General features: G+C 37.4%; 1 protein-coding gene across 2 annotated transcripts; it reads left to right on the top strand.

Moving 5' to 3' along the window:
* Positions 1-11,898: 11,898 nt before the first annotated feature.
* On the top strand, positions 11,899-65,701 carry GREB1 (growth regulating estrogen receptor binding 1). 2 transcript variants are annotated; one of them, XM_062488473.1, is made up of 32 exons: positions 11,899-12,234; positions 16,123-16,248; positions 16,973-17,149; positions 23,748-23,930; positions 24,201-24,344; positions 25,607-25,732; positions 27,636-27,758; positions 28,695-28,832; positions 29,009-29,194; positions 29,733-30,083; positions 30,786-30,914; positions 32,446-32,571; positions 33,020-33,217; positions 33,308-33,488; positions 35,015-35,207; positions 35,795-35,931; positions 37,046-37,385; positions 39,161-39,276; positions 39,973-40,172; positions 41,942-42,031; positions 43,417-43,991; positions 51,017-51,119; positions 51,875-52,033; positions 53,689-53,831; positions 54,566-54,727; positions 56,545-56,749; positions 57,597-57,771; positions 58,708-58,926; positions 61,303-61,438; positions 61,994-62,194; positions 63,726-63,864; positions 65,538-65,701. In XM_062488473.1, the coding sequence occupies exons 1-32, from the start codon at positions 12,069-12,071 to the stop codon at positions 65,699-65,701; spliced, it is 5,811 nt and encodes a 1,936-aa protein (XP_062344457.1). In that variant the 5' UTR covers positions 11,899-12,068. The 2 variants fall into 2 exon arrangements, with proteins under 2 accessions (XP_062344457.1, XP_062344456.1); XM_062488472.1 differs by having other exon boundaries at positions 43,411-43,991.
* The last annotated feature ends 6,388 nt before the right edge of the window (positions 65,702-72,089 follow it).

Below are 72,089 nucleotides of genomic sequence, written 5' to 3'. Positions count from 1 at the left end.
TGTAAGATTTTATACACACTCCAGTATTATTTCTGTATAAACACAAAAGGCAGGTATGCCTACAGCCATTTTAAAAACATTTTGAGAAGGAAAATAGTTGTCTTGCTATTCCATATTCTATGTAAGTAATTCTGATTGGTAGGACCCAGTTTTAGTTTTTACAAACATAGTCTGCATGCAGAATGCTTCAAATACTAAATTCTTGGGGACTTTTCAAGTAACACTCTCCACTTTTACCTGCTAAAGTTGCTGGATAAATCAGTTATTTGATCATGAATAACTGTCTCTCATCTTCTTGGGAAAGAAACATAACCATTAAACTTTACAATCATATCTTAATTTTCCTTTCTGATTGCACAGGGGACCAGCTCTTTCCTTGTTCTGCCTTATTAATGCATGTCCTGCTAAATTGTTTTTATGATGCCATTTATGATTTTTGTGCTTGTATTTTAACCTTTGCTTTAGACTTTTGAAAATCTTGTAACCATGAGATTATAACCTCAAGTTACATGTGTCACTTCTATTCCAATGTTCTCAATTTGTGAAAAACGTCTTGTATAGTCCTGAAAAATAAGATTCTCTTCTTTAATGCCTGTGGTACAAGGTATGTATTTTACATACCTTTTATTGGGGTAATTACATGATCATCTTTCTCCTAACAACTGTTCTGTCAATTCATCACTTACATTACTGACTCATTTCACACAGATTCAGCAGCTCATTTCAGCAGCCAGAGCCCCTCTTTTCTGGTCGATGTTGTATCAGCAGCTGCATAATGCCTAACTCTCTCTGCTTCTGTATACAAGATCTCTCATACATAAACTCCATCCTCATTGCCCATTCCTGGAATTCCTGCTCTGTCTACTAGTCAAACACAATAGGGCCCTTTATGCCCTCTTGCCCTTTCTGCTCCTCTGGAACTTCTGTTCCATGCTCATACCCAAAGCAGGCAGGCTTCTTTTCCTTTCTGCATATCCATTCCTGAATATCAGGTTAACACGTTCTTCTTTAACATCTACCCTCTGCTAATATTCTTTAACACTGATATGGTGCTTCCAGCCACAAAGCAAAATCAGAGACAGCTGCTGCAGTGCTTCATTCTAGAAAACATCCTGGGCAGTGCATCCTAGAGAAATTTTTCTCGTGAATGCACTACAGTTATGGGGCAAATATATTCGGCTGGCATTAATGAAGCTATACTTCTTTAAAAGATTAATTTCCTGGCTTTTGTTTTTGTTGGCCTGGTAAATTATTAAAAGTGACTCTTTAAAAAATCACCTCGCTCACACATGTATATCTATTTCTTGCAATGTTTGTTTTCCTTTTGGATTTCTCTAAACTTTGGCTGTCAGTATAATATTTCAAGTGCTGGTTTGATCAAGCTAATATGTTGAAGACACACAGTTGTACAGTGCTGATAGGAAACCAGTCAGTTATTCCTCATTTCTTAGCTGAATGATTTTGTACCCTATTTGAAAATGCATAGCTGAGGTCTCTTGTATTTGGTGTTAAATACAGAACATTTATAAAGCTTCTAGTTTACTTCCATAGTAACAGAAAAAGGTACCAGTTACTCTCCTAAATAATTATTTACTACTTTCTGGACAGTTTCTTTCTCATATTCTTAAATTGAATGCTTTCATCTAAAACCTAGGAATAAAATTTGACTAGACCAGAGTAGAGCCTGTTAGGTGAAAGAGACCCACAGTGATCATGCAGTACAACTACCTGACCAGTTCAGGGCCAATCAAAAATTAAAGCATGCTGAATTTATCTAGAGAGCATGCATTTAAAAAAAAATTACTGAATAAACAATGAAAGCTTTCAATTAACATGAAAGTTGTTTTCAGTGAAAACACTAAGTAACCAAAGTTCCCAACAACTCTTCTGTAGGCTTTAAAATTCAGGTTTTTCCCTCTTATGTTACAGAAGAATCAGAAGGTGTACCTTTAAAATTTAAAAGTGTTGTTTAAAGTGTTTTTATAGAAAATGATACTGTTCTCACCACCCTCCCTAGCCATGCAATGGTACTTTTATTTTGCGTATATTAATGGCCATATGCTTTATGTATAGCTGGATGAGGGATCTCATCTAGCAAAACACAACCAAACAAAAACTACTAGTCTTCAGTTATATCAGCTGACATCAATGCCACTGAACAGCAGAGGGGGAGCATGCAATCAACAGCGAGAGACATTGCTTTTCAGGGGTAACCTGAGTTTAGAGTAGTTTGAGCCAGTCATGAAACCATGTTCTGAGAGTGGAGGGTGAAAATGAAGTTTCACAAGCTGTACCACAAATACTCTGCATATAAAGTTTATAATGCTGCATATAAGGTTACAAAGAAACTTAATTCAACTCAGAGTCTAGACAAGTGCTTGATTTTACTCATTTCAATAATATTTAACTGAGTTTAAAGTCAAGCAGGTATCTGAATTTTTAATGATTTGGAGAAATGAGAAATATAAAATTCCATTATCAGGATTGTTGCTTTTATCTTCTGAAGTTGTTACCTAAAGAAATGTTTGATCAATAAATTTTTACCAGAAATATTCTATGTACATGTGCTCTAGCTGTATCTTGAAAAGATGCAGTGTTTGTTTAAATATGATGCAACAGCTGTTTCTTTGTATATCCAGTGTTATATTGAACAAGTTCTCTCAAATATTGTTTTGATTTCCTATCCTTTTGTACAGATACGGGCATAGTACCAACACAAAGATAATATTACTACATACCTGATTTCATTCTGTTAATCTTTCCTTCTATTAGCAAAATAAAATACCTACAGTACACACTTTATACTTTCGTGATTTTGATCTCTATATAGGACAAAAGGACACTCTTATTTCTTAAAAAAACCCAAACTGTTTCAGTCCTTCCAAAAGCCTCCAACTAAACTGTTAATGTTAATAATGTTTCAGACTGACAGATTCATGTGTGCTTGGCTGGGAGCACCATGACCCAACACAGCACTTCTGTATTAGTAAGACATAAATTCAGACCGTTTATCATTTAGTATAGCCAGCACACAAATTAGAGAACAGCCTGCCAGGTTATATTGTGGTGTCATTACTTAGTTTTTGCCATAGTTGCAGAATAGATAGCTTTGAAACCTTCTTGTGCTCTGCTGTGGCAGGAGAGTGTTTGTGTCATGGTGACCTGACTGAGTTGTTCAGTTGAGCACAGTGCTGACTCAGGAGCCTTAAGTGTGCTCACCAGTTTGCCAAGCAGCAGACTCTTCTAAATGAAACAAAAAAGAAAACTCCAAAAAGACATAATCACTGGCAGTTACCACAGGTGTAAGGTATTCAGAATTGCAATCAGGATATGAATCTTCAGGAGTCGGTTACTGGAAGTCACTGAGGAGCACATGCTTTCAGTAGGGTACAGTATATTTTTAATTGCATATTTCCATGCTGAAAAATACTGTGTAATAAAAATATTAATGTATCATAACATACACTGTCTTATACTGGTTACTGTTCAAATATAATATTTGTGAGACATTTTACAGCTAATATTAATGTTTTAAATATGTTAATTTGTCTGCATTTTCTGTCTCTTGTTTGCTGTCCTTGGGTCAAGTGATTTCCTCATAGGAAAACTTTGAAATACTAAAAGTTCAGACAACTTGAATTTTTAAACTCTCGAAGTAGACAACTCAGATCTAAAACCACTAAGTTCAGTTCCTTAAATTAATTAAATTTGAGGATTCCACTGATACTTTTAACTAAAGATATTTGATTAATGCTTCGGATTGCATATTTTGTTTGCATGTTGTTTGAATATTTCTTATTTAATGTATTTTCAACATATAATACTTGCGCAATCAACCTCCTGATTGACTGTAAACCCCGAGTTTCAGATCTGTTTTGTAATGTGAAACACTCATCTGCAGATGTATTTGCTATCCACAGATGGTGAGGCACATTTTAGTCTGCTCCCATTGTATTTGTGTTCACTCTTTGTTCATTAGATGGAATATACGACCCAGATACAATAGAGTGTGCACTGCTAGTAGAAATCAGTGAAGCTCTTTCAAGCAGTGAGGGCATTTGCCATGGATGAGGTGAAGCCCCTGAACCTGTGCACTCTGTGTGTATCCTTGGAGAACTGCCACAGGCACGGGCTCTGCCTCTGCTGGCCTGACAGACAGCTCCAAAGTGTGTTTAAGCTGTGCTTTGTGGTATCTGTGTGCATGTGGCTTCCCCACAGACCTCTGCTGCACTGCTTTCAGGGTGAGCATGGAGGGGTAGGGCTAGGAATGAGTCTGGAGGCTTGGTGTAAGGAAAAACAGAAGTCTGTTTTTGAGGATGGCTCACAAAGCTAACCTGTACAATCAGTACAACATTATTCTTTGTGTACTCCTTTTGGATTTGGAAAAGTTTCTTGGAAACACTCTATAGCACCAGTAACCAGAAGACAGAGTAGTATGTCCCAAGTTCTGGTTTCTTAGAATTATCTTTAGAAAACATGCATTTCAAGATCATCTCTCTCCTGGCTTGCCAATCTGCTCCCTGCTGCTTTACTCTGAAATCTCAAGTGGCTGTTCTCAAAGGTACGGAGGAGATATCTGGGACAGTTCTTGGAAAGAGAGTTGTGGCTCCTTAGGAAACAGCAAGACAGCATTTGCACTTACAGGAATGCTCCAGACTTGTACAACTTGGGGATATTTTTTGTTAATTTTCCAGTCACCATTTTGATCATTGCTTCCTAGCCCTGATTTGTGGCACCTCCTTCCAGCCCTTTTTCCTACCCCTACTTGGCTTCTTCCTGCTGCTTAACAAGCTCAATTGGTTTTATGTATATACTTTTTTATTAAAAGAGAGTTTGAAGGTAGCCTCTGAAAGAATTGCTTTCATCCAAAGCCAGAAGCTGATCAAAGCAATGCACAAAAGCCAAACGGGAGCCAAGGCAGTACTGCCTGACCAGCCACAGGATCAGGGTTGTGTGCTGGTGAAATAGTGAAGTATATCAGCTGCACTGTGCTGGAACTGCTGATAATGGATTTTCTCTCCAATAACACCTGCAAAGCTTATGAGATCCTGTAAGAAAATCAAGGAAGTCTGCATCAAATACATTGTTTCCTGCAGAGAGGAATGTGAAAGCATTTACAGGATGAAGTGCCATTGCCTAAATGTATTTATTGCCATATCATATATTAGGCTCAGCTTGCATTATTAATAAAACACTGGATTATCACCCAGCTCACATTTATTTTCATCAAGTAGTTCCTTGGCGCAGTTGTCAGGATATAAAGTCTTTGAAAAAAAGGTTCATGCTAAAACAAGAAGCAAAGAAATGAAAACCAGTGTCATCATTATGTTTATAATAGATTTCCAGAGAAAATTAAAATATATTAATAATAGATGATAAGTCACTTCAAAGAAATCTAAGCAAAAATTTCTTCTGAATTCTTTTTGGCAGCTACAGATTTTTATCAGGCATCAGTCCCAATAGTGCTTATGATTATGATTTTTTAAAACTTGAATAGTAATCCAATATACGGCTTTCAACAAAGGATTTTCTGTTATGAGCAATGTGAACTTGGGCATTTTTTCTTCTATTAAAAATAAATTAAAATATGGTGTCATTTTAGCACAAAACAGTACTTCAAATGTCTCAGAAAAATTCAGCTCTGGTTGAGAGTAGGAATAAAGTTACTAGGGTGAAGGAAGCTTACATTTTCTGTAGCCATAAAGGAAGATCAAACTATGTCATAAAACGAAAACAGTCTTTCATCCTTAATTAATTAAAGGAATCTGATTGCAATTGGAGTTTTCTGTTTCCCCAGAAAACTATAGTGTATGCTGTCACAACTTTGATTCCTTGTCACTCAATTGCCAACATGCCTTAGTCCAGATCCCCCAGCATAGTTGTATATTTTAATGAGTTCATGACAACTTAGATTGCTCTGACTTTATTTTTTTTTTTGTTCAATGTAAAGTTGAATTTTTAGAAGTTTTTATTTTGTTTGTTTGCTTGTTTTTCAGACATATCATGAAATTATTTTTCCTTTTTCTATAGAAAATATTCATTTGCTATTTTTGCTACTATTCCTTGCATGAATTGTAGTGTTTTGTTTGCAAAAATTAACACTCAGAAGTAATGCTTATTGGTTTTGCAATTGAAAAAATTCAGCAAAAAATAAGGAAACACTTTTTTTAGATGAAGTTGTCTTTACTAGGGCCAAAATGGATGTGAAATAAATCCATAATAAGAATGATCCATTAAAGAATTTGATTTATTTCCTGTCTGAAGAAAAAGGAAAGCAATAGCTTTTTAATAGTGTTTTTGTTGAGTTGGTTTAACATTGATTTGTCCAAGTTTGTTTTCATCCTTTTTTATGTTGATCAGTTAGGAAAGGGACTTGATTTTTCAGTATGTGGGGGAATATTCCTGTACTGAATTTCATTGCAAAAGTGTCTGTATTAATCTCTGCAGCAATCTCCTGAGAATAGACATTTGCCAGTTATTGTTCTTCAGTGAGTGAGAGAACTGATTTCAGTGATTAATATAAGGAATTTGGCTTGGAATCTATAGTTGCAAAAGAAAAAAAAAAGAGCTTGACACCTTTCAGTCTGTGCTCTTGTTCCAAAATCCTGTTGCTTGGAAACATGAGTCAGGGGAGGAAATCATCTCAGTGTTGATGCAGGAGAAAATCCCTGTCTGTAGTCAGCCTGATTTTCAAAATCAAAAGAAGACCTCAGATAAAAATTAAAAGCAAACAGAAGATAAAAAGAAGTGGTAGAGCAATCTAAGTAGTCTTTTTACAGTATATTCATTTTATGGAAACAGCAGCAGAATTGTTCTTGGCTGTGCTAAGGTGGTAGGATTAAGTTCTTTGTGACCTGTCATCAACCTTAATCAGAGTCTCTGTGTTTCATCATAAGCTACTATCCAATTTTTTTTGGAAACCATTAAGTTTAATCTGGACTGGTATTTAGACAACATTTTTCATGTAAGTCCACAAGACATATAGAAGTTCTGAGATCTGGTAACAGAGAATGAGTAGGAATTTCTGGCAAAGGTATACATGGTTTTATTTAAAGGTTTTACATTGCACTTAAAATGTAATGGGCCAAGTGGGGTCTGCTGAACTGCCAAACTTTAGTCATATATGAAATATAGAATGACTAGAGACTTCTCATTCATCTGACAGCTTTACTGCCAAGGAATAAATTACTTCCCTGAAGAAGTGGATTTCAATCAACAGATCCATAAGTGACTGCTAATTCTATTCTTGTTGATATTGGTAGAGTTGGTCTCAGCAGGGGATTGTAATTTCATTTCTCTGCATCTTTTGAAGCTTGACGTTTTCTCTTTCTGGGTAAGACTAACAGAAGAAAATCAAACCCTTCTTGAAGATTATAGTGAGAATCATTTTTGTAAAATGTTGGTCTGGAAGTAATCTCAAATGAGGTGATGTTTCTCACGCTCCAGTATTATATCATAAGCATCAGTCTTCTGAGCACATTTTTCCTCTCTTACTGCCAAGTCAGTCTGGCAGAATAGTGAGGAAACAGATTTGACTTCCAGAAACAAGTGTTTTTCTCAGAAATTGGCAATAATCCACCTCTTTACAATGCTTCTAGGTGGTTTTGTATTGACAGAGAAAAAGCTTTGTAAATAACTTCTACAAGTGATAATTTTGTGGTACATAAACAACTAGGTTTGTTTCTGGAAGAATAATTTTTGATTTGTTCTTGCCCATATGTGCTACAGCTGTATTACTGAATGAAGCAATTGAAGGAGAGATTTCTGTGTGCCAGAAATCAATTTTCTGTTGTAATGTGTTGGCATTGCTCTGGTGCTTGTACTCCCTCTCTTCAGTAGTTCCTAGACACACTTCAGGAGTCACGATGGACCAGTGACTGTTCCCAAAGCACATTTTGGATGGAGTAACCTTATTATGAGAGTAGTAGTAAAGACATGACCTATGATACTATACTGGGTCTCGTGTGTCTGAATATCAGGCTCTTTTAGTTCTCCTGAATCAAGAATTTTATATAACCTGTGGGAATAGATTTTATGTAACCTGTGGGGAATGGATTCCACACAGTATCACTTCTACATGACAGACATTAATAGAGGAGATTAAAAATAATTTATTCTTCCAAATCCAAAGCTAGAGAAAACACTGTAATTACAGATAGCTTCATGGAAATAAATGAGTAAATTGTGATTTTTCAAGGCTGGACTGAAGCCACAAGGAGGGTTTTGCAGGATGTATCACTACCATTAAAAAGAATCAGTTTTGTGCTGTTTCCAAACTTATTTTTCTTCTTGTAGTTATATTTACATATGATTCCCTACCCTAAGATTTCTTTCTTCTTAGACTGATGTTTTTAATACAGTTTTTAAAGAATAACTAGAGACTTTACTGAACTTTGCAAATATTCATGGGTGTTACTGGATGACTTATGTTCAAAGGGCAAAAGGATCACACAACTTTTCTGGTACTATTCTATTAACAAATTGTTAACCTGAAGTAAATAATACTTTCTCCCACCTCAGAAAAAAAATAATAGATAACCTTTTAGATACCTAAATCCATTGTCCATGCAAACAAATCCTTTATTTCTATGCAAGTGAAAAACTGCCTTTTGTCATAGTGATACCAAATTCTGTTGGAGAGCATGAGAACATCTTGCTATTCTCCTCTTAGAAATGATACAATAGAAATTACTCTGTTAAACTGTTTCAAAGGAATGAAAGCTGGCTGCTCTAACTCAGAAAACATATTCACATATTCAATGAAATAGTAATGTAAAGTAGCAGTGTCAATTATATTGTGTAATGCAAAAACTTGCATCTTAATATGAAACATTCCCACCTGTAATAATTTGTAAGTTGTATCTAAGGTTGAATTTCTTAGTAATCAACCAGGTCTTTCTAATTTCCCACTTAATTACCTTATTTTTAAAAGTCAGTGTAACACAGCCCACATATACTCCTTAGTTTCTTCAGCTTCTGCTTAGGCCAGTCTTTATTTATCAGTCTATTTCAATGGGAGTTATTAAAAGCTCTGGATTACTTCACAGGCTCATAGCAGGTTTTCTTAAACCCTGTCTAGTTCAACTACTGTTGAAGTTGACTCTGTATGTGACAGACATTCACCCTTAAGAAGGTTCCCATTTTTCTTAATCACACGGTCCCTGTTTACCACTGAATGCTGACAGTTCCTTATTTGGAATTTGAGATGCTCCTTTCAGTGGCTAACAAACTTTTACTCACATTTTCAGATGCCTGGACTCAGCATCTCTCTTTGCCAGCATTTTCTGTGGGTTTCTAAGGCATTGGCCTGACCTTCTTCATTTGTATGTTCAATTTTTTCTTAGGCTTCCAAGTTGCTCAGAGTGGGTTTTTTTTGTCTTTTTATCATGCTTTTATGAGGCTCCTCGAGGTGCAGCTTTTTGCTTTTTTTCTCTCCTTATATTTGCAAGTATTTTTCTCTGCATGCTCTCCATGGAAACTGACCATGTGATAGGGAGGTGGAGGTGCCCTTTGATTTATCAGTAGATGGGGTCGAGGGCTATCCTTCTGTGTCCATGTATTTTTTTTTTATTTTTTATTTTTTTTTTTTTTAATTTAGATCCAGTCACAGTCTAGGTGCGTGGCTTGGACTTCCACAAGCATTTGAAAGTTTTGCCTGTGGCACCCAGTGGTATCCAAAAGAAACATAAATCAGGGCTGCGAGTGCCGAGTTTGTTGAAGCAGGGACATGGGATTCAGTTTTTGCTTCCTGATGCCATAGAGTCAGGAATTGGCAACTCAGATATCACAGTCTGAGCAGCTCTGAAGAAAGGAGGGGATGACAACTGTTGTATAGTTAGTGGGAAATGGTTTCTCCCTTGCTTGCTTTAGAGAAGTAATTTCTCTTGGAATTGAGAGTCAGTGGGACTCTGAACAGCGGAGACTGGTGCTGGCAAAAAAGCTCCTGTAATGCCCATTTTCTGGTTCCAGGGGTGTGCATTCGGTAATGAAAAATGGCTAAAAAACTATTTATCTTCCAAAATAGGTTCCTGGGTTTATGATTGTGTTTACATTGATTGTAAGATCACACAAGTACCTGGGAGCTTACAAATCCAGAAAGGATATTTTTGTTTCTTTTTTACCAACGCATTCACAAAATTAAATTAGCTGCCTAATAGACAAACATTCTTGTGTTGCAAAGGATTCCAAAACCCTCCTCTTTCACAAATAATATAATCTTAACTGATTCCTTATCTGATTCCTTATCTGTACCATCACGTTGATAAAGATGCTGGTTTCTGCCATCCTCAGAATTAAATACAGAGCTTCTCTTCTAACCACTCGTGGGCTCCCTAAGTCCCGAGCAGGCACTCAGCATTGAATGTAATTCATTTCAGAGCTGACCTGCGCTTTCCTGCATATACCTTTGATAAGGCTTGTTAAGGACATTACTGATGTCAGGCTTTCCTCATTGTCTTCAGCTGCCTTTGGTGCAGGGGGAAGCAGTAGTCAAAAGGAGCCAGAGGGTTCCTGTCAATGTGGGATGGGAGCTGTAATCTGATTTCTGTGTGGGAAGAGAAGATGTAGCCTGATTTCTGTATTAGCATTGAACGTCTCTAATAGGCTTTGCAGCTTCCCATTTACCTTTACCAAATGGATATATCAGTACTATTCAGTGCAACCTATCACTTTGATTTTGTGTATATGCATGAATATTTTGTCAGTAGTGACTTCTTTTAGTCTAAATAATTTTCTTCAATACTACCTCCATTGTTTTGTACTTCTCATTATGGTTCTATTAATATTGTGTTTATCTATTATAGCAATGTTATGTCATGTAGTACTAGCTGTACTCTCTATACAGTATTAACATGATTATAATATCATTATTAATATATTATCATATTATCATTAACATGACTATTAACAAACAACTACACTAAAATATGATTATATATGTAAAATATGCTTTACCAAGTCATAAAAAGATATCCAAGTCAACAAGTTTGTACGTTCTTCTCTCCAAACCCCTTTTTTCCATGACAAGCAGTATGTTGGTTCACAGTGGTTTTCCTACAGGATGCTTCCCAACAGGCTAATTTCCCAAGCAGTGTTCAGTGTTTAGGAATTACTGCCACAAACAGGAAGCGTTTCATGCTTTCTATTCACAGTTACTTGAAGAGGGTAAGGACGTGGGGCCCAGGGCAAGAGCTACTTTGTAATAGGGGAAGAAAGCTGACATGGCTTTTGGTTACACCAGTTCATTGTGTTCCTGTGGAAAGTAGGCGTCAGTTAAATCCATGGAATATTCAGCTGGAATAGACTGCCTGCTCAATGACAGAATGAATAAATTACATGGTTTCACTACAAGTAAAGTCTGAATAAATAAGTGAATGCAATATCAATGCATGTGGATGGATAGTGTTTCATTCTAACTAAAGAAACAAACAACAAACGAAAACAACGACAACAACAAAAGCTGTGTTTTACAAAGAAAAATACTGTTTAGGGTGAAAAGTAAAAGTTCTATTTCACCATCTCTGGGTTACAGCAATGCTACATTATTTATGAGAGAGCACCTCTGAAAGATATGTTGGACTGCTTTAGCCAGTGCTCAGCCATGATGGACCATGCAAAGAGAAATACACAGAACTGTGCTGTTGCCCAGATCATTTATTCTGTTCAAATTGCTTAAAACAGAAAGGCTGTTTAACAATAGATTGATGACTATTGAAAATACATCTCCTCAATTGTTATATAAATAGATTTCTAGTCACTTTTTCAAGAAGGTGCCAAAACTTGCTGCCTTTCTGCTGAATTACAGAAAGCTGTTACTTTCAGATAACTTCCTGTAATTTAGCAGCAGGATCTGCTCAGTGACTGCTGCAGACAATGTTCTTTGCCTTTCTTTGTGGACAATGAAGCATTTCTCTTTACTATGAGAAATGTTGAGCCTGGCATCAGCATGCAGTGATTGAGTTCTGAGTGCTTAAATTATAATATCTTTCTTTTCTTTTCCCTTCTTGTTGTTTGTTTTTTTGTTTATTTTTTTTTGTTTCATTTTGTTTTTGTTTGTTTGTTTGTTTTTAATGGAGAAGATGGGAAATTCTTACGCTGGTCAGCTCAAGACAACGCGGTTTGAAGAAGTGTTGCATAATTCTATTGAGGCCTCTCTCCGCTCAAACAACTTAGTTCCCAGACCAATCTTTTCTCAGTTGTATTTGGAAGCTGAACAGCAGCTATCATCACTGGAAGGTAGGAAAAAATTGAATTTCTGTTTTTGTCAAAGGCAATTCTGCTATTTGCTCAGCCACAGCTCAGCATATGCATTTTAAATAATAATATGGATAAACATAAAGTTTTATTTGGATTTTTTAATGATCTGCAAATAAATATGTATTAGAATTGGATTAAAAATACAAACTGCATTGTAATTTATTTTGACAAAATTAAACCACTTGCTCAGATTCATCTATACACATAAATTGAAGTTCTAGGAATTGTTCTTTTACATTTGTGGAGAAGTCTTCAGAGATTTGTAACATAAATCTGTTACCCTATAATTTATGATATACTGCTGAAAGTCATAGTAAATAGTAGAAAACCCATAATAGATTTATAAAGCATATATGCTAAGACTGATTTTCAATGTGCAAAAATACAGAAATTGTTTTTAGCTTTTGAGATGGTTTATATTTACTTCAGGAATGATATTTGTAGTTATTTTGTTGGAGCAAAGGTAAACATTTAGGATGTGTACTCTCACAAACCCTGTGTGAGTTGGTACTTAACACATAGGATTTCTTACTGGATTTGTGTGTGTTTTTACAGAAGCCTGCTTTCTCAGTCACACAGTTGAAATGAACTGTATGGATCTGATAAGCAAACCATGATGCAGTTTGGTGTTCAGTGACTGTTATTTGTAGCAGTCTCATGGATTCCAGTGAGTTTACTGGTGTGTGCATAACATTGGCATGGTGGTGTAAGGTTGTGTTTAATAATTTGATTATTTAGTTATTTCTGTCAAGAGGGTGGAGTTTCATGTCTTTTGTCCACGTCTACTTTCCCTGTCATACTTCGCTGCGGTTGCAGTGAGAAATGCATAGAGGTCCACAGTAACACACACATGCATACAAAATCAGGCCAAGGAGTAGTAACAGATAAAACTATTTTTCCCAGATTAAAGTCTTTGCTATTGCCTCACAGCGACAGCTGTGACTATTTCTTGGAAAAAAAAAATCCGCTCACACATCATTAGTAATTTTCTCTTTTTTTTTTTTTACTCATATAGGACAAAATAATGAATATACATTAATTATTTAAATATATGTGCTGCTTATTCCCTGCACAAAGTGATCCTTCTACCAAACCCTTCCATAAGGATTTAATAAAATTCTATGGCAGCTGTGATGTCACAAAATTGATTATGACATCAGTTGGGAAAGATGCCACAGGAGCAGATGCATTGTTCAGGAACAATAGTGCAGTTTCACACTCCTGTAGTTTCTTTTTTTCTTTCATGACTTTTAAAGAACTTTGCAAACCTTGAGGAGCTGATTCTGTGTTCATTGTAGATAATGGAAACAGAATTGAAGTGTAATTAAAAGTCTCATAACAGCCTGGCAGAGACCATTCCTTTAATTAAAGTTTCAGACAAGGGGAACTCTGAAGAGACCTATAATAGAGTGCCTCCTAGGTTGCTCCTCAGGTGGAAGAGGTCTTCAAGCTGCTCTTATGTACTGCAGCCTTGTCAGAAATTGAATCTTCCACTTCTAGCTGCATGAATCCCTGTGCTCTGGGGGCCAGGAGGCCCCTGAATCAGAGAGACATCCTTGGAGTCTTGTGCATTGCTAATGAAATCCTTTACAGGTGGCAGCAGCTCATGCTTGAGTACTTTCTCATTTACTCTTTCCACTTTTGAACTGAAAATGCTGCAGCTCTCTTACTTCTTAGTCTCCACTTCCATTCTCTGTTTCTTTCTTCAGTCACCTGCTATGGTTGAACAAACTGCACAGTTTACCTCTGCCCAAAAGGGAAATAAAATACATCCTGTTCTGTTCACTTCATCTATCCATACATTCCCATTTTCTCCCTTTTCATGAATTTTGCTATCATTTGGATTGTCCACTGTGCTAATTTAATACATAAACCTAACAAAAAGGAAAAAAGAAATTTAGTCACTTTTTTTTTTCTTAGTTAGATTTTTTGCTGGTGATCAAGCTGGGACAGCTCAGCAAAGGCTCCGTTATGTGTCAGAGCTGGCACAAAGAGAGAGGGAGAGAGGGAGGGAGAGAGAGAGGGAGAGAGGGAGGGAGAGAGAGAGGGAGAGAGGGAGGGAGGGAGGGAGGGAGGGAGGAAGGAAGGAAGGAAGGAAGGAAGGAAGGAAGGAAGGAAGGAAGGAAGGAAGGAAGGAAGGAAGGAAGGAAGGAAGGAATTTCTTGTCTAGGAGCAAGGGGAAGGAGAGGAGAGACAGCCCTTCGGCGTTGCATTTGGATATTAGTCAAGATTATGTCATATCATGTAACTTACCCTTTACTTAAATAGCATAGATTAAAAGCTTCACTTCTCCCTTCATTCAATTGCAGCATTTTTTTCTTTAGACCATGCCCTTAAAACACTTGTGTTTGGTGTTCTGTTCTTAGTTGTGTGCTTAATGTTCAGAGTTCAAAAGTAAACACCTCCTTCAAATCCTCTTCTAGATTGGACTGTAAATCTTAATGACCTTGACAAATAAATCTTCAGATTCCAGATTTACTTTCTCCTCCCTAGTTCTCATTTCTCCTATAGTAGTTGTCTTGCTGATTGTACAATGATTTGTCAGTAAAATAAAAGGATATTTTGAGGAGGGTCATAGGAAAGAAAAGAGAAACCCTTGATATCCTATGGGATTCTGAGTACCTGATCCAAAGTCAGTTGAAGCAAAGAGAGTATGTCCAGTTGACACTGGGCTTTGGAGGATATCTTCACTGCTTCGCTTTTTTTCTGTAGACACCTAGAAGCCTACAAGACTAAGACATAAACCCCACTGGGTTCATTTAGTACTTATGCACTGTCTCTCCTGTATGTAAAATGTTCCTCAGTCCTGTCTGTAGAAGCGTTTTCCCCATTCACCAGTTAATAAATGCTCTCTTCTGCTTGCCACGTTTGTCCCATTTGAGTGTATGTGAGCCATAAGAGGGGATGAAGCCATTGGTCAGTATGTTTCACTGGAGCTGTTGCATCATGCATGAAAAAAACATTGTCCTTTGGGTGGAGAGAAGGAAAGAGGCAGTCTCTAGTTGAAGGGGTGAAACACACAGCAATAAAGCCCTCTAAACACACCTAACACATTCTACAACTTGAAGCTTATATCATGTATTCCTCTCCAGCATTCAGTACTGCCTCCATGGTTCCTCCTGGACTACCACAGTCCAAGTACACGCTGGTGTGGATAATCTTCCTGAACATCTGCCTCTCCTTGACACTGTACTGTGTCAGTGCATTACGTGGAGCTCTGGATTCTTGTAGGAGACAGAAGGGCTGAGAATTAGGTGTTCTTGTCGTGGCATCATCTGTGGTGAAACTAGTTTCAAGCAGGAACTGTTTTTTCAGTGTCCTGTACAAAGCCAAGGACATGGTCAATACCTAATTAATAAATTCTGTACTTGGACTGTAGCCAGGATATTTTAAAGTGACAAGAAGTAATGACTTTGGGTTTTATTGGCTGTTAATATTATAAACAAAGGATACAGTTACCCTGTTTTGATCAGCAAGAGTTCAAGCATTAGAAGCTAGTCCCCTAAAAATTGTGGACTTGTCTTAAAATAATGTGGTTTTAAAAATTAATAAGTTGAGGCTTCTTTCTATTTGTCCTTTAAGGTGTTTTACTTTCTCAGGTGAACTTGAGTCATGCTTTTGAACTTCTTTTGCACAGGAGCTAATATATTAATTTTCTTAGTGAAAGGCATTCTATCATAAGCATGACTGGAAGTTGGAGCTTTAAGGAACAACAACTATCAAGAGCTGGCAACAGTAAAGTAATTGTCAAGAGGAGTGAATCCAGTTTGCTGTAATACTTTCTGTTACTGGGTCACCCTGTTCACTCATTGGTTTGTTGCCAGCATTTTCTGTTGTCGAAGTCATTTATGCCATGATAATTTGCAGCAGGCAGCAGAGCAGATAATGAGGAAGAAGAAGAGGAAGAGGATGAAGAAGAAGGCTCAGAATCAAGTAGTCCTCCTGTTTCTTACCAGATGAAGCCTCCCCCAGAGGGATGTTGCACTACTGATGGTAAGTGTACAAACTGTGCTGTCAGAAGCATTTGGCCTACTGAAAAGGGTAGAATTTGGGCCATTTCCCCTATAATTTGTCAGAATGAGATAATCTATATGATAGAGAAATCCTAAAAATGTCCGTGTTCATTACCTGCCAGATAAAGCTGGATTGCTCTCAGTTACTCTGCTAATTGACAGGGTCTTTGTTCAGTGTCAGATAAGCATATGTGTTGGAATGCCTGGCACAAGGTCAGAACTTCTGTTCTCTTAGGAAACAGCTTTTAAAATGTTGAGTTTGCTGGCATGGTATATGCAAAAATGAGTGTGATAATTCTTATTGCCTTATCACCACTCTTTTCTGTTTAAAGTGTATCTTATTCTATGAAGCTGTAAAAAATATTTGAAAACCCAGGAAAAGATGGTGAAATTCACCAGATTTTAAGAACTGTTTTCTCCCTTTTTGAATGTCTGACCTAAGGTACGATGATAGTGATGAGTCCCATAAGTATGTAGGTTATAAACTACCACCAAGAGAAACTTCATGGTACATTTTTGAATTTTTGTTTGCTTATTTGGCTGAGCAAAATGCAGGGGAAAAAATTATCTTTTAGTATGCCCTTTATCTTAGAGGGTAAGACTTCCTTTTTCATTAAAAATATAGGAAGTCCTTTAATGAAGACGATTGTGAGCAGGAAACAAAAACATCTTGTCAACTTATTTTAAGTTGATTTTTTTTCTAGGTTTCTGCCAGGCTGGTAAAGATTTGAGACTGGTTTCAATTTCTAATGAACATATTGAGGTGCCATCTGGATTTTTACTTGTTGGTGCAAAGTCACCAAATTTACCTGATCACCTGTTAGTGTGTGCTGTGGATAAAAGGTTCCTGCCAGATGACAACGGGCACAATGCCCTGTTGGGTAAGTTCAGCCTGCAGTAAGTGGATTCTTCTGTGGCTTCACTTAATAGCTAATTGTTGAGTTCAGCAGATCTTATTTCTATTCCACATCTACAGTAATGCTCACAGGTCACGCACAAGAAGATAACAAGTCAGAGCTGGCTTTGTTTGCTTTGGAAAGAAACAGAATGAGCCACTTCATTAGAGATGCTTCATCACCTTCTGTCCATGAGTCCAAGGCTAAAGTCATTATTTGACTGGTGCATGTCCTAGTTGCTGGAACTGCACATCTAGTAACTGGACCGGTTGAACAGATAACTGTGTCTATTTTAGCTTTCCAAACACAGATGTGTACAGGCTGTAGGCCTGTCAAGTGGAAATTTCAGGCTCTTATATACATGTAAACTGTTTAATGATAGTTTAGACTACAAAAAATTACATTTTAATTTACCTATTTGACATAGGGATAATATTCTCTGCTGTATTTGAACAATAGCCTGGGTTTTGGATCCTAACCTCTGACATTTTGCTATCATCACAATATAAATGAGTGATTTTAAGTTGAGTTTTTTTTTTATATGTGCAATCAGTTAATCCTGTGTGTTTGAAAAACACTCCTAGGAGGATGCTTCAATTTATTGTGTGTAATCTACTTAAAAGTTTAACTTCTGACATAAAAATAGGTCCTTCTATCTATTTTTATTATAGTCTTTCTGATTGCCATTATCTTCATCCAAATCAAGCCAAATAGTGAAGATCTCCAACCATGTGAATTAATTAATATTGATGTTATTAAAATGGAATATTTCTTATATTGGGAAAGGTGGTGCATAATTGGAGGTTCATATATATTGTTTTCATAGTTAACCAAAGAAATGATGTGTCATATATTTGTGTACCAGTCTGAGCTTTGAATAGCAAAAGGGAAACATTTCCCAAGAATTTTAAAAGCTTTTTTTTTTTCACAAACACTGAGAAATATGACACAAACTCAATTGTTATCTCAGTTTGAGCAGCTCTTCAAGGCATTTAGGTTGACAGTGGGGTGTGAAGGTGCATAAGGTGATTCTATGTACAGTAATTTCTTTTCCTATGTGATCTTGTAGAGTTGGATTGGTCACAGTGCATTTGATCAGTGATTGTAAAAGAATTAGGAGGGTTGTAAATCACCCACATGTTGTCATTTTAAAGATAAAGACAGGAATGTTGTACCACTCAAGTAATTCAGTGTTAGCACTATTAACAACTTAAGCTCCTTAGGCTGTTAGCAGAGAGGAAGTAGTGTGTTTGTTAATTGCGTGCTAAACAAGAACAGAAAAAGGCAACAGGAATGTAATTGGGAGTGTTTTATGCTACTTGCATCCTCAGTTTGCTTATTTAATACATTTTAGTTTCCTGAAACCATTTAAATGCTTATTTTTTGACTATTGTACACTTAAACCCCAGTGAACCATGTTCTTTTGCAGAGAATTCTAGTAATTCTGTAGTATGACTTTTATGTATTCTACAACAAGCTCAAAGATAAAATAACTTGTGTATTTTAAGATCTGAAGTCTTTATCTTCAGTTGGAGATGAAGGCGGAGGTGGAGCTAGAATAATGTTCCTGGTCCCTAATTTAATGAAAGAAAAGGAAGTATCATAATACATAATTTAATAACAAAATATCATACTAACATAAGGATAGTGTATTATTTGTACAGTAGATCATACTGTGCATAGAAATGATTGTTTGATTCTGGTTTTCATATGCCAGTGCAAGTCAAATGGGAAATAAAATTAGAAGCAGACGAGTAGTCTTGTGGTTTCAGACACATAGTGGGATAAAAAGCCAGAACCATCATTGCTTTAAATAATCTATTAATGTAGCACAGGGATCTCTGTCTGGCAATAGGTTTAAATTGAAAACATGTCATATGAGGAAAGGAAGCTATTTAGAGTCTTGCTTTTCAAGATAGCATAGAAGCCTTATTTTTGGTATTCTGAATTTAGGCAGTACTCCATGAAACATCTTGGCCTTTTGAAACAGCATGGAAAGTGGTCTCTTCAAGCCTTTGTAAGTTTGGAAGGAAATTGAATTGGATTTATTTTGAATTGAAATTAGCTGTAATGAGTCAGAGTATATGCCATGCTTTTAGTAAGGCTTGTTGGTGATACAGACACAGCATTTGTAACTCTTCAACATTAATGGTTTTTTTGCCAGATTTTGTGGTTTTTCCTCTTAATATACTGTATTTTCGTAAGGCAGCTGTTACTCAGTACTGTTGACTTTTTTCAAAAGAGTTTTTTAAAGAGAGAAGACACCAATGAGTCACCCAATAGTTTAATGATTTCATGTGGTCTGCTGCATATGTTTGTGAAGCTGCCTGTGGATTGTACAAAAAGACCAGAAGAAAGCAGGAAATGTCTCAGTAGTCTCAGGGCCAGATTTTGACATAAGATCTTGTTCCCATTTGGAGCTGTTGCTATTCCTCTGGGGCATGTGCCATTTTATTGATAATGCTATGAAGTTGTCCTGCCATCAAAGCAGATATATTTGTGGTTTGAAAGAAATTTCTGATGGAGGTTGTTTTGTTTTTCAGTTTTTACAATTGACTTATTATTCCACAGGAAGGCAAACCTCAACAGTTTCTGGAGAAGACTACATTTTTGACAAGGAAAATGTGTTCTGTCTCTAGGCATATTCATCATATGACTCTGTTAATCATGTTAGATCACAGGTTTAACTGCTTTGCAAAACAGATTCAGGTTTTTGCCTTTAGGAAGTGTTTCTTGGGTTTTATGCAGTCGAAAGGAATGATGGAGGAAGTGATCTGTGATGGTGAAATATTTATTGTTTCCTAATTAAAGCAGCAAACATGTATCACTCCCAAAGGTTTTTTTTTCTCTTCTTGTTTTGGATTTTTTTCTAGTTCTCACTCTTCAGGGGAGTCTCTCATGATAAACAAAACAGCTATTCACCCATCATTTTCCAAAAGACCAAACAGCTGCCTACTTTCCTAGCAGGAAACAAGAAATAATTTTTTAAAAATTTTTTCCTGTGGGTCCCTGAGGTCAGAATGACAGAGGAAAAGATTAGTTTGCGTGCACTGTAAGCTGTATGTAAGATGAAAACATTGTAGTATAAGATCCTGTGACTTCTTCTTATAAATATGCTATGATCTGTTGGGCTTTTGTAACAGTACTCGGTTTCCATACAATGGAGCTCTCCAGCTTGACCATATTGATTTTATTAATTTTTTAAAATTAGGACTTCAGTCATCAAATGAAGTGGTACTGAGTAGGTGGGAAAACCATGGAGCATTGTCAGTGTTTGTGTGCCTATTTCAGTGAGTAGAACTGAAAAGAAGAAATACGTGCGGTGAAAATCCTTCTTTGTTTAAGCAAGCTGCAAACTCCACCAAAATATTAATGTCAATTAAAAGCCTGTTACTCATTTAAAAGAGAAACAAGAAGAAAATTCTCTGACACTTTATGGAAGATTTGATTTTGAAATGTTGAGTGGATGTCCTTCCATTCTGAACTCCTCTCTTTATCCCTGCCACAAGCTCACTGTTGATCCAAAGGAACCCTTTTATCAGTGAGAAGGTAGGTCAGGTTTCATAACCTTTTGGTCCAAGGTCCTTCTTCAGACTGCAAGGTCGCTGCTGTGGAAGAGCTTTTTAAATTATGGACAATTGATCACTGTGATGTGAGCAAATCCAAGCAAATGCATATGATAAATCACATACAATCAAACACCTTCTGATTAAACAAACTTCACAGGGGAGCAGCCTTTAGTCACAAGTGAACTGAGCTTGGTGTGAACCAGTGACCGAAAGGTGAAAGGCTTTTAGCCCCTAAACTCCAGGCATTGATTTCTAATTCTCTTGTGAAATCAATCCCATGACATAGATATATTGAGTCACCTTATGGCTGCCCCAGCTCCCCTGACCTTTGTCCTCTCTATAATGTATGGAAGAATATTTAATGCAGCTTGTTTATGAAACAAGCTGTCCCCTCTGTCAGCTGCTGCCTTGGGCCATGGCATGAGAAGGGCATTCAGAAGAGGATGATGAAATGTTTGGGTTCTCAGTGTTGCTTAATCTGCCACATAAAATGCTCTGAGCAGGGTTGGCAGAACCCTGCAATGAGAAATGACTGAATGGCATTTTATTGCACTGGAACTGTAAGAGCATGCTGTGTTCTATCCATGGTGTCAGGGCTGAGCTGGATTAATGAAGCAAAAGCTGTCACCAAAGAGTGCCAGTCAGAGGGAATGGGATGGAAAAGGGGAGATGGCAGGAGCTTGCAAGAAAGGACTGAGTCTCACTCAGAGGGGCTGGGGAAACCTAAGGTGAAAGATAATAATTTGGCTTAAAGGAAAATTTAAAAATAAACTTATAAAATGTCCTCCAAGGGCTTTTCAGAACAAGTGAACAATTTAGATCTGTTTAATCCTTACTGGGCCTTACCTGTGTGCTATATAGAGTGTAAACTAATTTTCCCATAGATGATGCAGAGTTAAGAATAGGTGATTAGGACTAAAGGTTTTTTTCAGTTTAAAGTTGTTGCTGCGTCTGGTTTGGACAGATGTAATTTGCAAAAGTGATTTGTAAATCTGAAGTCCAAATGACAAGGTTTTGTGTCTGTTGTCCAACTTGGATTGAACACATACCTCAACATTTGACTTTGTCAGGCTGCTTTGTCAAAACACTCTCAGCAAAGTGATAAAACCTAAAAAGTGTACTTTTGTGAAAAAAAGAGTAAATTTGAAAATATGTCTGGTCGTGTAAGTAGCAACCAGGCAAAAATTGCAGTGCTGCTGCTGTGATGCTCTGTGTGCTGCCAAATATATGGGAAGTTTTCATTTCCTAGAAAAAGCATTTTTGATTATTTCTTAATTGGCATAAAATGCGTACAAACTCCACAGGTTTTGCCACATCCGTTCTAATTTTGTTTCCTTTTGTTGTTGCTTTTATTGCAGCTACTCAAGGCTCTGTGATGTTAGACAGATGCTTTTGTGCTGACTGATATAACACAGAGGATTCTGCAGAGTCATGACTTGTCCTGATTTTATGAGTCACAATGACTTTTATCATCCTACTGACTAGGATCAGAGGGATAATAGGCAGCTTTCAATGGTTGTTAGCCACTTGTTCCCATGGATACCAGACCAATCTCCACATCAACTTTAGTTTTTAATAAATTCTTCTGAACCTTTTGAAAACGAGTGGAAGTGCTCAGGTTGAAAACCAAGCAACAGGTGTTTACAGAACATTATGTTTCAGTGCTTGTACTTTACAGAAAGAAAAAACAGTTGACCATTAGTTTCTAAATTTAATTTGTTTGAGATATCTGATTGAAATAATAAATTTCATAAATAGCTCTAAAGTTCAATTACCATATTATTGATACTTTATTCCAGTTTTTTCTGTTCAGTGGTATTGTCCACCTTATGTGCAATACATTTCCTTTATTTTTACCATATTTCACTTCCTGTTATTACACATAAAAATGTGCATTGCATATGATTAAAACGAAAGAAAAGATCATACTTCAGGTCATGTGTAGGGAACAGAGAGAAAATTTCCATGGGCAAGATTATCTTTTAATTGCCCAGTATAGGACAATAATAATAATAATAATAATAGTAATAATAATTATTTTCAGATAGTTGCATTAGTCTGATGGAAGATGAACATGTCTTTAGAAATACTTTGAAAAATGTACAAATAAATGAAGAATCTTAAAGCAGCTGTGTGAGCAGTGCCCTTTATTTGCGATTTTAATGACATCAGCACCATGAGGCCCTTGTTGAGGCTCAAGCTGTGTATCTCAGAATGAGAGGAAATGGCAGCATCTCTGGAAATGCCCCATCAAGCCTGAGTACAAAAAGCTTTACAGGGGAAGGACTATGTCTCTGTTGTGTCTATAAAGTTGCAGACACTTTGTTCCTGTAATCATAAATAGTTTCAATTGCTGTGAAGTGCTGACACAGTCCAGCCGTAATTTGACAAAGCTGTTTTAATTTAATAGCCCAGGAATGCTTTAGTATTTTCTCCTCTCTAAAATAGCATCTGTAGTAGGAACTTGATATTTAAATATGTTTATATCTATTTAAATTTAGTAGGTTAAATATACTTAATTTCTTGAGGCTTAATTGCATATTTCATTGAATTGAGTGAAGTGAAATTGAATGATATGTCAATGAAAAGTGAAAGAGAAGTGAAGCATGTACGTGCTGTGGTATTGAATAGGGCTGGGGTTAAGCAATTGACTCAGTGCTCTTCAGTCAGAAACTTCATAGGGAGGTAATAAATAGGAATTGTGACCTTTTTCTATGGGAGAAAATGAAATTTTCATTTTTCTTTATTTTTCTTTGCTTCTTTGAAATTATTTGTTTTCTAGACATGAGGCTGTGTTTTTGCAGTCTGTTACCTGAAGTGCAATACGCTTTCTGTACAAAGTGCAAATACTTTTTTTGAGGAAGACGTTAATAAAAATTTCACTCTCTGGAAAAAAAACCAGTCAAAACCCCAAAACATAAATACAGCCTTTCCTCTGGAAAGAGTCATGTTTGAATGTTATTAATAGTGACCCATCTATCTCATTGGATTATGTGTATTGTTTATTTTAACAGGTTTCTCTGGCAATTGTGTTGGCTGTGGCAAGAAGGGCTTCTGCTACTTTACAGAATTCTCAAATCACATTAATCTTAAACTGACCACTCAGCCCAAGAAACAGAAACACTTAAAGTATTATCTGGTCAGGAATGCCCAGGGAGCTCTGACCAAAGGATCTGTAATCTGCTGGAAAGGGGCAGGTAAGATAATGAAGCTGTCTTCCTCGAGCTCTGGTTTTCATCATCCAAGCTTAGCTACCACGGGGGCTGGCATCTGTGTAAAGCCTAGGAGAGATCATTTGAAAGACTCTTTAAAGCCAGGTGACTGCTAGAGCAGCTGTAAAAGCCATTGTCTGACCTAATACGAGCCTGACGTCTGCAGACATTGGTGCCTTTATTCCAAGTGTAGCCTCTAAGCAATTCATGTGTGAAATTATCAGAAAGATAAAGAAGGTTCTTTTTTTTGTTAAGAGTTCAGAGGCCGGCAGTCTTCAACCAGTACCTGCTCAAGCACTTTGTTCCAATTGCCAGAAAGTTCAGGCCTCTCAGGAAGCACCTCCAGTGAGCCTCTCCCACCTGCAAATCCCAGTGCTCCAGCTGGGACTCACCAAACAGGTACTTCTTAGAAGGAAAACAGGCTGGGCTTCCACTTCCACTTAACTCTTCTGTGCTTCTGTATTTGGGTGTACTTGTGTGAGCGCAGAGACAAACAAACAAGTAAGCACATTGCCTAATAAAACAAGTTGAATAGAATTAGAGATCTATTACAAAGAAAACAGTTATACTTTGAAGGCTTCTCGCTGTCCATTTATTCATGCCAGGCTTATGTATAAAAGGTTAGCAAAGAGTAAATTGATATTCTGCAGCTTGCTCACAGTTGAACCAAACCAAAATGTTTTTAAAGAGCTCTTATTTCTCAGGTGTTTTTCCAGCTGTCACTTGTCTGGTCACAGATGACAACTGTTACAGGATCCATCATAATTTTAACATTTTTGTATGATCCAGTCTATTTTATACTATGACCAGTATCCTTTTCAAAACAGACATCATACGGGCATCAACCTAAAAGTTAGTGGACCTTTTCTTCTGCAGAGAAAAGTGACTTTAATATTAAAAAACAAACTAATGGTCAGTATCTGTAACTTTGTATTAAAAATTCTTTCTGAGACCTTAACTTTTCCACTAACTTGACATAAACAAAAGGTGATAGATAAGAGAGGCTAGAGTGAAGTCTCTGAGCTTGTTCAATAATGAAAACAGCTCTACAGTGTCTAGTGACTATAACAAGTTTATCCTGGGTTTTTACACAAGGGAACTGAAGCACATCTCTGGTGGTTATATTCTACTCACTGTGTGAGATAGAAACCTGTTAAATAGTTGTGATCTGGAATACTGGTGCCATTCCAGAACAAATCATAAATTTCTTTATGATAACAGATTTCCTTTTTTTTTTTTCTCAGATGTTACAAAAAAGCTACATTAATTACAAGTCTGTTAGACTTGAGGACATCTCTTGTTTTTTAATGCAGCATACTTTAAAAAATCTTATGAAGAGAAAGATTGGAATGGTGGCTTAGTAAATTTTAAACATCTCCCTTTTGCCTGGCTCTTGAGTAAACTTTATGTAAGAGCCAGGGTCATGCAAAGAAGCTGCAGCTTCTGACATGTATTTAACTGAAGAATCAGATTTTGCCCAGGCACTTAACTGGGAGTAGGAGGTCAGAAGTGGATTGTTTCATTCAGCATTGTATTCACTCTTGGGCAGATCCTGATGGCTATATTAAAGTAAATGTTGAAGTGATTGGTTTGTTATATCAGCTGAGGATCTTGACCTAGAAATGTTTGATGCAAATACTTTGGGGGTTTTTTCTTGTCAGCTGCAGCCATGGATCACACCCCTTCAACAGCTGCATTCAGCTCAGCAGTTTATAATGGCAAGGAATCACCTAAACAGCAATTGATGAAAAATAACCTGCCTGCTCTGACAAGACCTTCAGTGTTAGGTATTTGTATGGATTTGTTGTTTAATAACCCTAAACTCTATACGTATAACAGAAGCATTGAACAAGTTATATCATAATTGTAATTTCCTGAAAGAAGTCCAAGTCCTTTCTGATCACAATACTGTTTTCTGTATTAATTTCCAGGGAAAAAAAAATCTTTGTATGTTTTCGGCCACAGTTTTGTTAAAATTCATAATATTGACTGGATTTTTTCCTTATATGTATATATATTTATATATATTTTTCCCCCTTATATTTATTTATAGTTCATTCATTTAATAGAGACGCAGACCAGATTGTGAATCCAGGTTCTTAAAGAATGTGTCAGTTTGCATCAATTTCACTAAAAGATTTTGTGAAGGGAATTAAGAAATATTTATAAGTAATCACTCATAAGATGAATCCTATTGCAGTTCCTATTGAGCTGTTGCAGTTCACCTTGGGATGGAGAGCTAGACTTTGGCAACTGGCCCCAAATTCAAGATGCTGACCTCACTGTAGCATTATTATCATGATTTTTCTTATTTTTTTTCTGTCACTAACTGTGTCACTGGCTCATTTAAGGAGAAAAATTAGTTTTCACTATGGCTAGAAACAAACTGTAGCTCTGTTTTAAGATAAGTCTTCCCATGTTTCCCAGCTGGCATTGCAGACAAATTCTTCTTCTCTGCCCATTCAGGCTCTTAATCTCTCTTTTCCATGCAGCAGCACATTATTGCTAATTCATTTCAGAAGGATTAATTTCACATATCAACATATCTGCAGGGAAGAGCGCAGCATTGTCAAATAAAACATCCTTTGTATTGCTCTATCTTGTGACTTTGTCCCAGCGCTGTGCCAGGAAACCAAGTGAAAGGATGAGCAGCACAAATGGCCAAAGGCTGCCCTCGCGTGGTAAAATGTAAGGGACAAAGTCATTAGAAATCCGTGTATGAGGGTCTGCAAGAGAACAGTCTTATAGATCTGAAGGTCTCAGGTTTATCTTTAATAATTTTTTCGAAATTAAATCCACAGTTTTAATACGAAATTCTTATGTTGCCTCGTGTTTCATGTGGGACTAACTGTTCCTCCAGGAGGTACAGCCTTGGCAGGGTGAAGCAGTGTTGTGACCTCTGTGTAGTCATGTCCAGAAACAGAAATAGCTCCATCCTGCAAGTTTCTGAGCAATTCCTGGAGGACCACTGACTCACAATAATTAGAAATACTTGATGTTAGTGGAAGCTCATCTTCCTAGGAGTTTGCAGGAGGGCGCAGGAGACTCAAGAAAATGATGAAAGAAAATTAAAGAAATTAGTCATCAGGATCTAGAGAAAGTTGCCTTTACAGAAAAAAAAAATATGAATCTATACATCTGTAGGAGGAATGTGTAGAAGTAGTTTGATAGGAGTTAATATGGAATAACATAAAACCAAAGATGGAATCAGCAAGAAGTGGTAAAAAATCTTGTAAATGGGGAAATTGTTGAAAATAACTCAGATGTTTATTACTATTATTCTGAAACCCTTGGGAATATTATTTCTCAATAAGTTACATGTAACACTGTGTCATGTGTTTGGGAATGAAAGAAGCGAAATGCCCACAGTCTTGACTTTAAAATATTAATACTTTAAAGGATTCTTAGTATCGCTTACTGTACTTATTTTGTATTTTTCTTAGTAGAGAGAAAGCATTGGTACAAGATAAGGAAAATCTGGATATTTAAGGGTTCTCTGCACCAGAAATTTCCAAGAAATTTAAGCAGGACACAACAAAGTAAAACAAATGGCACAAAATTATTATATTCATAGACTTGACAGTTTTCTACTATCACACTCATTGAATACATTCAGTCTATCAAAACATATTGAATTACCATGAACAAACCTATATGCATTTTATTCTAATATTTCTCTGAACCATTCAGGCACATTAACAAATTCAGGGCCTCCAAAAAAGCGTCATAAAGGTTGGTCACCAGAATCTCCATCATCCACTGAAACTTGGAACTTGCAGCTCAATCCACAGGCTCCAAACAGAATTAAAAATGGTAAGCCATACCCAAAGTAAGGATTTTGTTTCATTATTCAGAAAATAATGGGGGAAATTGGCTTTATTTTAAAGACACATGCAGATTCATGTGAGAGATTTCTCTGTGCCTACCTAAGTACTTTAATTCCATTGCTTTGTTTTTGAGGATCTGAGGTTAATTCTCCTTATATTCCAGTCACTGAGTCATTTACAAATCCCAGCAGATATATGGTCCATTTTTAGACACCAAAACACCTTTGGAATATTAAAATTAGTATAATAACTCAGGTCCATAATACCAGTACCATCCATTGTTTCAATTATTTGTCATAATATCCTTGGCACTCGGATTTTATAGTCTAGATACACAGAAGAGTGACATGCAGTGAAATAAACCCAGTTTCCCCAAAATGGGGGAAACTTCTTCTATTTCTTTTAATGTACTATTAAAATTACTGTACTATTTACAGTACTTTAATGTACTATTAAATAAACTGTTTATTTTGCTATACTATATTTTACAGTAAAAATACCATAAAGAAGTTATGCCTGAACCAACATTGAATCTTATTTTTTTCTTTCTTCTTATAGCAATAAAAACTGTTTAGAATGAGTGAAACTAAATATATCACACAGAACTCACAAATCTATGGAACTACACAATATCCCATAAGCCTCTCTATTTATGCATTCATACCTGGAACGGTTTGTTTATAAACATTTCAAAATCTTTAGATGGATATGGCATGTCCAATGTTGCAGTGACATAATTAGTTCTCCAAGACACTCAGCATAATAGTGTGGGTTGTAGTAACAGGCCATGAGCTGTTTGGTGGAGCCATAAAAAGCAGGTAATACTGATAGTAAATGTGGGTATGAGATGATGCTGAATAATGTCTCTTTGAGAAAGTCATTACCACACCTAACTCCAGTAATGATATGCCTAAAATCTTAGATGGAGGAAGCCTGTCATCTTTACCACATTCTGCTTTGGTGGGACCAATCTCCTCTCCAATGGTGGGCTCAGGAGAACCAGTCTCAGTTCCTGACAACTTGCTGAAAATCTGTAAAGCAAAACCAGTTATTTTTAAAGGTAAACCCCCCAACCCCACAACAAGGCCTCTTTTTTTTGCATGAGATGTAAAGATATATCCCACCCCTAAACACTATTAACACTATCCATTTTAAGAGGCTGAGTATTAAAACTGTTTAATGCACATATGGAAAACGATAAAATTAATGTGATGTATACATACATTTATTTTGTAGGTCATGGAAACTTCCCATATCTTTGTGGGAACATTAATGATGTGATAGTGAGTCCTTTGTTGTACACCTGCTACAGAAATTCACAGTCTTTATCTAGAGCATATGAACAGTATGGTGCATCCACAATACAGCCTATTTCTGAGGAAATGCAGCTGTTACTGACTGTCTACTACCTTGTTCAACTAGGTAAGATTATTCTACATCCAGATAGACTACTTTGAACATATTACATGCAGGCCAGTGAGAAAGGGAGTATTAGGACAGGACAATATGAAATATGAGTCTTTGATAATGTGATATTAAACTATTTCATTCATGTTTATGGAAGAAAATGAAGTAAGTATGTCTTGAAGGCCAAAGATTGAATTATAAACATACCAAGTTTATTTTTGGCTATCATCTGGGACCTCAGCAATGGAAATTAAAGGAAAGAGCTGTAATTCACTGTTCTTGCAGACAATCTGTGGTTTAGAAGTAGTGTTATGCTGAGACAGACAGCACTCAACCTCTTAAATATTTCTAATTACTGGTACTCAGGTTCAAATTAGGGCAGCTTTATCTGAGTATCACAAAGGCATTTCAAACTGAAAAATTTGCTTCACATCTGCAAAAGGCAACAGAGTCATGCATGCAGAAATCTGAAGCATTGTTTAATTTTTTTAATAAACTCAACAGTTTTGTTTAATTGTTTTATAGTATTTCCCTCCTAACGTTTTTTTTTTAGCTGCAGACCAGGTCCCTTTGATTGAGGATTTGGAGCAAATATTCATGCGCTCCTGGCGGGAGTCCCACCTGTCTGAAATCCGGCAGTACCAGCAGGCTGTTCCCCAGGCCTTCCCCCAGGTGCCCAGCCACATCACCCCGGTGACTTCAGCCCAGCTGCCCTGGCTGGCAGGGCTGGCAGCCAGCTCCTGTAATGACAGCGTCCACATCATTGAGTGCAGCTACTCCCTGGCGGAAGGGCTTTCAGAAATGTTTAAGCTACTCATTGAAGGAAAATTAATGAAGACAAACTACGTGGTGATCATATGTGCCAGTAGAAACCGAGCAATTGATTCCTGCATTGTGATAACAGGTAATGTCCCACGGATGTCTCCTTACAAACCAGTCATTCAGTGCTATGAAGGGTGTGGTTGGAGTTCCAGTAAGCTGCCTCACAAAGCAGAGCTTTGACCAGCCAGTCGAAGTAATGGGCTTTGATGAACCCAAGCTGACAGTGCACACTTGGGTCTCTCCCCAGCAAACCACTCTGCCTGCACTGCCCATTTTCTCACCAGAGCATCTCAACCAACATGGATGCAAACAAAAAATAGTGAGTTGCAGAACACACAGTGCATGAAGGTCTCCTGCTCTGTGCAACTGGGATATTACGGCAGAGAGCCTTTCCTTAGCTTCTAAAAGATGATCATTCAGTGTCATTCCCTTCAACAACCTGTTCCCTATTAAATAAATTCTCTGAATGGCCATTCAACGATTCATTGTGATTGTAAGATAATTGGCAATTCATTTCAATGTTATATGTTCTTTTTATATCCTGTATCAACAAATACTTTCTAAACTGGGAATGAAATACAAAGAATTGTAAAACATGAATCTATTTTACATTTGTCTGGTGCATACATGTGTTGGAGACAGAAAAGACCCATTTCTACAAATTGTGTGTGTGTGTGTGTGTATGTTTGTGAGGTATTCATTTAGTTGTATTTTTATTATGACTTGGAACATTCTTAACTTTAATTTGAAGTGTTTTAAAAATTCCTTTTCTTTTGTGTTTTAGGAAAGTATCAGGCAAGAGTTCTGTCTGAGAGCATGCTCAGTCCTTCAGACTACCAAAAAGAAGTTAACTATCAGCTGGTCACAGGGAAAGTGGAAACTCTGGGGTCCTTCTTTAGCACACTCTGCCCAGGTACCTAACAAATTGTAAAGAGGCATGTTTCCAAATCCCTGAAACATTTAAATATCCCTGAGAAAATACATGTGCTCATTTCCTAACCAGAATCAAGACACTATTAGAAATACATGAAAAATGCAGGACAAAGCTGTGGAAGTACAGTTGAATTGAAATTCCACCTAAAAGTGTCAGTTTCTAAAATCAGTTGGTTTCATGAAAATAGGTCAGCAAATATCTGAGCTGTGCAAATCCATCCTTGTATTATGTAAGTCCATATGCATATGAATGTATAAATTCTTTTGCCTTAAGCATTTAGACCAGAACAGATCAGAACTATTTTATGAAAGGTACGAGTTGCCCCTACAATTTACCATACTTTGAGCTTGATTGTGTTGCCTGGGACAGAGAGGAAAATTGCAGAGAGACAGGGTTACTGGATCATTTTTTAAGTGAGTGTACTGAGAATTACGACGGGCAGGATTATCAAACCATATAGAAAATTAAACCATATCTCACAACTAGGGTAAATGCAGTATATTTGTCAGAGTTAATGGGATGTTACAGTTTTCTTTGCCATTCATATCGCATTGGTAAATAGATCACAAGAACCCTTCTGAATGTGTCGTGATATTTTGAGTGGTCGCTTAAGGGAATCTCATTTTCCTTAAATCTTGTAGTTACGTACTATTTATCTTAGTATCTTTGAAGTATGGTTCTCAAAATCAAAGAGAACCATGGAGAGTCACAGAGAATCATAGAGTTCTCTGCTGTTGCTACTGTTTTACAACAAGTAAATGAGCATCCTAAAAATAGTTGCCACCTATATTTACTGGGCTGCTTTTCACAGGACAGGCCCTGCCTTTCTGAGCTCACTGCAGACATGCTCAAACATCTTTTCAACTGCTGGGAAAATACTAATGCCTGGGTATTGTATTCTGGCATAATAATGCCTGGCATATTGTATTCTCTGTATAGCTTTCATCTGTAAGTAGGGCCCCTGCTCTATAGAAATGGGTATGTTTGCAGATATGCAATACTTCAGTAAAATATACCTTACTTGTTTCAGCATTGTGTATAGCTACAAAGCTCATGTTGTTCTTTTGGCTGTATCAAAAATTATTTTTCTTTCTTTCTCTCAAAAATGTTACCATTTTAAAAATGTTTATCACATTTTTTCTTTCTTGTAATCCTTGTTAGTGCACAGTGTGCATTCATGGTCTGAATGTAAACTAAGCCAGTTTCATGTCTTTGTTGTTGCTAATTTGCATCAGGGCCTTGAGGTTAGTTTTGTACCACATTTCATAAATGTCCTAGCTGGTCTGCAGAGATGGTTTGTCATTCTCTGGTCTGGTTTTCACTTTACTAGTGATACTCCGTAAAAACAGATGCAATAGAAAATAACAAGAGGGTTCCTGTATAAAACAGCCAATAAGCCAAGGGCAGGATAGCTAGCAAATATACATAAGACTTTTAAGATCTACAAGATAAAAACAATATGAAATGCAGCTCTTAGTAACATGGGTATTTATTCCCTTCAATTTGACAGAGGGTGATATTGATTTTTTGCTGGAGAAATTTTATCAAGAAAACCAAGGACACATCTCTTCTTCACTTACTGCTTCAGTGAATAAACCAACAGCAGTGAATGGAGCTGGAACAGCTGTATGTACAAGTAAGGAGGTTGTTCTAAAGAGGTAACAGAGTAGGGCACTGGACACCAAGTTCTGAGTGCACAGTTAGATCCCTCTGGGCAGAGCCCAGAAGGCAAAGGTATTGAGGCAAACAGCAACCCATATCTTGGAATATTCAGGTTTACACTGATGGATGTTCTGCTTCATTCCACTGGGTATTACAGTGTTTGAAGCTGTAAGTTGTTCTTCTGTGGTAGCAGAATGTTATTGTTCAAATTCATTTTCGGGTCTCAGACATTTACAGGACCAAAAAGTCCAAATACAGAAACATTTCTTTGCATATTCTATATGGCTTTTCATAAATGAACTCCTGTACATAAGCAAAAATACATTAAAGAGTACATCAGTCATTCTTTGCCAGACTCTTAACATTTTGCATTAGATCAGATTTTTGGGCACATATCTAAACAGAATTTTGCCTTTTTCCAGGTTATGAGATTGAACGACATCAAATTCGTCCATTCCAGCTAGCAGTGGCTCAGAAATTGCTGTCTCATATTTGCTCAATTGCTGACTCCAGCACTCAAAATCTTGATCTGGGTTCCTTTGAGAAAATTGATTTCTTGATTTGTGTTCCACCCTCTGAAGTGACTTACCAACAGACTTTGTTTCATCTCTGGCACTCAGGTGCTCATTAGTTGGCTTTATTTTAGATTTACACAACATTCTTAGATGTATTCATATCCAGAAATACTAACACTTGTTCCATTCTTTTAGGGATATTATTAGAACTTGGATTAGAAAAGGAACATCTTACAAAACAGAGAGTGGAACAGTATGTTATGAAACTAGATGCAGAAGCCCAAATTAAATTCAAAGTCTTTTTGCAAAACTCTATGCAGAATCCACACACACTGTTTGTCCTAATCCATGATCATGCACACTGGGATCTAATGAGGTAAGGAAACTGTAACTTGTTTTTAGAGAAATTATTATTATCTGCATTATCTCTCAAGATTATTTTTCAGATTTATCCTTTCCTTCATCTCTGTTTGCAACTTTCTGCTAACTCTGCCTCCCCATTCACTGAACATGTTTGAAGGTCCTTTATGACTTATTCTTACCCTTTTTATTATATTGTGCCTCATTGAAATTTTTCAGCTTTTTTTGCTCCCCATTCTTATCTACTTTCAGCCATAGCTATTGTTTTTTTTAGCTGTTTGTCCTTTGTTCAGGGGAAAGCTTCCTGTGAAAGTGCACGGAGCTTCTCATCCTCTGTTATTGTCCTCTGGGCTGCAAAATTTGTAAAACCCTGACCCAATGAATAGACAACTAGTGAGCCAACACTGATGCCTATTTTTGTAATGGATTGGAAATTTTACAATTATTTTCTATCCAAAATCACTGATTGGTAAGAATTGAAAGCTTCTGTGGATTCGTAGTGATGCCAGGCAGAGTTCTGAGGGAAAGAGAGGTGTTCCTGTCCAGCGTTTACCAAGTTCCCCATCAGCTCACTTGTGTAATTCATTGCTTCCCTCACAGAGCTCTGTTTCCATGGATTCTCAACAAGCTCCCTGCTGAGAAGTGGGGTTGCTTCTGCTGTCTGGTTCTGAGGCTCTTGGGGAAGTTGGAAAACATTCTGAACTCTAGAAACACCAACATATTCCCACTTTGGGATCATGGTAGTGTTTCTGAAACCACAAAATGTGGAATCTTGCTTGTGAATGAAGTAAGGTCTTGTCTTTTACACTGGTTAACAATGATAACTTTCAAATAAGCTGCATCTGAGGGCTTCCTATTCAGCTCCCCTGTCTTGGGAACCTACATGGACTTTTACAGCTGTCCCAACTTTTAAGGCATTTATTAATACAACATCCTTGAGTGGTAGGGAAGTACCTCTGTTGTTGCTTAACTCTGTTTTCTATCTAATAAAGATGCTTAGACAGGTAAATGCCAAAAAGTAAATAGCATGAATTTGGACCAAACTTCTGCACAGGAGCAAGGAATTGACTATCAGTATTCAGTGATACTATGAATTGCTCTAAGAATAACTATTCTTGGCTTTTTCTCTCTTTTTCTATCATTCTGACTTACCATCTGTACTTTTCTATCTTGATTTTTTACGTCCCAATTACTTTTTGTTAAGGGCAGCACTAAGCATCTGACCAAAGTTACTACAGGACTGTTTGTCTATTGGTAACTGCCACATCAGCTTCCTTTCTTACTTTATCTCTCATGTTCTGGTATCTGCGAGGGATTGCTAATTTGCTAGCTAGAGAGCTTATCAGATAAGACTCACAGAAATTTTTACGTGCGCTGAAATAATTTGCATTTTCTTTTTCCATCCTTCTGTGCAACAATTTCCGGGTAAGAGTCATAAATTCCTTTAACTTAGATTTCACATCCACGTTTAAGCTATTCCACTGACATAAATATTCGCTTTTGCTGATCACTTTGGAGAGTTTTGGGTTTCTTTTTTTGCAGTGCTATGCATAGTCTTTATCCTCAAACAGAGCTGTCGACAGGACTTGTTGATAGACTGTTGAACTGCAGGGAGGTGAAAGAGGCACCAAATATTGTGACCCTCCATGTGACTTCCTTCCCTTATGCGCTGCAGACACAGCATACTCATATCAGCCCTTACAATGAGATCCACTGGCCTTCTTCATACAGCAATGTAAGATGCATGCTTTGAGGTGCTTTTCTGAGCTTTTCATAAGTTATTTTCCATTTGCGTACTTGATAAAACTGTGAAGTCCCCATGATTTTTGTAAACAAGAGTGAAGTTTGAATGACATCTTGCTCAGTCTGTGGCAAGTTCATTTTTCCTTTTCTTATGCTTTCTACCTTTCTTTTTATTTATTCCTTATATTTTTTCCTTAAACCTTAGTAACTCTGCTAAAAGGTTTTGAGCTACATAAATGGAAATCATGTTCACTTCTGTCTCTAGTTCGTTACTGCACAAATATATGTACATACATGGATTTTCTTCATATGTGTGCATGTTTATTCCATATAGCTGATCTGTCTGTATATATGGATATGTGGGGAGAGAGAAAGAAAGGGGAAAAAATTTGGTCAAATTTTCATTCTCTCAAAATAAGTAATTCTGTTTCTTACTCTTCTTGTTTTAATATGTCTGAGTTGTTGTATGTTTATTAGAGAATGTGATTGTAAGTATATCAAAATACCAGTGGTTAATCACTCATAAATTAAACATTGATAGACTTTACCCTTATATTTTTATTGCTTCATTTGCTTTAGGGTGTAGATTTATACCATGAGAACAAGAAATACTTTGGACTGTCAGAATTCATTGAGTCCACCCTCTCTGGACATAGTATTCCACTGCTTCGGTATGACAGCTCTTTTGAAGCCATGGTCATGGCTTTGGGAAAGAGGTATGGGGCTCTCCTTTGTTTAATGGGGGAAACTTAGGAAGTCCTTTTTAGGGCCTCCGGTTATTAGCTAGAAGCCCCCCCCCCCCCCTTTTTTTTCCTTTGCTTCTCACTGTTTTACACATCATTTACATATGCAAGGCATTTCACCTTGTTATTTTCTCCTATCTATTTAGTATATACTGGGCCTGCAGTGTCATCAGTTGAGGCTGTCTCTTACTAAGAACATGCACTCTGCTTAGCCCAATTTACAGTGTGTTCTTGTTGTGACCTGTAACTACCTCTATATTATAATAATCTGACATTGTATCAGCATGTAATTTTAAATGTTTTATTACTTTTTTCTAATATTATCACTTGCTGACCCTGGCTGGTTTTGATTCTGTGTATACTGCACTTGGAACACCAAGCAAAGTTACACATATAGCTGTGGTAGGTACACATAAATAAGAAATAAATAAGAAATGAAAACTTCAGAGCAAGCCATAGTCACTTTTCTGAGCAAGCCATAGCAAGCACTCTTTTTACTGTGCACTTGGGTTTAATTTCTGTGAAAATCAGAACACAGATTGGATATCTATGGATCGCCTTTCCATACACTGGGGATTGAGGCAGGGTGTAGCTGGCCTTGGGAAGTTGGAGTGCTCATTGGTTGCTGCCTACATATTCAGTCCTCTTGAATACAAGAGTAAATTGGTTCAGGGCTTCAGTAAGAAAACAAGAGAAACACCCAATCCATCTCTGCCCCTTAAGAACGGCACACAATGAAGAATACTCTTTTTATTGATAAGAGAATGTAACTTTGATTGATGATATTACTGAGTGCCTCAGTTAATATTCTGTGATAAATTTTTAACAGCAGTAAGGTATGGATAAACGAAAGTGATGTAACCTTACTGGACTACTTGCTTAGTAGATCTTTATGAAGAGACAACATCAATTCTGATTGTGAAATGATGCCTTGCAAATACTGTACAATTGCAATTGATGAGATTCTGTTGTATAGTAGATAGGAAGGATTCTTTACAGGAGAAAATCCTGAGTTTACTATGTTTAAAAATATAAATAGCTTTTTCTTTTAATCCTTTAATACTCTTTAATTCGCCATTTATTTCAGGTTTCCCAGATTACATAGTGCAGTGATAAGGACTTTTGTCCTCATCCAGCACTATTCTGCAGCTATGATGGCAGTGTGTGGTCTTTCTCAGATGAAGAACTACACCTCAGTTGAAACTCTGGAAATCACCCAAAATCTAATAAACTCTTCAAGACAATGTCCTAGTGGCCATGGCCTGATGGTAGTGTTGAGAATTCCATGTGTCCCACTGGCTGCAGTGGCATATGAACGTCTCTATAATGTAAGGGAGAGACTAGCCCTTGAAGATAACTTTGAAATAATCTTGGGAAATCCTAATTCTGGAATCACAATCGGGAAGCACTTTGTGGACCAACTAAAGGTAAATTACAGAAATGTGCTGGGAAGCTTCATTAGGTGGGTAGGTGGGGAGACTTTCCTGGTGACAGCTACAGTCATGAGCTGAAGTAAAAGTAAAAAGAAAAACTGCCATGAGGAGCACGGCTTTTACCTTTAATCATACTGTCTGTGAACCATTCCTGTCCTGCCTGTGGTTAATGCTCAGTGAAGTATTAACTAATATGGTTAGGCCTTGACTTCCAGTAGCAAACCTTGGAAACAGTTGAAATGCTTTTATCTAAAGGTACTATGAGAAATACATTTAAAAGCCAAATAAACTGTTCAGGTTTAGCTAAAATTTTCTCACAAAAACATCACAGTGCAAAAAGAAGATTTTATTAGTGGCTAGTTGATAGTAAATTATTCTTGGCACCAGCAGGGGGAAGAAGACCGATTTGCCTGATCAGTGATGGTATTTTTGGATCCTGGAGCACCCTGATGCTCACAGCTAGGGATTTTATGCTTTCTGAATCATGGTTTGGTTTATGGATTAATTTATATCCTTTAAGTCAGAATCATGGGTCATCTGTTTCGAAAAAACCTCCTTTGCTCTTTATAAAATTACCATCTTCTGATCACCAAAGCAAAAATGTATTTCCATTCTAAAATGTTGTTATGTATATCTATCTACATCTATATCTATATCTATATCTATATCTATATCTATATCTATATCTATATCTATATCTATATCTATATCTATATCTATATCTATATCTATATCTGTATCTGTATCTATATCTATATCTATATATCTACATATCTACATATCTATATCTATATCTATCTCTATCTATCTGTGGTGTACTGTTTACTCTGTTTGGTCAATGCATGTTAGATAAAGTCATCTGAGATCCAGAGCCTAATGCTGATCTCATTCTGCTATTAATTAGGCATCACTTACTCTGAAAAATCAGTATTCTGAATCACATCCTGATTGTGTTCTCTGACATGTATGGAGGGGAACATATGTAGATGTCAGAGGCCAAGTTGTTGTACTGTTGATCTTACCACAGATGCTCGTTATCTGTAGATCAGTCTTACAGCAGAAAGGACTGACTGATGGGTAAAGTAATATGGTCTGATGCTGAACAGTCAAACAGTATATGGACTTGTCAGATTTCTCATACAGTTACCAGGAAAACTGATAGCTTTAGGGGAGAGTGGGAGAATCCAGAGAGTTGTAAATAGGGACAGTGGTGTGTGCTGAACACTGCCAATGCTTCCAACTTTCTCCTGTTCCTCTAAGGTGAAAAAGTCTCATTTCTAGCTTACTTTCTTCCTTGGACTCAGACAACCATATATTATCTGCCTCAAGATAATACATGTATTATTTCCCTCTGTATTCTCTTAACTCCTCCAAAACTCCTGCTCAGCTTTACTCTCCATTGTTCCATATGTGCCATATGCCCTGGTCTCAGTGCTATCTATGCAGCTTGGAAGATAGGAAGATAGATAGGAAGCTGGGAGGCTTTTCAGGCTGGAATATACTGTCCCAATGTCCTCAGACTAACAGCAGGCAGATTGCTGCCTGTAATGCTCTAGAAACTGTGAGATATATCTGTGTTGAATTTGACTCTGCTGTGTGGCTTCTCTTCCACTGTACAAGTGAATTATTATAATGGATGATAAAGTATGTATTTCCATCTTTTTTATTTGATATAGATATACCTCAAATATATATATATAAACTATTATATAGTTATAGATAAGTCAGAAATATAGATGCGTCCAACAGGGTTTCTCTACCTTGCACAGATCTGGCAGAAAATTGAGGATGCAGATTGGAGGCCACAGACCTATTTGGAATTGGAAGGTTTGCCTTGCATATTGATATTTAGTGGGATGGATCCACAAGGGGAGTCTTTGCCACGGTAAGAAGATCCATTCTTTTCTCAGTGGCAGTGTTTTATCCATTACTTATCAAATAGCTAAAGATTGACTGTCTGATTACTTGTGTGACAGGAAAACAGATTTCAGTGTAGAGATGTTTCTTTGACGTTTTTGAGGCAGTTTTTTATATAATAAATTCAAATTCCATATTATTGATAATAAACTTCTCTTTATAGCAAAATGTAAATAGCTCCAAAAATATTATGAGAGTTATCCGAGTTTAGAGGAGAGAATGGGTATGTTAAAAAAAAAGAAGTATAGCTGCTTAGTTTTATTAGGGTAACTGAGATGGTATGCTGGTATGTGTGCTCCAGGATGTGTGGAGAGATCAGTGCCTTCTGGAATGGCAGCTGGAAGCCAGACAGGATGCCCTGGGGCACTAAATGCTTTTGTATGTTCAACTGAATCCTGTTCTCTGTGTTAGGTTTAAAATCCAAATGACTATTCTTTTTCGCATGCTGATGCTAATGTTCAGTGCATAAATTGTGTAACTGGGTTAAGAGGAAGAAAATGTATGCACCACTGTGGTAATTTTATTAAGCACAAAATACTGTGTTCTATCTCACCCCTTGTTGAGGCAAATAGTGAAAAAAATTCCCCTTTGGCTGTGTTTCCTCAAAGAGATGAGGCAGTAGATTCCAGTGAGTTTTCATTGAGCTCCTCCTGTTTCTCCTCAGATCACTGAGATACTGTGACCTACGTTTAATAAATTCATCTTCTTTGGTACGGACAACCCTGGAGCAAGAACTTGGTTTGGCAGCATACTTTGTGAGTTCAGAAATTCACACAGAGAAAGCAGTTGTGAATGAAGTGTTAGAAAGTGACCCAGAGAAACTAAGCAGTACTGACAATGAAGATGAAGAAATAGTGACAGAAGGTATTGTTTATTACCGGTAATAAAAGAAGCTGTAAAATAATTGAGAATGATTAGCAAAAGCAGAAATGTATGGGTGAGGGTTTCTCACTTTACTTTTACTGAGTGAGCTCTGCTCCTTAGTTTTGTTTCATCTCATTGAACCTCTGTTTTCTCACCCTTCTGCCGCTGATGCATTTTAACTTCTTGCAGTTCTGCTGCTGTGTCTGTTATCTCTCTGTTTTCTGGCTCCCTCCTGTGTTCCTCCTTTGCCCTGTATGTTCTAACAGCCACAAAGTGGAGTTCCAGTAGGAACACCAGGTGACACTCACTGTTCAGAGGACCCTCTGCACTCTCCCTCCCCAGCAGGGAAGGGTGGATTTGCTGTCTGAGAAGCAGCAGCAGTGACCCAATCCCTACCCTCAGGGCAGTGGCAGCTCCAACTAAACTGTTCCTGACTGATGCTACCAAACCTGTGCTTACTATGATGTCAGTGATAAAGATTCCTTTCAAGGAAACAGCTGAGTAGTCCCTAGTTTGTAAGGTGTTAAATAGTATGGATAAAAAATATATCTCAACATGGAAACTTCTGAGTTCTCCTTGAAAATGCCCATGAATTCAAATTGACAGTGTAGAGTTGGTGAATTCATAATTTCTTAAGAAACCAATTGAGAACATACAAATATGTAAAAAACAAACAGTAATTTACCCAGGAACAATTAGTTTTGGGGTATGTTATTTGAGTTATAATTGATAGGTATAATCAGTTATTTATTAATTCCTTACACTTTACTGTCTTGTGTTTACTGCGCCTGTGGAAAACAAAGGATTTTTATCCCTGTAAAGTATTTAAATCTCAAACAACTTGCCTTCATTTCCTTTTCTATACTATAAGGAGAAAGAAAGCCAGTTACTGTTCACTTAGGGAGTTCTTACTCACTGAAAATAATAGCAGAACAAACTGAATAAAAATACTTTCTTTAATACAATATGTACTCTTCCTAGAGGAATGAAATACCTGAGGTCATACTCAAACTGTTCAGCAGATTCCTGCTTCAGGGATGATGAGTACTTCTTGTGATGGGTAGTTCTGTCCATTTAATTGAAGTATGCTGAGACTGTGTATGATCTGAGTCAAATGGGCTCCTATGTTGTCTAAGGCTGCTCTCCTAGTCCATGAAGTATGGTATGACCATCCAGAGTCCAATTCAGAACATGTGAGATAGGCTTACGGTCTGTTTTCTGGTGGCAGTGCCTATGTCTCAGTTTATCACGTTAAAACTGTACAGAAACAAGCATTTTAATTTAGAAGCCTGAGCTAGGAATCTAAAATGAATGGCTTTGATGGCCATCCAACTGAGGATTTTCATAATCAAAAGCTGAGATACAATCTGGCCATAAAGCTGTGTAGAGTAGGAATTAATTTCATAACATACTGACAAAATAGAGCTTGTTGCCTGCTGCTTTCCCTAACACTGGATTAGTGGGGAATGGAATACATGGGTTGGAAGAGAAACTGTGGTTGAGACAGGCCTAGATATTACCAGCTCCTGGTTGCAGTACTGATTTTTGTGAAGTTATTGCAGTTCAGCATAGGTAAATTAGACCATAGGCCAATCCAATATTTTGTGGTGGGAGCAGATACTCTCCATACTGGAAACAGTGTCAGGATGCGGACAAACCCCACACAAACCCTTGTGTACTCTTCCTTATTTGACAATATAGCTGTTACTTACAGGGTTACCTAAATTATATTTTGATTTTGTTTTCCCTTACTATCATTCATGAAACAGGTTCTACGTCCGAAAAGAGAAGTCCTATGAAAAGAGAAAGATCGCATTCCCATGACTCTGCATCTTCATCTCTCTCTTCAAAAGCTTCCAGTAAGACCATAAGATCATCTCTGTTAATTTAAGTTTAGGACATAAAAGAGACCTTAGCTTACTAGATAAATAATAAAAGGCATAAATCACCAAGGTTTTGATAAGGCCTATTTTAATGGGATCAATTAAGATGACTAAAAAGTATGGGGCTTAGACTTCTGAAATATAGGAAATAGGGTCTTTACTTGCTTGAAAAATTATCATGTCATGGAGTGCCCAAACTAGCTGCTTCCATATGGCCTGCCATGTGGGCCCATGGCTCTGTGCCCTCAGTTCAACTGTGGTTAAAGAAGTCTTCCCTTCTTTTTTTTCTGTGCCCCTGGTACTGGTGTTTTGACGGTGGTGTTACTTGCGACCATTCACAGTACTGATGACACTTTAGTATTTGTTGCTAATGGCTTTTACTGACTACTTTGGATTAATAGACAGAGGATAGCTTACTATTTCTTGAAATCAGGAGAAACTACTGACTTTTATTTGTTCCAAATGTGTGGGTTTTTTGGGAACCAGGATGGTAATTTTCACTATGAGAGGACATCTGGTTTAATCTATGTTCAGCCTTTGGCAGATATTTTTAATACCTTATGTAGATTGATTCCACAAACAGTTCTCTGTCTACTTTGAAGACTGTGAAATACTTGTGTGACCTCTTTCACTAAGCATTTAAGATACTCAGAACCATTTAATGTGTTAAACTTTCAAGAAATCTTAATAGTTAAAATATATGGGTTAAAAATATACAGCTTTCAGAAAATCTGCAATTATCTGTGGGGTATATCTACATCACATATTCCCAGCCAACATTCATGAGTTCAGTATGTTCTCTGAGCTGACCCAAAGCTGTAGGAATGCACTAATGCATTATGTAGCACCAGGGGCTTGAGTACTGCCAGGTTTTATTAGATCAGCCAAAGTGCTGCAGTGACACAGGTATATGGGTGTCAGAGCAGAGCTGACTCAGAGGACTGTTTTTAGATGTCAGACATTTCTGTAGTGTGGTGGGGTAATAGCCTGGAAATACTTATTTTCTTCAATTCATTTAAACAGTGGTTTCAGTAATTTTGTATTTGTCTTGAGTGATTAAAGTATCCCATGAACACCTTAAGCAAGGAACATATGAGGGAAATGGAGGACAGGACAATCACTGACATCTTTCCATGTACTTCAGGAATTTAAAAGCCACTTTCTGTGTTGAAATGAATACTCCAAACTAGTCCCATTATGGCTTCCTGTACCAGGAAGGTCAAAGCAAAGAGAGGAACAAGGTTGCAATGTTTGCTGGACAATGCATCAAGAGGATTATTTATTGTGTTTTGTTTAACTGTGGCATTGACTAGAAGAGAGAGTTGCACTGTGTTGAAACGCAAATTTTCTTTTAGTTACAGCATTCTGCAAAGAGTCATCTCCTCCCCAAGCCCTAAGTAACAGCACTGAAGAAATGACAAATAATTATGAAAGGCAGAAGCAGAAAGTAGACAAGGGGGCACAAACAACAGTCAGCAAACACTTGCCACCAGTAACTGAACAGCTGGATATGAAACAAAACATAAAAAGTGCCCAAGTCTCCATCACCTCGTCATCCTCCTCACCTTTCTCCTCCTCTTCTTCCTCCTCTGCACCTACTCATAACTCCTTCATCCTACAGGCGTCTCAATGCTCCATGACCAAAGCATCAAAACAGCCTCCCATAGTTTTCCTGCCCAAACTGGTTTATGACATTATTACTTCTACAGACAGCAGCGGACTTCCCAAATCCTCTTCCCTCTTGCCTTACCATTCTGTTATGTGGGCAAGTTCTTTTCGTCCTCTTATGAGTAAGATGATGACGTGCACGGAGCAGTCGCTGTACTACCGCCAGTGGACGGTTCCCAAGCCAATCCATATGGACTACAACAACAGAAATGAGGGCAGAATGGACACCTTTCACCCAAGGAGACTGCTGCTGAGTGGGCCACCACAGGTGTGTAAAAAGTACAAGGTATTATCATTGATTTATTTTGTTTAATTTTATCATAATCTCAGAAAAGATATTTTGTTATTATTACTCATACTTGAAGGAGTGAGGTTTTTCTCGTGGAGCGTAAATTACTTGTATTTTATTTCCTAATCCCTTCTAATAAAAAATTATCTTCCTTTCTTTACTGTTAGCCTGAGTTCCAATACAGAGAAGCTGCAGCAATATTCACTTTGTCAGTCTCTGTCCATTAGAATGTTTTAAAGGCAGTTTGCTCAAGAGATAGATTTCATGTGTAATTTCAGTTTGTTAAATTTCAATATGCATTTACATTTTAAATAAAGATCAGAGATCTTAACAAAGCCACTTTCTTATGATCAATGTGAAAGCAGCTGGGAGTTTCTAATTAAATTATTTTGTTTCCTTTGCACAGCAGACAAAAATAGAAGCTGTTGTAAATAATACATGCAAGAAGGCCAGTTCGAAGTAACAGAGCCGTATTTAAAAGATGAGTAGCTGACCAAGGAGTTTTTACATTACTTTGAAAATAAATATGGAAATGGGTCTAGTTCTAAGAAGTTAATTCTCTTGTAAATTCTCTAGGAATGTTTAGCACTTGTCTCTGAGCAAGGTATCTCCTGGTTAAGTGCACATGTTACAGGCTAAAGGTAGTATTGTGCCTCATCGTTTACTGAAGTATGAAGCAACAAGATAGGAAGAGGCACTGTGCCTGCTGAAAGCAGATGTATTTCCCGTGAACCTCAGAAGTCAAAGAGGATAAGTGCAAATCAACACAAAGATGTTTCCAGTTACTGTGACATCAACCCAAAGAATTAATCCAAAGATATTTACTGAATTAGCTTGCCAAATGTTCCACTCTTCTGTGGCCATCCATGACAAAAAGCAACTGCATATTGCTGTCTGTTAAATTTAAATGTTTAAATGTTAAACTCTTTTCCATTGTATACCTAATATACAGTGCAGAAGAGTAGAAAGAGCATAAATGAGCTTTTCATATTGGGAATTCTCACAGAAGTTAATCTGATTCATAAAGGATTCCAGAAAATATTCTGATGATCCGGTTTTCACTGTCTGTTCCTTTGATCTAAATACTTTGTGTTTGCCAAATGTTGAGGTGTTATGTGATCAAGAAACTGAATTTCACACTCAGCTGCAGCATTAAAATGAGTACAATCTGGAGAGAGATGTTCATTTTCATCCCAAAAAATCCCCAGAATGACAGGCTGTAACAAAATGACAAGCTCTAACTTCTGTTAGAATTTTATATTGCATTCACATCAAACCCCATACAGATATGATTCTGAAAGCCATCCTAAACATTTAGATTAGCCCATAAGAAATTATTTCATTGGTATTTCTTTTGGGTGCCAAATGTCAATTGTGGTTCTCAGAACAGTCATTCAGAGACTTCTGAGGGCATACTACAGATGATGAGAAGGTTTTGATGCTTCACACACTTGATATTTGCAATTTAATTAACTGTGATCAAACAGGCAGCTTGTTTGTTTGTCAGCCCACTTTTCGCTATCAAATCTCTGGTCTTTTTTTCCAAGTATGGAATAGGACTCCTGTTGACCCTCTGTACAGCAGTGAATTTCAGCCTTGGTAACAATTCTTTTGCTTGAAACTCCATCTCTTTTTCAGCTGTCTTCACAGTGCAGGTTATTTCCTAGTGTTGCTTTGGGTCCTACAGTTGGATTAGTTCCTGAAGGATGCTTTTTTATGTTTATTCATTTTATATTCCTCAGTTCTTTCTGAAGAATATACCTGTTTCACACAGAACAAATTCATGCACATCAAATTAGGAGTATCACATCTTCTTCCTAAGTATGAAAATGTAGGCTATATATTAATTTAATGGAATTTTCCATTTATTATTCCATGGAAATCTCTTTATTTATTTATATTTTCATGGAAAAACCCAGAAACTTTTCTACCTTTACTATTTTAACCTCCCAAAGTACTAAAAACTCCTGCAAACCGAACAGCTTTGAAAGTATGTGGACTAATTTAAGGTATAACAGTGCAATGTTTCTTGAATGGAATAATAGCAATAAAATATGCATAAATTAGAATTACCCTCCTCTTTTGAGAAGAAATAATTTTCCTTCCTGAAGTAGGTTTTATTCATTATTTTTGATATTAACATTTCACATGGACTCAATACTTACTGCATCAAGAGGTATAGGCAGAAATGAAAACTATTATTAGAAAGCTCATATCTAAATGTTGGTAAGATCTCAGCCAAAGTAGAAGACTGCCAGAGTAGTATCTTCCCAAAAATTAGTAATTAATTGTTTTCTTTATCAGGCAGCAATTCCTGTACTAAAATTTAAATCAGGAAGCAATAATCTGGTTAAAATGAAAAATACTAAATCAACAGAGCAAGAGAACTAGGCACATTAGAGAATCAAAATTACAATTCTCACTGTCACTGAAATTAGTAACAAAATATGCTCACCTTCTCTCACAGAGATATTTTATTATGTACTAGTCAAAATATTTTGCTGGAAGACTTGATGCATTTTTACAAGGACAATTATGCACATTAGAAGGCAATAAATGTCTTATTTTTACAATAGGCTTTAGGAAATGAAGAAAGAACTGGAAAGGTATGGAATAATTTATCTGTAAATTAGCTCCCATGATCAAAGTGAACTTGGTTAGTGAGTATAAGTTAATATGATTTAATATGAGCAATTTGTGAGCCATCTATGGCTCAGCATCTCTTCCCTGGTGCACCCATGCAAATGCCTGCATGGAATTCTAAATTTCCTCAAGTATTTTTCTTCAGAACATTCATCTTAAAGTTCGCCAAACTGCAAAGCAAGGTTTTGTGTGTTTGGCTTTTTTAAACTGGATTTTGCAATTTAAAACTAGCATTTTCCTGAAGTGTGGAAGCTGCTGGTGAGCACAGCTCTGTCCTGTGGCACCACATCCAGGGAATGAAACCAGCATGTCTTAAGACAGTTCCTGAAGAAGAAAACTGCTGCCCATTTTATTACTCTACTTTTATTAAAATCACATTACAGTGGGTGTATTTACCATTCAGCTTATGTAAGAAAAACATTAGGGAAATATTTAATATATCTATTATTAGATGTGTTTTAGAAATATGTAGCATGTGGAAACACAGAGAAGAGCCATCAACATTTGACCAACTGTCTGTGGATCATCAGCATTGTTTTCTGCAGATCATCATTCATTCACAGGCTTCAGTTTGAAAACCACTGTCATGGTATGTGAAGAACTGTCTTACCTGGAAATTAGAATGGAAAAGCCTTATGGAATTATTGCCCCTTTCACCATATTTCTCCAAATGTGAGGCCTGAAATCAGATCATACTTTATACCAACTTGTAAGAATAATAAAATACTTCTAGTGGTCCTGGTGTCTGGCATCTGGAACAAGTGTTGAAAGGAAGCTCATTAGTTACACCTTCTACAACAGCACTTTTGGATGTTGTTCCATGAGTTTCATGGAATGCATGCAGTTTCATAAGCACATGCAGTTTATCTGACTGGAATGCTCTCTCTCAGATTCTTAGTTGGTCTGCACCCTATCCTTGATATCTATGGCAAACAGAGTTCAGTGGTCAAAATAACTGGAGTTCAGTGATCAAAAGATTTGGAGAGCTTTCCCCTCTTCTTTGGTAATATTTCTCTTTGATACAAAAACTAGACCTGCATACAAACGTCAAATTTTCTTCCTCTTGCTACACTCTTCATGAATGAAGAGCTGCAGAGTAAGCACATTCGTAGTATTTTATGAGTCAAATCTTCTTTTGCACTAAGGATGAAAATAGAAACAAAACTCCTAAATCTTATCCTTAGTTATCATCAGCTTTTACAAGATTTGAGATTTTCACTTCTTAGTCTTCTGGGATTTTCTTCTTCCAAGTCTGATTCTTCAGAATTCTGTGTTCCAAAGTCAGACAGACAGGAATAAAGTAGAGTAATACTCCCATTATTGGGGAATATTGCCCCCCAAGTGTCTTATCTTACAAAGCACTGAGCACTGCCACATGTTTGAGGAAACCTTTTTTGGAAAGTGGAGCTGTTTGTCATAGTGGCCCCTCTCACGCACATTTTGTTTCAGAAGTTGTAAAAATGCAGCCCAGTTCTAGGTTCCTTCAATCTTTTGATCTGTTTGCAACTTTGGTATCCAGAGCAAAGACAGAATAAGGGGAAGAACACCTTGCTCAGAGTACTTCCTTACCAGCTGTTGTCATTATTAATATATCATGCTTAGCCCAGAGTCACTAGTTAGGATCAGCACAAATGTTTGGCTTCCCTAAAGCCATGTAAAGCTGCAGACAAATCAGGTATCCACTTCAAAATTTCAGAGCTTGTATTTGTTGCAGTTAGGAGATAGAAGATGGGCAGATGCAGGGCTTTGTGCTTCAAAGGTGTGCATATCCTGCTTGCAGGATCTCTTTGTAGCTACTTACAATGCACAAACTCTTGGAAAAAGGGGTAGTGACAGATGGGGCAGAGGCTCTTTGGAGAGATGTGGAAGTTGTGTTTTTTGATAGCTATTCAGTATTTTCAAGCAAAGAAAGACTCTCTGCTATTCCATTCTACCTAAAGATGGTACACATAGAAAATAGTATAATTAATTTTAAAGGTGCACTTAGGTATCTGGGTATGCTGCAAGTTCACTTATTCAAGATTCTTCCCATCTGGAGTAAATGTCAGTTGTAAGTGAGAAGTCATTAATTTCTCAATTTCTTTTTGGAAAATCTTCTTCTCAAAATGATCTGAAAAAGGTGTTCTCTCTTTCACCAGTTCATTTCTTAAGCAACAAATGCAGGCAAATGTGCTAGTGAATGGAGTCCAAATATGAATGCTGCATGTGCTCAGCCCAATCTCTGTCCTGGAAGGGAAACATTCTAATAACATGAAGATATTCCTCAAAGTTCCAAACAGATTTTACACACAGCGTTACTCATATCTAGCAGTTCATAAAACTCAAAGTACTGAATTGGAAACTTCTCGTATGACAGATACTGAGATTGGGTAAAAGTCTGATGCATGCAATAGCCTAAGTGCATGCATTCCAGTTTAGTGGTGTAGTGCTTGTCATCCTGTGGTTTCCAGCATTTTTGACTCATGACCCTACAGCTTTGTGTACACTTGACTGATGCTTTTCATCTCAGCACCATGTGGCAATAGCCTCGTCACTCCCACACACATTGTGAAAAGCCATTGGCAAAAGCTGGACCCCCAAGGAAAGAAAAACACATGAGTTTGATAGAATAAAATTTGAAGGTATATAAAAAAGAAAAAATATGGTTTTCAGCGTGTTGTTCTGTTGGAAAGTCTAAGTATGTGCTTCAAACAGATTAAGAATTAATTTTTTGTAGATATCTAATATCAAGGAGACAGGTGTACTTTTGATAAATGATCTCTTGTTTGAAATTAGGAAACTGTTAATCTGTCGGGCTACCTTGTGTTTAATGAAAAGATGATCAGAGGCACTTTAGAAGTATATGTTCATAAGAGAATAAAAAGGTAATCTCAGATGTGAGGTAAACGAAAGGTTTTCTTTGTTGGCTTCAGATGTGGGAAAATAAGAAAGTTTTGTTTTAGCTCCTCAATCAGTAGCCATTGCAGCCAAGTTTAGAACCTTGTTCCAAGGTCAGAGAAAAAATTCTCATTAGTTTCAATGGATTTTACATAAAAAATAAAATTGGGAGTTCGAAACATCTGGTCCATGGGCTGACTGTAGTCGATGCTGTCATTTCCTCTGTTCAAAGTCACTTTTTTTTCTGTGTTATTCCAGGATGACACAGAGTTGTGTGTTGACATTTATTCTCAACAGGGATAATGAGACCCTTATCCACCCTTTGCAAGCAACTGTTCAAACTACAGTCTGATATGAAAAAACTACAGATAATGAGCTTTGACCAAAACAAATGTCTGAACTCTTGCTTCGAATTTAAAGCCTCCCTTCCTCAAGTGTTGAGAGAAAATAAAAATTTTTCTTGTCATAGTAAAATAGTAACTTTAATGCTCTGTTTAGCAATTCCTGTGCTGCTGACATGTCCTAGCAGTAATGGAAGTTGAACTGGGTTTTCAATTCAGTAGTAATATAGACCTAATCCAAAATCTGATGCCACTTTGTGAAATCAGACAGTTGCTGTCTAATGTGTCATAACTGATCTATATGTTAACCTCCCCTGTGCAGTCCCCACACACAATTATGGTTTGTAAAACTGCCTGCTTAGACATGGCCTTATTTGCTTCATGTTCTCATCAGCAAATTACATGTGAAAGACAGAACAACCTATTGAGTAAATCACTGGCTGTGGCTTATAACTTTCAGCAATACTCTTGATGTAGTGAAGGGAAAATTTATACAGTGTGTTGATGGGGTAAAAAAGAAATGAGAAAGTTATATTCATAAGATAATTTTAAAATGGACTTTTAAAAGGTAATGCTGAAAGATTAGAAGCAAAATAATGTATTTTCAGCATGAGAGGTGGAGCAGGATATTGTTGCACATACCATGTCCTTCAGGAGTGGAAGTGGCCAGCAGGAGCTTTCCCAGGAATGCGTTGCCACTTTTACTCCTCAGAATAGTCACTGTACTTCAGTAGCAGGCAGTGTACAGGTAAATCATATGGAAATGAAAGAGTTGGGATAATTCTTTAGTTATCTTGTAGTTGGAGGGTTTTTCTGTACATTTTATGAGTTTGTCTGGACTTCTAAATGTTCATTACGTGTGTAGAACCTATAACATCAGGAGAGAAAATTCTTGTCTGTGGGCCTGTAATTAGGCCTGTGACATAAAATGTGTTTTCCAGCTAGGCTCCTGCATAGAAAGAATAAAACTGTTGAACATTGTGCTTTTCATTTATGCCAGGGGATATACAAATAATGAGGATATCCAAGTGTGGAATATTAATATTCGGTTTCACCACAGCTGCAATTTCCAGATATGTGGAAAATTAACATGGCGAAAAGCAAAAGTTTACTTTTGTCTTCTTTTCTGACTTATGTTTACAGATAGGGAAAACAGGTGCCTATCTGCAGTTCCTCAGTATTTTGTCCCGAATGCTCATTAGACTGACAGAAGTGGATGTTTATGATGAGGAAGAAATCAACATTGGTAAGTTCCTGATATAAAAATATTCTGGAGACAATAGAAAATTGTTATGCTAAGTTGAAACATGGTTGTCTGCGTGTTTTGTGTATGAAACTTATGTCTGTATGGCATATGTTCTATGCCTATTCTATCCTATTCACCTTTGTAATTGCTTTACATTATATAAATACTGTAAGAAAAATTTTCTGTGATCTTTAACTGATACTTAAGAATATGTTATCATTTTATTAATAATTTAGAATTTACAGAATCTTTTCTGTAAGAAAAGAACATATCTCTGGTTTTTTGTGGAAAGGGATTAACGGCATTTATGGATATTAACTGATATCCAGCCATTGATTTCCAGTATAGAATTGGAATAAAAGTCAAGTATATAAAAGGAATCATCAAAGCTTTGGCAAATTTATACCATGAGGGGCAATGTCATATTTTCTAAGTACACATGACTACCTGAGGAAAGAAAGTTTCTGCTAATAGCTAATTTTAGTTCAAACTTGCTTTATTTACAGTGTATTACTCCTCTGTGTTTTCAGATGTTTTTCTGTAGCTCAGAGAGGACATGAAGATAATTTTTAAAAGGTAGAGTTGCACTGAGGTGAAAGGTACCTTTTTGCAAATGTTTACCTCTTGGCAAATGTTGATACTGTGTCATCAGACTAATGTAAGAAAAAAAAGAAGGAATAATAAGTATAGCAAAACCATATATAGCAATATATATTTTAAAATTTTTGAATTCTTATTTTTCAATAATATCATAGACATAAAAGAAGAATCTGATAGACACTACCATCAGCCTGGAGATATGTGGCCAGATTTGGAGACATTTAAGAAGATACCTTTTGACTACACTATCCATGATCCAAAATATGAAGATGCAAGTCTCATTTGTTCAAAGCTTCAGACTGTAAACAGTGAAGGTTAGAATTCTAAAAATCCAGATTGGTACACATATATGTATTTATTTGCTTTTAATGTGAGAATCCTGTTGAACTTTTAAGCAGAATTAAACTATCAGAATTGCATTTGATTGAGTAATAGTGGAAAAAGATTTCAACTTTTCCAGATGAAGTACCAGAGTGTGACCCTTCTAAATATTTTATGGAATATTGTATAGATTTCATTAAAATGCTCTAATTCCACAATAACTGTGTGTATTTGAATGGTTTTCTAAAGTAGCATTTCCTGCTCTGTAGAAATTAAGTGGTCTATGTGGGTAAAGTTACTTATTATTTAAAAGTGTCAATAGGTTTATATTCTAGGGTTTAGGTTAAGTTTTGAAAGCATGAGATGAATATGTCCAGACCTAGAATCCTGGAGTATCGATGTGAATTAATCCTCTGAATCAGCCAGGTGGACATACCAAGCCCGTGGGACTGGGTGGCAGGGAGGAGACACTGCCATTCAGAAAGACCTTGGCAGGCTGGAGAAGTGGAACCTTGGGAGCAGTTGGACAGTTCACCTTGCACTTGGGATAGAATAATTTTATTCAGCTGTACAAGTTTGGGGCCAGGTCTGTAGACAGCAGCTCTGATCAAGGTGACTTGATGGTCTTGGTTGGCAATAATTTGTATGTGTGTCACCATCTAGCAACAGGTCAAGGGAAGTGATTATTCTTCTGTGATGGCAACTCTAAGGCCACATCTGGGTATTCTGTCAAGTTTTTTGCTTCCCAAAAGCCAAACTGGGAAAGGTGTTGACATAGAGAAGGGAGGCCAGTGAGCAGCCACTAAGATATGAAGAAAATTGGAGTGAATTTGGTGTGTTTCATCTGGGGAAGTCTAGCAGGTGCATCTGAAGGCTGTCTTCAACTTCCTAGTGGGAATTTATAGGCAAAATCTATTATAGATACACATCATAAGAACAAGAGAAAACAGACACAAGTTGTAATATGGGAAATTACAATTAGATTGTATGAAAAATATTTGCTGAATAAAAAATGGTCGAACCACAGAGCAGGTTGCCCAGAGAAATCATGAAAATTCCACTCTTGGTGGTTTTTGAAACTCAACATGACAAGAAATAGCTTTGAGCAACCCGATGTGATGCTGAAAATCTTAGTGGAAAATTAAATAACAAAGTCCTTTTCAGCAGAAAATACACCTCATCTTCCCTCAGTCTCTCACAAAGGGGATCCTTTGAAAAATATGGATATACACTATGGAGCAACATCACTAAATTACCAAATTAATTTTGCATAATCTACTGTGATGTCTGTCACAGAATGGCAAATGTTATAAGGCTCTTTTTACTGTTTATTGCTTTTGTAAGCATTTTACCAATAATAGCAACATTGAAAATTGTAATGATAAGGCATTGCTTACAACTCAGCCATATGTGAAATCTGTACTGAACTATTATAATAATGAATTTGTAGATAATTCCTTGTAGTTCTCTTTGCATGCATAACAATTTATAAAATGTAGTGTGCTCAGAATGAATTAAGTTTGTTTTGTACATGTTTTATATCACAATTTTTTCTTAGAAGCTTATTTCAGTGACAGAAACAGTCTGTCATAAGAGAATACATTGTAGCCTTGCATATGTAAGTTTAATTTGTTTCTTTTCTTAATAGACAGATCAATGAGCAGGAGGCAGGAAGATATGTACACCTGCCGTCAAACAACTAGGATGAGATTGTCCAAGTATGCAGCATATAACACCTACCATCACTGTGAGCAGTGTCATCAGTATATGGGTTTCAATCCCAGGTACCAGGTAAAGATTTCCAGGTGTTACTCTACGGATCAGAAGCTGAAGCACACACAACCCAAACGCAGTTTGTGTACATTCACTGTATTTTAATTGGCTTAGAAGTTGTACGTGTGTACACTTGCAGCTGATTTACAGATTTTGTTATTTCTTGAAGTTTGGGGAGATCAGAGGACTGATCCTTGTGTCATTTACACTAGTTTATTCAGTGCTGTGGTCTGCATGTGTGCTACCAGTTAAAACTACTTTCCCAGTAAGATTTCCACTGGGCTTTGCTTAAGTGGAAAAGTTTGCACCTGAGTAATTGCAACAGGTGCTACTTCTGATACTGGAGTAGTCCAGCACAGAGTAGTCTGTGTGGTATACAGCTTGCTTTTACTCAGAGTAATCCTCTAATTTCTTGCCTATTATAATGTGAGGAAGAAGTTGTCAGCAATGCAAATAGTGATTTTTATGTGCCAGTATTTCTGAAAGCCAGAAAGAATCAGTAATTATTGGTACCATCTGAAAGACAAAGCTGAAACAATGGTTTCAAAAGAGGGAACACTTTAATGTGTATTTTTTTTTTTCAGTTTAAGCTCTAGGAAATATTGCTTAATATTTATGAATAATGAAGTTAAATATAATGCCATACAGTAAGTGATTGTAATCTGTTTAACAATGTTGTAAATATATATAAACTACACTGAGAGCTGGTGGTTTGACTTTAACTGGAATTATCGTATTTTCCCCATTATTAGATTTATGAGTCCACTCTGCATGCATTTGCCTTTTCCTATTCTATGCTGGGAGAAGAGATACAGCTCCATTTTATCATTCCAAAATCAAAGGAGCATCATTTTGTCTTTAGCCAACCAGGAAGACAGCTGGAAAGTATGAGGCTACCGCTAGTCACAGATAAGGTAGATGGATATTTTTATTTACAATTATGGCATATTTGGGAGAGAGACACCACCAATTTCAAAAGTTGTTGAATTAGTATTCTCCATACTACAGTCTATACTACCATATTCTCTACTATATTCTCTAGACTACTATTCCTACTATCATGAGCCAATGAAGATGTCCTTATGCTAGGCTTGTATTTTCTCCCAGAAAGAGATACATGAATAAAAATTGTCGAGACACCAATAAGCTCTATCTTTTGCTCATAGTCAAGATTGATCCTTTGATATAAACAGTTTTGTCTGTGACAAAAGATCTTTGGTTATGTGTTTAAGATGTTAAAGTGAGAATAGTTTCTGTAAAGAAACTCAAAGATATTTCATTTATCATACTATTAGTAAGAGGAAGCATTTTTTTCTGTAGAGAACAGCAGTGGAATATCCTGTTTTATTCTGCATAAATGCTCAGTTTCTTTCATATAAAAATAAGGCTTTCAAAAGATCTTAGTCATGGCTTCAAGACTGTATAAAGAATACTTGTAGAAAAAATGTCATACTTGCAAAAAAAACACTTTATGAACTCATCTATTTGACAGGCTCTGCAAACTCTGACCACAAAATCACAGAATAATCTGAGTTAGAAGGGATCCACAAGGATCACTGCACAGCACCATCCCCAAGAGTCACACCATGTGTCTGACAGTTCTGTTCAAACACTTCTTGAGCTCTGTCAGGATTGGTGCTGTGACCACTTCCCTGGGCAGCTGTTCCGGTGTTCAGCCACCCTCTGGGTGAAGACCCTTTTCCTAATATCCAGCCTAAACCTCCCCTGACACAGATTCAGTCCATTCCCTCAGGTCGTGTCACTGTCACCACAGAGCAGAGATCAGTGTCCCTCTCTTCCCCTCTCAGGGAAGTTGTAACTGCAGTGAGGTCTCCCCTCAGTCTCCTCCAGGCTGAACAGACCAAGTGACCTCAGCCACTCCTCACAGGGCTTCCCCTCAGGGCCCTTCATCATATTTTCTGCCCTCCTTTGAATACTGTCTAATAATCTAATATCTCTGTTATGTTGTGGTGCTCAAAACCGCACCCAATATTCGAGGTGAGATGTTGACCAGTGCAGAGATGTTGACCTTTACAGAGATTCCTGATACCCATGTCTAAGGTGAAGCTGTGCCCTGCTCAGGCCACTCTGCTTGGAGTACTGAAGCAATTTGTGGAACAGCAGTAAGCAGTAGCACTTCTATCCTGGAGAAAATAAGCTGCTTCCAAAAAACAGTAATAAATTAATAACATCCTCCAGTTCAAGTTTTAAATAGAAGAACCTAGACAGCAACACAACAGCAATGTAAGAATGACATCTCCTGCTCTCCCTCACCCAGTAGACTTGTGCTTGGCTACATGGTCAGAATTGTGCACTGGGTCCTTGTGGATTGTTTACTTGCTGATTTGAGGTTTTGACATTTAAGGACTATTATCCTTTTGCTTCTTTTTCTATTCCCTTGCTCCAGTCAGAAGAGTTGTACTGTAGTTTTGGAGTAAGGTGTTACTTATATGGACCTAGATACTCTTCCACATCTAGCTTCAAGGTGCCTCTGCACTTGGCAGGTCAAGGTTAGCAGTCCTGTCCATTCCATCACACTCTCATCAGTCAAATAAGCTAGAGACTTCTTTTTTCAAATTCTTATGAAATGTGTTTATTTTCTCATCAAGTACATTTAAAATGTGTCAGTTTGTCTAGTGTTAGTGGATCTGATTTATTCTCCTGCAGAATCTCCTTTCTCCTTTTTTCTCTCTGGTTTAATACAGAAGCTCACATTTCTTTTTACCTACAGAGTGAAGATTACATCAAAAGCCCCACTTTTACTCCCACCACTGGTCGTCATGAACATGGACTTTTCAATTTATATCATGCAATGGATGGAGCAAGTCATTTGCATGTTTTAGTTGTCAAGGAGTATGAAATGGCCATATATAAGAAGTATTGGCCCAACCATATCATGCTTGTTCTTCCAAGCATTTTCAACAGTGCAGGAGTAGGTAAGTGTAACAAAAAGTTCTAAAAAATGTGGACATACAACTTGGGTCCTTGAGGTGTTGTTACTCAACAGTGAGATGTAGACATACACATTGCAGCTAGGATGTCTGATCTGGTGATCTGAATTCCCTCTGAAGACAGTGTGTCACAACTGCAGATACACTTCTCTTAATCCAGAACACCTAAAACAAGCTCCATGAGTTTCACCCTAGAAATACTTAACTCTTCTATTGTCTTTGAAAGAAGCTAAGGGCAGTATTAGCGTGTTAAAACTCAGATGGAGTTACTGACTCTCTTTCCTTGTGGAAATAAATTGTGTACTATTTGCATGGGCAGTGATGCTCTGGTTGGGTACATCCCTTATGTAGGTTCTACTAATATAACATCTGTTAAATATTCAACCCTTTGCTTGTGCTGCTGGAACAACTTATTTACAGCAATAGTGACAAACATTCAAAGTAGATCATCAAGGAAAATTTCCAGTGTCATTCAGCTGGTCAGTCAACATCTCTAACTCTTTGCACTAAGAGATGCTAACAGACACAAATGTTGTCAGGTTAAAAGAAGTAGTCACTAAATCCTTTCCCTAAAGGGGAAGACATTAAAGACACTAGCAAATCTTTACCACAGAAGTCAGGCCTCATTTTTCGTCCTTCCCAATGTGGTTCTTTAAGTTACTTGCTTGGCAAGTGGCAAAGCAAGTTGGCTCTGGGGGTGGTGGGGTGTTAAAATCTTCAGAGTGATTTATACCCTTGTCTGCAGAAATATTCACTACAAAAGGCTTCTGAGTTAAAAGCAAACTGTTTCTACCCCCATTTTTAAGCTGGTGGTTTATGCCCATGGTTTCAGGTGCTGCACACTTCCTGATAAAAGAGTTGTCTTATCATAACCTGGAGCTTGAACGGAATCGGCAGGAAGAGCTGGGGATAAAACCCCAGGATATTTGGCCTTTCATTGTCATTTCAGATGACTCCTGTGTTATGTGGAATGCAGTAGAAATTGATTGTTCAGGAGACAGAAAAAGGTAAATAGTGTAATACATGGTTTTTCATCTGATCTCTTTTAACTTTTCTCTGCATGTAATTTTGAAATTATGTTTGCTATACTACAACTTCTATCATGTAGAAGCAGAGAGTTATATTTGCCCAAGGAGAGTACTTTCCTAGGCATCTGTCTTTGCATAGGACATAGTGTAGTGCCACGTTTTCATTTCTGTCCCCTGAGGATTTATGTGCCCTGCAGCTGTCGCTGTTTAAGCTAGAGTTACTTGGACTGCAGATTTCAGACTCTGTAAACATTCCCTGGTACACTGGACAACATGGACACTCACATGTCCATTTTTCAGCAGATTTTTCTAGGGAAGCTAAATGACAATTCTGTGCAAAGTTGTGCAACTGATTTCCTTTGACCTTTTTGTCAGGCCCAGTTTGTGTGTCTCCTTTATGAGTTCCTCAAATCCCTGCACTAGTTTTTTTGGTTTTTTTCATTAGTTTAGAATATTGTTTGTGCTAGATATTTTTATCTATTCCATGAACAGGCTATGCAGAATTCACAGCAAACTTCCAGAGAATGAAACTCAATGAAAACTGAGATTTATGGACTCTAGGGGTGGGCTAGAAGAATCTTAATACTTTGTGCTTAAGTTATGGCACAAGTCAGCAACCCTCCAAGATTCCTTGGAATATTATCTAGATAACTTTAAAAGTTTACATATCTGAGTGAATATTTTGAGATATCTAGACTAAGTTTCAGATCTGTCATACTGGTCCCCACCACATAAGCACCAGTTAATTTTAACTAGGGTGAGAGACAACAAAGTACAGTCAAGTAAGACAACACTGAAGTTATCTACCTGAAAGTCATAACAACTTCCAGCTGTTAAGAATTGCTCTTCAGCTGAAAGAGATTCTGAATGTTCTCTATATATTTTAAAATTAACACATTTTCATAACTATTGTAGTGACTATACTTGGACTGAAAGGAATGTTTCCCTGAAGCAAATTCTGCAACATATTGAAGCAACTCCCAATGTCACTCATTATGCCCTAATTGGGATGAGGAAATGGTCCAGTAAAACAAACAGTGCTGAGATCAAGGAACCATTCTCCTGCTGCCATGTGCATGACTTCATTATGTTGAATGTGGATCTGACACAGAATGTACAGTACAATCAGAACAGGTAAGTGAATCAGGAGCACTTTTCAGCAGAGGTGATGAACCAAATAAAGGAAGTTTTACAAAAGCTTTTTGTTTGTTTGTTTGTTTTTTTTTTGTTGTTGTTGTTGTTGTTTTTTGGTGGGTTTTTTTGGGTTTTTTTTTTTTTGGGGGGGGAGGTTGTGAATGGCATGCAGATAGATTTTGTTTTCTTACTGGTGATTCAAATCCTACCCAGGCTGCCAGAAGTTGGAAAAAGACATTAATTTCTATAATAAATAAAACAGTGATAACTAAGTGACAGGGTAGACACAGTCAGCAGTGTGCTCTGCAGTATTGGTCTACTCCAAGTAGCCTTTGGTAAATCTTGTACTTCCCTTCTTGTCTGCTTAACTGTTCTCCCTTCCAAAGGAAAGGTATGGATAAATGGTGCATAGCCAAATTTCATTCTGATATATATATATCTGTGCTTTTTACCCTGAGTAGCACAATACTGCAACATACCACATGTGCTCATCAGGACAGTCAGAAGAAAAGAATAAATAAGTCTTGTTCACATGGGTGGTTGTTTCTCACATTCAGCTCCTTCAGAAATCCTGCTTTTTCATTTATTGTGCCACTTAGGATAGATCAGATCATAATTTTGTCATACACAGCATTACCACAGTTAACAGAATTGTGTTCACTAGGTTCATAGTCTCACAGAATTTCACTGATCTATGTGAAATAAACTCGGGGTTCCCCCCATTTCTGAGGGACATGCATTTATTACAACAGAATGTAGTGTATGTGTATATAGATAGATAGATAGATAGATACATATATATATATATATATCACTAGAGGTGGGATTCACTTGTCCAAAACTGGTCTTTCACTGCCTTAGAATATAGAAGACATCCATATGGGGCTGACAGGTAAGAAATGAAATGTGTGTTTTTTCTGTAAGCCAGGTGGAATAGCCCAGGTACTGAAAAAGGCTCTACACAGCTACACTTAGGTGATTGAACATCAGTCACTGTGCTTTTCAGAGCTCTGCTAATTCAGGAAGATATCTTTTGAAGCCCAAGCTTACTTATAACTGCAGGGGGGCATTCTGCTTTCATTATTCTGTGAATAAACAGATGACCTATATTTCTATGGTCACCAGCCTGACATCTTAGAAGCACAAATTTTCCCCTGTTCATCTCCTAGGAGATGAGTTAAGTGTGTTACTTTATGAAGCATTTTGTATGAAGGGAAAATGGAGACAGTGACAATAAAGCAAAATGATATGAGTGCAAGCAGCAATGTTAAAATGTCAGGAATGCCAGATCACCCCACCCATTTCCTGCCTCTGTCTTTGAGCCACGTAAGGCTCATGGTAATCCATGATAAACCCAGTAATGTATGGATACTGCTGGGTGTGAAGTATTGTATGGTGTTCCAAACCTGGGCAAGGAAAAAGGTATATTTTAAAACATAGAGGCAGTGACAGTCAGGGTTATCAATTAATCATGTAGATATTGCTAAGATCAAAGACAAAAGTTTTAAAACCTAGAATTGAATTGAATATCTCTCACTGATATTGACTGTTGTACTGATTGCTCAGTTCACTTAAATTCAAGCCCTGGATGTCAATCCAATGGTTCTGCACATCGTCCTGTTTCCTTTGTAATAAATAAATTAAAAATGGAGAAATGAGTCTGGATTTTCCAGGCATCAGAGTATTTTAATTTAGTCAGCTTTAGGAGCTTACCTTTTATTCTGTTGCATCATATTTTTTAAATGGGTCAAATTTAGCTCAGGGATATTTGGCCTCATTCTGCTTAATCTTTTTCTGGTCTCAGCAGTTCTCTTGTATAAAGACTCCTTGCCTTCAAATAGTTTCCGTTTCTAAAATAAAATAACATTATTTCTGTAGAGGAACATTGAAAAAATAGCTAGGTATTAATATTCTGATGGGAAAATGAGTAGTCAGATACTTCTGTGCATTTGATAAATCAAATGTAGGGCCTCATCCATTTCCTTGGAAGTCAAAGGAATTAATTTCCTTGACTGTATTTGGGGTAGCAATATATGTAGCAATTTCTTATGACTCCATTACTGTAGTAAAAGGCAAAGAAAATGTTTTAACTCCTGGGTATTTTCCTTAGCAATTTACTGCCTTTCCACTTCATGCTTTTGATTCTTTCCCCCTCTAAGTGCTTTCCTCCCTCATTCTGGTCTTCTCAAACTGATTCTAGCCTAGTTTATTATTAGAAAGCTGAAGCCCCTGACTGATAGGCACTGGTGGAGGGTCGGTATGTTTGTTTGATACCAGTCCTTTCTGTGGCGCTGATCAAAGGCTCTGAGCATTTGTATTCATCAGTGTGTGATGAGAAACATTCCTTTGACCTGGTATGATTTTTTTCCTTTTCAGATTTACATGTGATGATGTTGACTTCAACTTGCGTGTCCACAGTGCTGGCCTTCTCATCTGTCGTTTCAACCACTTCAATGTCATGAAAAAGCAAATTGCAGTAGGAGGACAACGATCCTTCCACATAAAGTCTAAGGTGGGAACTAAGCGTCTGTTGCACTGTTGTTAAAATTCTGTTTTCCTTTTTTGTCTTTTTTTAACCAGGAGAACTGAGGTATTTTGGTGCATTATCTGTTGCCAGTAATGGAGTATGTCTGCTAAGTGGGGCTTTTGTTATTTATTTATTTCTGAAATCCACAATATTCTTGTCATAAATACAACTGTCTGTAATAGTTTTCCTTTAAAGCTTAAAAAAACACAGGAAGTGTCTCTTTGCAATCCAAGTAGCCATTCACTCTTGGGTTTTATCAGCTACAGAATTTCTCATCTTCATGTGACTTCATCGGTAGGAGTACTTTGAGTTCAAATAAGAAACCTCAAAGACTATAAAAATAAATGCAATTTTATGGAACACAAATACAATTTTATGAAACTGAAACTGTTTTGATAGCAGATACATTTGGCCAAATCACTTTTCTTCTTAAAATTTAGATTTGTAGGATAGAGATATATTTTACACAAAGCAGAATTCACGTAAGTTTAACTTGCTTGATTATGATTGATCCTTTTGAGAAATATTTTTTCCTCACAGGTATCTGACACTTCAGTTTCAATCTCTCCTGCTCAGTACATTTGTGCTCCTGACAGCAAGCACACCTTCTTGGCAGCACCTGCTCAGTTGCTTCTTGAAAAGTATCTCCAGTATCACAGCCACCGCTTCTTCCCTCTCTCACTGAAGAATTATAGCCATCCAGTGCTGTCTGTGGACTGTTACCTTAACTTAGGACCACAGGTATTGAACCAGGCTGTTTCAAAGTAGCTCTAGAAATGTGTGGGCTCTGTTTTGGAAGGGTTAGTTGATGTATTCCATAATAATGGTTACACATCCGTTGAAGAATGAGGTACATCCCTATAATGTTAAAATCTAATTCTTAGTCCTATAGAGATATTGTCAGAGGCTTCGACTAAAGTACAGGGAGAGAAATCCCAGAATTGTCCTAAATACTAATATAGTCTGTGAAGTGTTTTCTCAATCTGCTATAATTCAGCTTTTCCTACAGAAAATTTCTTCCACAAGAGGGTTTTACAAATATTAGATAAACTTTAGAAAACACTTCAAATATACAGATGTTTCAGTTCACTTCAGACTGATAAGATGATGCAGAGGGTCAAATACTAGACAACCAATTGGAATGGGAGAAGCTGACATTAGTTCTCAGGAGCTGTTGGTTCTCTCTGATGAGTTTGGATCTAAAGCCAAGGTCGTACTTCAACTCAAATATGTCAATAGAAATTTGGTACTAGGGTGGTGTGGTTCAGGAGAGAGGGATTGTTTCTATCTCTTCACTGAATACTAAATGAAATTCAGCGTTTCTGGGTTTACTGAACTTCTCTTCCAAAGAGCTGTGTAATAACTTTCCAATGTATGCTGCTCCCAGAACATTTTGAGTTTGTAGGCATTTTCCCACCATGTTTGGAAAAACAAGCTCTGTGGGAGGGCATTGTTCTGTTACTGTCTTCATCCATTGCATCCTTTCAGCTGTAACCCATTCAGCACATGAAATGATTCCAGTTTCATTCTGGAATTGCTGTCTGAGCTGGAATATGATACAATAGGATTGAAGGAATATGGAATAGGCATACTGGTATAGAGTCTTAGTTGCTATGGTTCAGCCTTCCTCCACTCAGTCATGCTGCTCCATGCCAGATGAGTATGTATGCATGCTAAGTAGTTCAATGGTACTTTTGGAACAAAGTCTTGCATGGAAGATTCCCTTAATCTGAATTTATAAATCCCAAAAGAGTGCTGTAAATATTCCCATTCCTAGTGGATTTCAGGAGTAGCCACTAAAACAAACTAGGCAAGATGAAATCTCATAAATTCATATATATGCACAACTCTACTGACCTGAGTAATCCTGTCGTAATGTAAATGAAATTTGGAATTTCTAAGGGTCCTATTCATATATGACTGTAGAATTACTGTATTTACTCACATACAAATAAAATGTGCTGGGCAGGTCACAGCATTATGGCAGTGGGGAGATATTGTTACTGCAGCTTTCAAACTATCACATCTAAGCCTCATGTTAGTAATAATAATAATAGTAATAGTAATAGTAATAGTAATAGGTAACAATACATGATTTATGAATTGTGTTTTATGTCTTATTGTTAATAAGTGGCATGATATTTTGGAAGGAACTGTAAAGCTGACAATATTTGCAGTTGTAAAGCAAGTCTGAATTTGAAACAGGTGCAAACACTGGAAACTTCATATGGAAGCTCAAAAGATGTTAATTTTTTCCCACCCTCTCAATCAGATTGCAGTTTGCTACGTGAGTTCTCGGCCTCATTCTCTGAATATCAGTTCCTCTGGTTTGACATTCAGTGGTCTCCTGCTGTACCTCTGTGACTCCTTTGTTGTAGCTAGCTTTTTGAAGAAATTTCATTTTCTAAAAGGTGAGCTGCAGTATTTTTATTATAAGGAATTAGGTTACATGGTCTCTGAGAATGTGGGGAAAATCTATTTTATCTGTGTTTTAAATATGTTTTATTTATTTAATACATATGCATATATATATATGCATATGCATGTAATAATATTTGTCTTTAGATGGCCCACCCAGCACTGATGCTTGATCATGCTGGCTCTGCACTGTTGTAAACTGGTATATAGCAGTGCTATAAGCTCTGCAGATTTCTAAGTAGGAAGTAATGCTGGATCCATATCATCGTGCCTAGAGTATGTGCACAGCTCCTTACCCTGCTTAAAAACTGAGTATTGAAGATTTATACATGAAGCATACCTACTGTGTTCTTGGAGTTTTCTAAATTTTGATAGAAAATGGGTGATTGACAAGCCTCTATCAAAATCTATTTTCTATTTTTAGAAATAGAAACTGGCTCATTTAAAATTGATTCCTAATAGCCAGTTTCTCCATGTAAACCTTATAATGGTGTGTAGCAGTGGAGACACCTAACTTCCACTTGTGTTGCACACAGTCACATTGCAAACTTCTTTTGGATCCTTCTGCTATCTTAGGCATTTTTTGCTCTGGGGATTTGTTTCACTCAGCTATAGCTGCCACTGGGAGAAGAATGGTTAGTGGTTAGTGCCTCTTGAAACTGGCACTAACAGTTATAAACTGCTGTGTTCTTTGTTGCAACTAAAACAGAGGCTACCAGTCAGTCTCATTTTGCAAAAGCCAGTCAAATTTTTAAATCATGTAGCACAAAGTGTATTTGCTTTGGGATTTCTCCATCTCCCCTGGCAGTCTACTTGATTTTCTAACCCATCACATGAGAATTAAACACCATGTGTCTGTCTTGTTCCTTTTTATTATATTCACAGGATTCTTTTGTCTTGGGCATTACCACTTACCTCATCATCTCTCATTTAGATTACTGAATGCTGGTGAGGTTATTATTTCTCTTAAAGGAGGACTTTCCTCAGAGGCCAGGAAGCCATGCATGCAAGTTAAGGTGGCTATCAGCATGCCAGACAGGACAGTTGGCATTGGTTACTGAAGTATGATTTTTTTTTTTTTACTTTGGCATTTTGGGTTTGCTTGTGTCTATATTCACATAGACCAGGTTCTTTCTTGCCAGCACATGAGTTTACCAATCCAAAAACCACTAAAATTTGTGATTAGTTTTAAAGACATGTTTAGACCATTTCTGGGCAGCAAAGCACAAAGAGCTTAGTCATCCATCACAGTGATTACCTTGTGGATTTTGCTGAGTAAGGGTTTCACACAACAAAGCTAATGATCTGAAGGGCTTCAGCAGGAATGGATGTAGGGCTTTATCTGGTTTGCTGTCAGGACCCATCATGACCTCCTTACACCTGCCAGTTTTACCTTTCCTACCCTAAGGATCATGGAAAGTGCTGCTAGTCCTATTTTACTAGATGATTTTGAGGTACCTCAAGTTACACAAGAAGATCCTGACAAACAGGTAGCTGAACACAGCTCTCCTTAAGTCCTACCTGAGAGGCTTAATTTTCTCCCAAGCCCATTTGTAACTCCTGATGTGAAAGGAGTGGAGTTCTCCATACCTAAGGGTGGTGGGAGGTGGGTGATGTGAGAACAAAGGGGGTACTCACATGAGCTTCTTCTGAACTGTTTGCCTAGGTGCCACCCTGTGTGTGATTTGCCAGGACCGCAATTCTCTCCGCCAGACTGTTGTCCGGTTGGAGCTGGAGGACGAATGGCAATTCCGTCTGCGGGATGAATTCCAGACTGCCAATGCCAAAGAGGACAGACCACTTTTCTTCCTGACTGGACGACATATTTAATTGAAAAGAGACACATTTCCTGAATGACACAAGACACTAATTGCCACCATCTCATGAAATTACTTTTGAGAGGCTCTGCTTTCTGAACAGAAACAGGACTGTTTTCTGTTTTTTATTAGAATGATATCTAATCAGACAGTTTAAGATCATATTTACAAACATTGAAGTGATTTTTCTAATTTAATGTTCTTATGGAAATAATCTGTAATTCCTGATAGAGACACAGAGACTTACATGGTGGAAAGCATTTCATTCTCAGAAGAGGGGTCAATGAGTGCATTTCTTCTCTGACAAAGAAGACCACATGCAAGTTCTTAAAGAAAAGCATTAGGAAACCTTTTGCACATTCCAGAAATAGGAAATGTAAATTTAGGAGCAGGTTCTGGTTTACAAGTCTTATTTATCAAACAGTTGGCATAGGGCAACAGGAGTTGGTACTGTAGTATACTGCTTCTGATTGATCCAGGTAGGCTTTTTATATGGAGATTTGTAAAGTATATTTCTTTAATAGTAGGAACTCAGTTGAAGCTTTAATTTTTGGAATAAGTGCCACACTGGCTAGTTTTACCATGCAGGACTGTTGGCATAGAAGCCTAATTATATGTCTGGTTTTATTAGCATAAGGAAGAGAGTTAACAAGGTAGATGGTAAAATGAGATATGAACCTTTAAACCTGAAACTGATATTAACTTGAATATCTAAAGAGATCAAATAGTTGGACTGACCTGAAAGTGATTTATTTTTACAAAACTGATGTTTTGTGACTAAATTGTAGACTGGCTGTGGACTTCAAGCTGAGGCAAGTGCACTCAGGAAAGCAGATGACATGTTCTAAAACACTCCAAATACACTTTCTGGGGATATTTTTTTGCCAAGGTGCTTCAAAGGAGTGAGAAAATGGAGATTACATTGCTGAGAAATTCAGGTGAAAATCTAAAATCATGTTTTAGAACAGCACCGGGCATTGTGATATTTCATACGCTCTAAATGTTAAATCAGTGGTCACTGTCTCTGTCTCGGTGCTTGGAAATGCTGTCTAAGTTGCAAGCTTCCTGTTTGTCTTTATAGAATCAGTGTTAATGTCACTCAGTCAAGGTGTAGGAAGGATGGATGAGTATAGACATTGTCAGAGGATATCCCATATTTGGGCAGGCTTTTCTTGCTGGATACACCAATGGGGGAATCATTGACTTTATACAGATGAAAAGCAATTGGGTGGCTGAGTCTGTTACAGTACTGGCCTTGAAATGCAGGCATTGGTATGACTATGCCAAAGAGCTAATTTAGGTTAATTTACAGAGAAAATGTAAGTTCTGTAAGCTGTGAATTCTGTAAGAGGTGTGGATTGCTATCTACAAGGAAACTGCTAGCTATCAGTGTGCTTCTATATTTTATTGTCTGTACTTCACAGTGAGAATTTACTTTAACTTTTGTGAAGGAAGGTGAGCATTGTCCTATGTAAATATTATTACTGTGCAGTTTTCACCAGTTGATTAGTTAATTTAAACTTTTTTTTTTAAGAAAGTGTGACATTTATGTCTAATCCATCCTTTATAAATAAAGTTCATGATGCATGGACATCTGTCTTAGTGATGTACTGGACCAATAAGTACACACACTTTTGTAGTGGGAAAAAAACCAAAAGGAAAAGCATTGGCTGAAAAGAGTTAGTATAATTAAGGAATGACCTGAACTGATCAAGAGAAAATACAGTAATGTGTAATGGCCTACAACATAACCTCGAAGGTATAACATTTTTTGCAAGAACTCAGGTTGAAAGATAGTGAGTTAAAATTTCCTTTCTTGTAACCAAATATTTAAACAATGTCTGAGATCTGCTATGTCAGTCTTTAGATATCCATTTTCTCCAAGAAACCAAAACAGGACTAAAGTACAAAATAATATATATAAAAAAAATCACATCCTTTCTTAACATTCTCTTGTGCCACAAAGTTTCCAAAACTTTGACAAAATACAGCTGATAGTCACCTGAAGCCATCATACTCATGAGAGTTTTTTCATGTTAACATTTTTCTCCATTAGTTAGCTACACACTGTATCCTGTATCCAGGATGGGAGTCCCAGGGCCTGGCCTCATCAGACCTGTGTCTATTGTGTGACCAAGTACAATCATTCTCCATCATGGACTATACTTATGAGCAATTGTATGTGATGAAAGTTACATGCACAGCCCATTGTCTTGGACAGCACATTCTGTAATAAGCAGGAGAATGCCGTTACTCTGACCAAAGTGCAGGTACTTCCTGTCATCCTGTGGGAGCATCTATGTACCCACATGGTAGGAAAAAAACCTGCATTTTGCTTGCAAGAGGCCAAAAAATGACCCAGGGAGAGACAGCCTCCAGAGCTCCATCCAAAAGTTTCTTCATCCCTTCCCTATTTTACAAGTAAGCCCCCATAAAGTGCAAGCTTTCATGAAGAGGACAATGTAGGTTTTGTGTCTTACTGGATTACTCTTTTTATCTGATAAAGTAAGACAGATAAACAATAATAATAAATTAAAGCAAATCTGTTTGGATGGGACTGGCAACCTGTTCTGCAACCCTTGGTGCTATAGTTCTTTACCATATGTGTTTGTTTAGGGCTGGGAACGCAGGTCCCAGCTCCACATTTCTCTTGTCTTTCTTTTGTGAAAAGGAATTACTGGCTTTGAGTCCCAGTGACCTTTGTGAGAAAACTTGTCCCATGCCCATTATCCACACAAATCTTTTAAGTATTTCCTTTCTGGTTTTGGACGTGGCAAGAAAGCAGAACTCTGCATCCTGGGGATTCGCTTGATAACGTGATAGCAAACAAACTATTTACAGCCTGGCTGCCTTCCCTAGCACCTTCCATGCTGTCTGATTTAGTCATCCACTATTATCACCTGCAGACAGTACTATTAGCATGAAAATTCTGTTAGAGAGGAAAGCAGTTTATGATCAGCTTCTGCAAAAGACAGGGTCCAAATATAGAGAAGGATATTGGAAAGGTGACATTATTTTCCTGCTTACCATCCTCTCTTCTCTATTAAAGAGCTCTTCACAAGCACTTAAGCACTAATTCTGGTGTATAATCACTAGAGGATGTAAGGGATTTCATCCCTCCCTAGCAAGTGCCTCCTGTTGTGGTGGTAGGGAATGTACAGATCTCAGCTCCCACTCAGCATCTGAAAGCAGTTGCTAAATATTGCTAAATAGTGAGGGGGCTGCTTTTCAAAGGCTGTATCTGTGACACTCTGTGGTGAAAGGTGTCACACAAAAAGAGGTACAACAAACCCAAGGATTGGTCAAGGGACAGCTCTACAGGGTAGAAATTGAAGAGCAAGAGAAAGGGAAGCTATGAATGGATCCATCAGCATGGAAGGAGTTGGGGGTCGAGTAGAGCTCCTGGCTGCAGTAGGAAGTGTTTGCAGGGCCAAGAGGAAGGACTCTGGGCAGGGACTGTATGCAGTGTGAAAGAATCTGGATTTCCAGGGAAGTTGGAATTCATGTGGGTGCCATGAGCACCCAGCTCAACAGGACCCAGCCATCTGCCACAGGCTGCTGGTCTGGTCTGGTCTGGCTGAGGGTGAGTGAGGACTGTGAGACACCTCTGCTTCCTGGGGTCCATCCCCCAGCCACAACCACAGTGCCTGTGCCACAAATGACTGTGCCAGAGCTGTTTCTCAGGGTGGTAAAGCATTGCATTTACCATAAATCTCAACCTTTCTTTGAATCTCTCTGCCATGCATGGCTTGCCCAGAGAGTACAGCCCTGCACGCTGCTGGGCACCCACAGCCCCATGGCACAGCCTCTCACCACACCACACACACCACACCCAGCTGCCATGCTGCCTTTCCACCCTCCCACCACAGTCCTCCTCTCCCACATCATCTCCTCAGCAACCAGTCTTAATAATTTAACAGCTGCCACTGAAATATTGTGGATATACTGGTGTGAAAAAAAATAAATCTATATTCTGCCCTTTTTCCTACTTCCTTAAGGGTACAGTTCTTCAGTGAAAAGTAAAACTAGTCCCGTACATCCTCTGCCTGGTGACTCTCTTCTGTCCCTTATCCTTGCTCCAGTCTAAACCTGAATAAATACTTAGTGGTTCTGGTAGTTTGAAAATGCTTTTATAGCATTTCCAGTTCTGTTTTGATAGCTCCCAAAATAACCATTGATGATTGTGGAGGACACAACTCTGGCAGTTTTGAGGTGATAGTCCAAATGCTGGTATTCTCCACTGCTTATGTATTATTTGGCTAGAAGTTATGGGGTGTCAGATATAACAGTCAGTGAGACACCTGTGCTGTGAGAAAAAGGCATTGGGAATCAACTGCCAAGATTTTAAGAAAGACTTCAGAAAGACCTCAGCTCCATACATAAATGTGGTTTTGATTAAAATCCTCATGAAAACTGAAATTTTGGATTTAGATTGGCAGAGGAATATAAACAGAAGGAAATTTCTCCACACTTTGAACATGACCAGTGTGCTGATTTTGCACTTAAATGCTGAACATACTACAGAGTACATACTTCTGTCATTTTGAGCTGTTGTGCTGTGAAAAATGATGGCTAGCACCATTAACAGTAATTAAACAGTATGCTTTATACATAGAGACAACAGGACTGGCAGGAAAGTGGATTTTTACTCATTGCTACCTATCAGAACAATCAACAGCTTGGAGAACAGGTATTGGCTCAGAGGTTATTGTAATAACCACAGGGTTTATTCTGCATCATAAGATTCACTTTCATATATGGGCTTTTGCAAAGAGATGGAACCTTTTCTTTTATGTTGATGGCGTGATTTCTCTCTGCTAGACCTTAAATTATTATTGTAAACACTGTTTATTTATCAGCCATAAATCTCAAAGTTCTCTCCCAGACAAGGTGACACCCATGATGGGGCAGGCTGGCCACCCTGTTGTACCCTTCTTAAAACCTTCACTAGAATTATGCTTGGTCTGGAGTTGTAGCATCTTGAACTCTACCTCTGCAGGAGATGCAAAACAGGAGAGATATGACTCAGCATTTCTGTTAGGTAGATTTTGTTTTGCTTTCCCAATATAACTTTCTTAATATAAATGGTGCTATAAATTTCTATGGGTGTTTATGAGAAAACAGAACAAGAAAAATAGAGCATCTCCATGAGATTTGTCCATGGAAACTACTGTAATGTGAAAAACAACTATTTTAAGAGACTGATGCTCTTCCAGTAGAGTTGCGATTATATTAAAAAAATCGTAAATTAATCTTTAAGTTGAAAAATTATTCTATTAAAAATAAAGTGACAGTTATCAGTTCAGCAAAATAAAATTCACATAGAGGCTACCATGAGCTAATATTATAGATTTAAATATTCTTGAGTGATTACAAATTGTTTTCCTTCTCATGATACAGCACTTGCAAATGCTGTTTAAAAAAAGCAACCGAATCTTCTTTAAGCTGTGTCATGTAGTAAAATCAACAGGACACTGTTTAAAACTGGTATCAAAACTTCTGTATATAGTGCATAATTATCCAGTAGAACTTGTTGCTAGAGGATGTCACAGAGGCTATGGGCTGAGAAGGAATCTAAAATCTGATGTGTAGCCTACATGAACTGTGAGTATCAGAAGATTTTCTGTTAATTTTGTGTCGGCTCCTATTCCACATTTGTCTTTGATTGAAAACACCAGCTGGGGAAATAGCAACAAAATTGTGAAGTCCTGAGAATGCAAAAATGGAAAGGGAATGAGGGAAAAGCAGCTGCTGAGGTGGTTGGGAAACACTGGGAAGAAGGGAAAGAAACTGTGGCCTGGCTGTATGGAGGTGACAGCAAGGAGGTGGGATAGGAAGCAGGTAGTGGGGATGAGAACCTTGGGAAAAGTCTAGGAAACAGTCATAATTTATGAAAATTATGGAGAACAGCCCTCTTAACATCTAGGCATTATTCCATTTATGGGCATACCAACCAGAAGTATTTGGTGATGGTCACCCTTGGACATGGATACTGGATGCATTGATGTAGGAGCAGCAGCCACTGGGTACATCTATGTTGCCCAGGAGAAATGCCCATATTTGTTAGTGCTTCCTGGTGAAAGCAGAAAGTTCCTGAAATCAGATGGTACAGAAAATGAGAAAGGCTTCAGGAATACAGCATGCTGGGAAAGATGCACACCCACTTCTTGAAGAATTTGATAAATAAACATTATGCAGCATATTACAATTATTTAAATGCTATTTCTGATAGACTGTTATATTTACCCACCACAACTTTAAAGAAAATTTATCAGGAGAAATGGGTGGAACAGTGGAAAATTACTTCAACAAACAGTGGTTCCTATCTTTTAAATTTGTTGAATAGACCTTTCAGCAGTGGCAGGAATGCCACTGAAATTCATTAGGTGTGGCATTTCCCT

The sequence above is a fragment of the Cinclus cinclus genome, chromosome 3 (assembly GCF_963662255.1).
Source record: "Cinclus cinclus chromosome 3, bCinCin1.1, whole genome shotgun sequence".
Lineage (NCBI taxonomy): Eukaryota > Metazoa > Chordata > Aves > Passeriformes > Cinclidae > Cinclus > Cinclus cinclus.
This window is presented reverse-complemented; position numbering and strand designations above follow the sequence as displayed.

Excerpts from the sequence above, each read along its gene's own strand:
- GREB1 (XM_062488472.1), top strand. The coding sequence starts at position 12,069 with ATGGAGAAGATGGGAAATTCTTACGCTGGTCAGCTCAAGACAACGCGG. Across the intron at positions 29,195-29,732 it reads CTACTACCTTGTTCAACTAG|CTGCAGACCAGGTCCCTTTG; the intron begins GTAAGATTATTC and ends TTTTTTTTTTAG. Across the intron at positions 56,750-57,596 it reads TTTCAACAGTGCAGGAGTAG|GTGCTGCACACTTCCTGATA; the intron begins GTAAGTGTAACA and ends CCATGGTTTCAG.